The following is a 72,089-nucleotide window of genomic DNA, read 5'->3' as shown; positions in this document are numbered from 1 at the left end:
ATGCCTCTCGGAATTCTTGTGCAAGTCTCTGTTTGGCTTGTCCCAGGATAGATGTGTTGCCTCAATCAAAGTGGTATCCTTCCTCATCTGTATGTAAGGATGCTAGTGATACTGTGGCTAGTTGATGTTCATGTATCCTGGTGGCTAGTTTTCTGCATGTTTATACAATATAGTATTTGTTAAAGTTTTTGCAAGGTATTTTTTAAATGATGTTCATTTTGCTTATATGTATAGGGTATTTTAAGCTGCAGTTTTAGTGTGTGTTTACTGTATTCAAAAAGAATGGATGAACAATGAACACAGTCCACTGATTGCTCAGCAACAAACCCAAATAATCAGACAAAACATGCCCAGAAACTCTAGCCACTCTCCCCTACATCAAAAACTACTTGGAAATGACACACCAGACTACTCAGACCTCTTAGCATTATGGTAGCCCACAAACCTACCAGCACACTAAAACAGCAGCTAATGAACTTAAAAGACCCTGTACAGACAAGCAAAACTGATGTCATTTATAAAATACCTTGTAAGGTACACTACAAACACTACATTGGACAAACAGGCAGAAAACCAGCCACCAGGATACATGAACATCAACTATACGCAATCAGACATGACCCACTTTCACTAGTATCCTTATATACAGATGAAGAAGGACACCACTTTGACTGGGACAACACATCCATCCATGGACAAGCCAAAAAGACATGCATGAGAATTCCTAGAAGCATGGCATTCCAACCAGAACTCTTTCAACAAATACATCGACTTGAACCCCATCTACCACCCTCTGAGGAAAAAAAAACAGAAATGACATCACCCACCCAAGGAAACCCAAAACACATAATTTGAAAGCAGGTCATAACACCAGCACTTCATGGGCGGCTTACTGATGATATTACCCAGAATGGTGATGAAACATCTGAAAATGAACCTTCTAGCGCAGTGAGCAAACTTACATCCAGAACCTCAACCTGAGCTACAAATCTTCTCAAAACCCACTAACATCAGGGTAATAGAACAGAACGCAGAATATAGTGTTACAACCATAGAGATGGTGCAGAGACAGATATCTTTAATATATGAGAGGGGTGTTTGGGCCTCTGGCGGGACAGGAGATGTGTTGATGGTAACTTGGAAGCACACTCTAGAGCTCAGCCTCATTGAATCTCAAGGCTATTTGTGGCAGTGTATATTTCATCAAGTGCAGTCGTCATGTCTGCATGGGGTGGAATATAAGTTGCTCTCAGGATAGCAGAAGCAAACTTCTGTGGTAGGTAATAGGCACTACGGGCCATCAATAGCAAGACAATTGTAATCTAGCACAATCTGAAAACTCATGGCCTGGCATATTCCCCATTGAACCATTGCCATCAAGGTAGAGGATCAGCCCTGGTTCAATAGAGAATTCAGGAGGGTATGCCAGGACTACACCAAAAATGAGGTGTCAACCTGTGGAAGTTACCAAACAGGACTACCTGCATGCATAAATAGCATAAATAGCAAATGATAGACAGAGCTCAGTGGTCTCACAATCAATGATCAGATCTAAGCTCTGCAGTCCTGCCACATCCAGTCATGAATTATGGTGGACAATTAAACAATTCAGTAGATGAGGTGGCTAAGCAAGTATCTCCATCTTCAATGATGGAAGAGCTTCGCATATCAGTGCAAAATATAAGGCTGAAGCATTTGCAACAATCTTCAGACAGAAGTGCCAATTAGGTGATCCACCTGGGCCTGTGCCAGTGATTCACAGCACTACCAAAGTCAGTCTTAAGCCAATTTGATTAAATCCACATGAAAACAAGAAATGGTTGGAGTCACTGGATAGTGCAAAGGCCCCAACAATATTCTGGTGCAAAAGGGTTATGCTCCAGAACTTGCTGCTCCCTGAACCAAGATGTTCCAATACAGTTACAACACTAGCATATACTAGACAATGTGGAATATTAAACAGGTATGTCCTGTACACAAAAAAAGGACAAATCTGACTGAGCTAGTTACCATCCTATCAATCTACTCTCAATCATCAGTATCGTGATGGAAGTTATTATCAAAAGTGCTATCAAGCAGAACTTGGTCAGCAATAACCTGCTCAGTGATGCCCAGTTTGAGTTTTTCCAAGGGCATTCAGCTCCTGACCTCATTACAGCCTTGGTTAAAAAATGGTCCAGAGGTGGGGTGAGGTGAGAGTGACCGCCCTTGATATCCAGTCAACATTTTATTGAGCACATTAACCAGAAACTCAACAGAACTTGCCAGATCAGCACACAGGCTACAAGGGCAGGTAGAGTCTAGAAAAACTGCAGCAAGTAATTCAACTCCTGTTTCCCAAAAGCCTGTCCACCATCTACAAGCACAAGTCAGGAGTGTGATGAAATACTCCTCACTGGCTTGGATGGGTGCATCTCTAAAAACACTCAAGAAGCTTGACACCATCCAGAATAAAACAACCCATTGGATTGGCACAACATCCACAAAACTCCATTCCCTCTACCACCAACACACAGTGTTGTACACACAGTACAACAATGTGAACTACCTACAAGATGCACATCAGAAATTCACCAAGGGTCCTCAGACAGCACCTTCCAAACCTACAACCACTTCCACCTGGAAGGTGATGGGTAGCAGATAAATGGGAGCATCATCAACTGCAATTTCCCCTGTAAGTTACTAACCATTCTGGCTTGGAAAGCTACAGCTTTTACTTCAATGTCGCTGGATCAAAATTTTGGAATTCCTTCACAAAAAATATCCTTTGATGCCCATAGGATTCCTGCCTTGCCTTTTAACACTTGTTTTTTTCTCAGCCAGAAATACCAGGCCCATATCGCGGCTGTTTTATTCACGTAAGGATTGAGGAACCGAATGATCGACAGCACACCCGTTATCTTGACTCATTCTGCCCTATTGTGGACTGTTTTCCTCCTGGAATGAGAGAGAAGCAGGCAAAAATGCTCCAAAGAATTTGGTGCAGCTAGGACTTAGTCAAAAAAAAATACAAGATACAGCCCAAAGCTTTGGGGCTTTGAGAAGGAAATTGTGGAAAATGCAGAGAAAGTGCAAACCACACACTGGTTTCAGTGGCCACAACAGAATTTCTTGTTCTGTTAAGTCTTGCAGTTGGTTTTAAAGGAACTAATATGTATGTGTGTGTGTGTGTGACCATGTGTGCATGTGTCTGCAATGTCCATTCAAACCAGACTCACTGAATTTGCATCTCTCTACACATGGATTAGTTATTATCCTGCCAGAGATCTGTGAACCTCGTTCAGCCCTTAACCACACGATGTGTCTTCAAGATAGAAGGTCCAGACAGCACCTTTCATCTGTCTCTCCAGTAACTCTCCCTTCAGTAATAGAAAGGCATCTGGGTGGCCAGAGAGAAGCAACTGAACTTTTTATCTGATCCTGTACCGTTCCTGTCCTGGGAGTGTTTGATGAGGAAAGTTTAGAGAAAGCATTGTTTGCCTGTTCTTCATTCCTTGTATTTTCAGCATTATGTAGCACTGCTGAAGGGTTGCACACACTCTTTGGCACTTGCCAGATTCTCCCATATTCACTGAAGTTGGGAACAATGAGAATGAACTGAAAATGTGTTGCTGGAAAAGCGCAGCAGGTCTGGCAGCATCCAAGGAGCAGGAGAATCGACGTTTCGGGCATGAGCCCTTCTTCAGGATTGTTTCGGGCTCATGCCCGAAATGTCGATTCTCCTGCTCCATGGATGCTGCCAGACCTGCTGCGCTTTTCCAGCAACACATATTCAGCTCTGATCTCCAGCATCTGCAGTCCTCACTTTCTCCAGCAATGAGGATGAATCTCAAAGAAACCTAGAAAATTCTAAAATGATTTGACATGGTAAATTCAGGAAGGATCTTCCTGGTGTGAAGTCTAGAACTAGGAGTGACAGTCCAGGGATAGCAAGTAGGCTATTTAGGACTGGGATGAGGAGAAATGTCTTCATCCAGGTGAGCCTGTGGAATTCTCTGCCACAGAAAGCAATTAAGATCAAAACATTGAATGTTTTGAAGAAGAAGTTAGATATAGTTCTTCGGGTTAAAAGGGTCGCAAGGCATGAAACAAAAGTGGGAACAGGATGCTGACTACGATGATTATCCATGATCATATCGAATGGTAGAGCAGGCTGCAAGGGGTGACTCACTTATCAATGTTCTTAACTTCTATGTTTCTATGTCTTACATTTTGGACACCTCCTTGAATCACACCTCTTTAATTATGCTGATTGTTTTAAATTTCAACTTATTAATATTGTTGCTCTTCTACCAGTGGTGTCATCCCAAGATGTGAATTTGAATCTGGACATAATTATTCAACCCAGGTTACAGGAATATTAAGTGTTATTTGCACTTGAAATTCAATTCATTCTCAAAACACCTTGAAACAACTTAAGACTGTCTGAAGATGAAGATCGGGCAGAATTGAACTCTTCCCCATCAATACATGCTGTCAAAACAGAACAGTTGGGAATAAAACTTACAAAGAAAACCAATGCCAGCCTGCATAATGTTTTTTGGAGGTGTTCATAAGGTACCTTCAGGGATATGCCTTCCCGCTGACGAGTTAATGTGTTTGCCATATTCAAATGAAAGTCAAAAATGTGAGAGTAATTTCAACCTCTCCCAGTGTTCTTTGTGGGGTTTTCACCATCACCTATACATCTACAATCATCGCTGTGAGAGAAGTGATTTTACCCGCTAATCAGCACGAGTGAAAAATCTTTAACGGCGTTCACACAGTAAAGAGGATCCGGAGGACGAAAAATATAAATTATATGTATAAAGCGAGGCACTGTGGAAGAATAAAACTGTTGAGTAGGCCAGCATGAAAGATAAAATAGCTAAGTGATTAAAATTTAGTAACATAAAGAACAAAGTTGTTTAATAACAAAGGTATTTAGCTGAAAGCACAAAGCCGTAACCATTTTAAAGAAGACACTTTGTTGGTCAAGCAGACATCTTGTGGTCATAACAGCGAGTAGAAGTCTTTTTGGCTAGAATCCCTGGGAAAGAACAGATAGCTTCTTTGACCTGAAGAAGCTGTGACCGATACGATACTAACTATAAAACTGTTGCTTCATTTATTTCCTATCAACATGGCATTTTGTCAAAACCGCGCTTGTTACTAAAATGAATAAATCATGTATTGACATTCTCATGGTTTTTTTTACAAAAGACTGTAATCGGATAACTCTTTGGACGTGTTATCCTATAGCAATTGATGTGTTTGGGTGATCTCTCCCCTTGAATACAAGTAAAATGTCGACAGATATTTTGGAGGTCCCACTGAGATTGCTTGATCTTCGCAGGGAAACAACAGCGGGGAGAGCTGCCAAACTTTCGAGGTGGAACTCTGAGCCGGCAAGTGGTGACCCTTGATCGCTTAAGTGAGTTCTGTCCTTGGATAGTGTGGAATTGCTGCCTGTCTCCATCTGCGAAGGTACTGCAATTAATAAGGCTCATTTCCGTGCTTCATTTGCTATCTCTCACTCGACCAATCGCACGGACCGGGTCAGGTGAGATTTCCTTCTGGAATCAAACCAGCTACGGTTGACATTGATAAGAGTGAGTTACATTAAGTTTTGAAGAATCGATCATTATAAACGTGTGTGCTGGAAGGATCCATGGCCGTTTTAGAGATATGAAGAGTTCGTGATGAACAGTTGCTGATATTTTGAATCGAGATTATGAAGTGTAACTGACGGTTTGAGAGATTCTTTTTCTCACCCAGGTTGGTGGCTGTCAAACATATACCGACCCATGTTCATTGTTTGACAGTATGATTTTTGAGCCAAATCGGGGGGCTGTCAAACATATACCGAGCCGCTTTCAAGTGTCTTTATTATCATTATCTGGTTGCTTGTTTTCAATAATGACCTTGTTACGTGGGCGATTTCAAATGCATACTCACGGTGAGTACTCTTGATAAGCCCTGCCAGTGACAAAATCAACACTGAGACTACTGTTTAAAGTTTGTGAGAAGATTTGTAGCTCGGGTGCTCGTTGTTGTGGTTCTGTTCGCCGAGCTGGGAATTTGTGTTGCAGACGATTTGTCCCCTGTCTAGGTGACATCCTCAGTGCTTGGGAGCCTCCTGTGAAGCGCTTTTGTGCTGTTTCTTCCGTCATTTATAGTGGCCTGTCTCTGCCTCTTCCGGCTGTCAGTTCCAGCTATCTGCTGCAGTGGTCTGTATATTGGGTCCAGGTCGATGTGCTTATTGATTGAATCAGTGGATGAGTGCCATGCCTCTAGGAATTCCCTGGCTGTTCTCTATTTGGCTTGTCCTATAATAGTAGTGTTGTCCCAGCCAAACTCATGTTGCTTATCATCTACATGTGTGGCTACTAAGGATAGCTGGTTGTGTCGTTTAGTGGCTAGTTGGTGTTCATGTATGCGGATATTAACTATCTTCCTGTTTGTCCTATGTAGTGTTTTGTGCAGCCCTTGCATGGGATTTTGTATACTACATTGGTTTTGCTCATGCTGGGATCCACTGATTCAATCAAAACGCACATCGACCTGGACCCAAAATACCGGCCACTGCAGCAGATAGCTGGAACTGGCAACCGGAAGCGGCAGATTCAAACCACTACAAATGCCGGAGGAAAGATCACAGAAGCACTTCACAGGAGCATCCCAAGCACTGACGATGTCACCTAGACAGGGGACGAAATGTCTGCAACACAAATTCCCAGCTCGGCGAACAGAACCACAACAGACTGCTGTTTGTCTGATTTGTTTATTGTATCGGATTTATGAGATCAAAGGATTCATGTAAATATTTTAAATTGTATGCTTGATGTTTTTTGTGAGTTTTTTGGGGGGGGCACGATTTTAATTGGGGGATCCCAACAGGGGAAGTTGGGACACTGCACACACTTGGTTGAGTTAAAACCTTAGAACTCAGTCACTCAGAAAAAAAGTTCTCAAACATCCAGACTGAGCCTGAATTAAGAGCTGAGGTGGGCCACGTGAAGGCCAGAAGAAGTGACTGTAGAGACCACCAGTTGGACTGAAAAACAAAAGGAAATTGAGTGACTGAGAACATTGTAAAACTATTCAGCCAAATTAAGGACAGATTGGTCAAAAATAGGATGGGGGCCAGAGTTAGCAAAATCCCACCTAAAATTACCTCAGGCTATTTCATGTTACAAAAACTGCAGCCAAACATTAATTGACAACTTAGAAAATTGGGTGAAGTGGACTAAAGCTCGCCACCAGTCATTTTCATCTGAAAGCTCCTTTAACTTGGGAAGAATATCCTGTATAGAAGAGTGTCTATTAGATGGAGACTGATTTAGAAGAGACAAGAAACAGGTAAACCAGGCAGCTTTTGGAGATTGGAAAAGGGAAGCTGAGAGAAGAAGAGATAAAAGTATTGAAACAGGTTATGCGGGGAAGAAAAAGAAAGAAAAGCCACAGCAAGTTGTAGATAATAGGCAACAAGTGGAAATTCACAAACAGCCTGAAGGATATAAGCCAAGCGCTTCTCCATCTACACAGGCAGATGAGGAGACTCTAGACCAAGAATTAGATAACTATTATTCCCCACTACCCCTGAGCAAGATCCAAGGGGTGAACAACAGCTGCAATTTCCACATGTGGTGGTGTTAGGTCACCAGTTAGATGCCTCCACCAGCCGCTCTGCTGACAATGTTAGTTTAAAGATAGACTTTAGAAAACATCAACAGGATATACAAAAACAAACCAAAATATATAACTGTAGAAAAGAACAACAAGCTTACAGCCAGGCAAGTGGTGAAACCTGTGCAGTGGCAGCTGTGACACTTACCGACTCTCACCCTGGTATGTTCCCTATGAGATATTTCCCTAAACCTCAGGGAGGACAGCCAGTGTTGGTTCACCGACCCTGGACACCGTCCGAGCTTAGAAGTAATATTGATAAACTCCATGACCCTACTCAAGATGACCATCATTGATTTATGAACTATTGTTCTGTGCCATGAATGAAACAAAAGGGGAATGAAAACCCCTCTCAAAGGACGGCTTAAAGAGGAAAGTCCTCCCTCGGAGTTAACAGCCAGTTTGTCTCTGCAAGAGGCTTGGATCCCCCTCAATGAAACAATGCAAGATCCATGGACTGTTGGTTTTTAATTGACCCGAAATCCAATTGGCAATATTTGAATTTAAATGTAAGTGTCTAAAATGGGGAAAAACGCCTTTAATGAAAGCCATCATAAAAAAGAACTGAGGAATCATTTCCACCTAATGCCACATTTAGTTGCAATCACTTAGAACAATTAGAGGGTGTCCTAGTCAGAGAGAGAGAGAGACAGACAGAGAAAGACAGACAGACACACCGACTTTTGGTGCTGTGTTCACTGAACTAAGTGTTAACTCTTTGTGGTCTGGTTTGAATGTTTTATTTTGTTAGTGGTTGAACGTTTGTGTTTTCATTCCTTGGACCTCACGATCCAGGAATGCTTTGAATTTAGTTTACATTTTGGGAATCTATGGTGATTTGGAAGTGTGATGTGTGTCTGTATCAGTATGGAAATATATGTTTAATGTAATGTCCTTTTAAGGAACCATCAGTGACTGTGTAATGCAAAATCTGCAACAAAGTGTTGATTTAAAAATTGAATCATGAAGATTGGAAGAAATTTACCTCTTAGAATTGAAAATTAACATGTTTAGAATTTCGTGTTCTGGTGTAGTGTTCCAATATGAGTGAATCATTAGATTAGATTCCCTACAGTATGGAAACAGGTCCTTCACCCCAACAAGTCCACACCAAAGAGTAACCCACCCAGACCCATTCCCCTACATTTACCCCGACTAATGTATGTAATACTATAAGAAATTTAACATGGCCAATTCACCCACACAGACACGGGGAGAATGTGCAAACTGCACACAGTCATTCAAGATGGGAATTGAACCACACTCCCTGGCGCTGTGAAGCAGCAGTGAGCCACCACGCCTTTAGTTCTGGATGGTAAGATTTTCTCATTGTAAATGTATTTTTGGTATGAAAGTATCAAAGTAATAGGAAAATTGGAATTTTGGAAATGCATTTCTCTTTGAACAATATCCGGATGATATGTTCTAAAGTCTGAAAAACAAAACTAATACCAACAAGGTAGGCTTTTTCTTTGATAATTATAACACACATTTTCTGAATAGGAGAAAAGAGAGAGGAAGAGAGAGAGATGGTCGATATAATTATGCACAGGAGTTATCACTCCAACCCTTAAACCACTTATTAATTCATTCTGCTTGGGGTAGAATGGATGGTTATTTTTGTTTTTCCGATCACCACACAGTGATGGATGAGGCATCAGCAACTTGCAGCTGACAACATTGAAGAAATACTGTGAAAAAAAAATTGTTTATGACTTTGGGAGTGTAAACAGAATTTTGGTTTTGATCAAATTTGCAGAGATACGTCATAAATGTCAAATATCTAGAATGAGCTGTGAAGTAAGTTTAAGATATGTGGGGCATCTTAGAGAAAGAACAGACAAAATATATTCTGCTTGAATCAAACGGAAATATTTGACTTCTGTTTTAAAATATTATAAAATAATCTGCCATGGACTATTGATTTCTCCACGTCTCTTAAATTAGATAGGTGGTAATAGTTAAATGGCAAAATTGGATGAGATGAAGTAAATATGAATGGAGATTAGTGGCAGAAGAAAAACAAATTAGAATAATGGGATGGAATGGCAATTGACATTTAACATGTATTTTAGTGAAAAGGGACTTAAGATGAAAGTATTAAATTGATAACTTTCTGTAAGTGATGTTTGTTTCCTTGTCTTTCCTTTTAAGAGTCCTGATGTGGTGATGAAGCCACTGCCTGAGACATCGGTACCATCCATTGAGAGATAAGTAAAAACTCATGGGTCACTTGATTGATCATGTGGGAGCCAAGAATGCATGACATGATCTTTGGATACGATGGAAATATGCAAAAGTGAATGTCACCCTGGAGGTAACAAACAAAACACAAGTTTAAAAACATGCATTGAAGAATGGGTGTCAGACATGCACACCGACTTGCCAAATGAATTAGTCTCTGCCTTGGATCGGCACAAAAGCATAGTTCAAATGATAAGACACTGGCACATAATCCATAGAGGAACAGACTTTAAAACAGCAAAAGTGAGCTGAAGTAAAAGGGCAAAAAAAAAATGATGACATGTGAATACCTCAAAAAAGAGAACTGGGGAATTTTTGAATCCATGCATAATGTTAACAAGCAATCAGTGAGTAAACTTGAGGTTTGATAAGAATTGTTGCAATAGCTCAAGATGGGGAAGTTATTGTATTTTTTTTAATACTAGCGCTTCTTATTTTGTTCTTCTTGCTCATTGTATTCAGCAAATTCTGAAGCCTCTCCTTGCATGTTGCATATCAAAGTGCTGTCTTGCTCAGTCCCTTAGCCCTCCCCAACTACACCATTTGGAGATCTCACAAGATGCTCTGGGCCCCTTAATCTGACATGTTTTTGTTTTGATGATTTTAAGATTGCTTTTTCATTTTGATTTTGAGTGTTTTAAATCAAAAAGGGAGGAGTTGAGGGATCTGAAATAATTAATTGTATCTGCTTACAATTGTGTCTACTTCTATTGAACTTATAACCAGTGTTAATAGGATAATTAATAAAAATTAACAGAAAATGTTTTTAAAAAAAGGAATACGCTAAGACAGTTGAAATAGATAATGGTTAGAATAGTAGATGTTTTGACAGAAACAGAACAATGTGGTTTACAAAAAGTGGCACTTGTGCCCTCATAGGATCAGAATGTCACACTTACATCCCTGACTCCTCTAAAAACATCGTTAACCTTGCTGATAATATCAGAAAGGAGGCAGTCAAAATCAGGAAGATTGAAGAGGGGAGCTACACAGACACCCAGATACACCATGTGGACTATTCATCTGGCTTCATTCCCTGTTAGGTATCTGGGGAAGCTCTATTTTACAATGGGCCCTTGGACTCCTTTTTTTAATCATTGGTATTCTTGTTCTGATTTCTTGTTGCAAAACTCTAAGTGTCTCCTTTTCTGGCAAACTGTACTTACTCACCTCTATGATGGTCCAACAGGTTACCCCTTCATCTTCCCCCATCAGCAGATGAACAGTTAGTCCTGGAAGAAATGAGCCCCATCAGATTTGAATTGATTGTCCTTTATGGACAAAAGGGGGGAATGTGGAAGAATAAAAGAGGTTACTCAGCCAGCATGAAAGATAGAATAGCTAAATGATTAAAATTTTGTGACATAAAGGATAAAAATGTATTATCACCATCAATAAAGGCATTCAGCTAAAAGCATAAAGCAGTAATAATTTTAAAACAGACAGTTTGTTGGTCAAGCAGACATTTTGTGGTCATAATTAATCCATGAGCCTTAGCGAGCATAGGCCTATTTGGATAGCATCTTTGAGAAAGAACAGACAGCTTCTGTGACCTGAAGCAGCTTGGATTTTTAAGATATAGAGGGGACGTCAGAGATAGGTACTTCACACAAAGAGTTGCCAGCAGTGGTGGTGGAAGCAGAGTCCTAAGGAACATTTAAGTAACTGCTGGACATGCAAATGGACAGCAATGAATTGAGGGGTATGTACGTTAGGTTATTTTATATTACATTAGGATTAATCCTTGGCACAGCATCATGGGCTGAAGGCCTGTTCTGTGCTATACTTTTCTATGTTCTATGTTCTATCCGATATTAAGTATAAATTTCCCATCAACGTGGTATTACATTATAACTGCACTTGTTACTAAAATGAATAAATCATGTATAGACTTTCCCATGATTTTGTTAAAAAAGTAATTCAGATAACTCTTTGGAGAAGTTATCCTACAGCAATTGATGTATATAGGTGATAGAACATAGAACATAGAACATTACAGCGCAATATAGGCCTTTCAACCCTTGATACTGCACTGACCTGTGAATCCAATCTGAAGCCTAACCTACACTATTACATTCTCATCCATATGACTATCCATTGACAATTTAAATGCCATTAAAGTTGGCGAGTCTACGACTGTTGCAACAGTCCCTACTACCTCCTGAGTAAAAAAACTACCTTTGACATCTATCCTACAGCTGTCGTTCCTCAATTTAAAGCTCTGTCCCCTCATGCTATCCAACACCATCTGAAGAAAAAGTGTCTCACAATCCAACCAATCTAACCCTCTGATTATCTTATATGTCTCAATTAAGTCACTTCTCAACCTTCTTCTCTCTAACAAAAACAGCCTCAGATCCCTCAGTCTTTCCTCATAAGACTATCCCTCCAGACCAGGCAACATCCCAGTAAATCTCCTCTGAATCCTTTCCAAAGCTTCCACATCCTTCCTATAATGCATTGACCAGAACTGTATGCAATATTCCAAATGTGGCCGCACCAGAGTTTTGTACTGCCGTATGACCTCATGGTTCCAAAACTCAATCCCTCTACCAATAAAATTTAACAGACTTTATGTCTTCTTAACAACCCTATCAACCTGGGTGGCAACTTTCAAGGATCTATGTACCTGAACACCGAGATCTCTCTGCTCATCTACACTACTAAGAATCTTTCCGTTAGTCCAGTACTCTGCATTCCTGTTACTCCTTCCAAAGTGAATCACTTCACACTTTTTGGCATTAACCGCTCAACCCAGCTCTGCAGCTTATCTATGTTTCTCTGTAACCTACAACATCCTTTGTCACTATCCACAACTCAACCGACCGAAGTGTCGGCCACAAATTTACTAACCCATCCTTCTATGCCCTCATCCAGGTCATTTATAAAATGACCAACAACAGTGGATCCAAAACAGATCCTTTCAGTACTCCACTTGAAACTGGGATAAATATTTCCCATCAACCATCACTCTCTGTCTTCTTTCAGCTGGCCAATTTCTGATCCAAACCATTAAATCACCCTCAATTCCATGCCTCCGTATTTTCTGCAATCGCCAACCATGGGGAACCTTATCAAACACCTTACTGAAATCCATATACACCACATCACCTGCTTTACTCTCATCCACCTGTTTGGTCACCTTCGCAAAGAACTCAATAAGGTTTGTGAGGCATGACCTACCCTTCACAAGACCGTGCTGACGATCCCTAATCAACTTATTCCTTTCCAAATGATTATAAATCCAACCTTTTATAACCCTTTCCAACACTTTACTCACAACTGAAGTAAGGCTCACTGATCTATAATTTCCAGGATTATCTCTTCTTGAATAAGGGAACAACATTTGCTATCCTCCAGTCTTCTGATGCTATTCCAGTAGACAATGACGACATAAAGATCAAAGCCAATGGCTTGGCAATCTCCTCCCTGGCTTCCCAGAGAATCCTGCAACAAACCCCATCTGGCTATGGGGATTTATCTATTTTTACACTTTCCAGAATTACGAACAACTCTTCTTGTGCACCTCAATCACATCTCGTCTAGTAGCCTGTATCTCAGCATTCTCCTTGTTCTCAGTGTTTTTTTCTAACGTGAATATTGATGAAAAGTATTCATTTAGCACTTCCCCTATTTCGTCTGATGCACAACTTCCCACAACTGTGCTTGATTGCCTCTCATCTTAATCTTGTCATTCTTTTATTCTTGATATACCTATAGAAAGCCTTAGGGTTTCCTATCCACCAATGACTTCTCATGTCCCCTCCTGGCTCTTGCTCTCTTTTTAGGTATTTCCTGACTAGCTTGTAATTCTCAAACATCCTAACCGAGTCTTCACATCTCATCTTAACATAAGCTTTCTTCTTCCTCTTGACAAGAGATTCAACTTCCTTAGTAAACCACGGTTCCTGCGCTAAACAACTTCTGCCCTACCTAACGGGTACATACTTATCAAGGACCCTCAGTAGCTAGTCCTTGAATAAGCTCCATATTTCAACTGTGTCCATCCCCTGCAGTTTCCTTTCCCAGCTTATGCACTCTAAATCTTGTCTAACCGCATTGTAATTGCCTTTCCCCCAGGTATAACTTTTGCCCTGTGGTATATACCTATCCCTTTCCATCACTAAAGTAAACATAACTGAATTATGGTTACTATCACAAAAATGCACACCTACCTCCAAATTTAACACCTGGCCGGGTTCATTACCCATTACCAAATCTAATGTGGCCTCACCCTTTATTGGCCTATCTCCATACTGTGTCAGGAATTTCCTGCGCACATTGATCTCTCCCCTGTATACATGTAAAATAAAAGATTGGTTTTTGGACAATAAAATCATTTGTCTGAGCCTTGTTTCAGGTTGGTAAACCATTGACAGCGTGGTAGCTTGTTGGTTCGTACTGTTGCCTCATTGCTCTGGATTCCAGCCTCGGGTGACTGTGTGCAGTTTGCACATTATCCAGGTAAGTGCATGGGTTTATTTCAGGTGCTCTGGTCTCCTCCCATAATCCAAAGACATGCAGGTTAGATGGATTAGCCATGAGAAATGCAAAGTTTCCAGAATTGGATAAATGGGTTGAGTCTGGGCAGGATGCTCTCTGGAGGGGTGAATTGGACTCGATGGACCAAATGGTCTGTTTCTGCACTGCAGGGATTTCTATGATTTTCATTGTAGCTTTACTCCAACCACATGCTGTCCCGCTCCTAGGAATGTTTGATGGGGAGCAGTGTAGAGAGAGCTTTTCTCTGTGTCTACCCTGTCCTGCCATAAATCTCAGACTGTTTGAGGTTGACATTGAAGATTTTGAAGATTGTACTGAAAGTTTATACAATATCTCCTTTTCTTAAAAATTTCTGTGGTTGCTGCCTCAGTTTCATACAGTTATGTCATTCTCTCAGCTGCTATTGACCATACACAGACTTCCCATTTCTGGTTCTGATCAACATTTCTTCAGTAGTGCACAGGAACCCAAGTAACTTCTGTATTTTTCTTTAAAAGACAAGAGTAAGTGAGTGAGGAGGATGAAACACTGAAGTATTGAAGATGAAGTCTCTCTATGTTTGTCTTTCTGCAGTCCTCCTGTCAGTCTCGGTGTGGAGTCGCAGTAAGTACTTTTGAATGCTGACCTTTCATATTCATTTTTTCAAATGTGTAATTGCCTCTTCCATGATTATCCATCTGCTATCTGGTATTAGTTCCCAAACCTGTTACAGTTTAGCACGATGTGCCTTTTCCTTCACTATTGTTTCTTCATCATGGAGAAATCATTTGCTTTACAAAAAATGAAAGCAGGATACCATCGCTTACCTGATGCTGCCAAAGCATTTCCATCAGAATTACAAAATGGCACAGAGTCCACAGAAACTCAGGTGACTTTCCAGAGAGTGAGGGGATGTGCAGAATACTACAGGCACAATCACGTTTCAGAAAGATGCTGGTGCAAAACTTACTAAGAAGTAACAATGATGGGACTAAAGGCATTTGTCTTTATTTCTCATAAACAATTCTGCAAATACAGAAAACAGAAAGGCAAAATTTGCCACTTGATGTAACCAAACCTGTTGTTGGCTGACTATTGAAATTTACTGAATGATGTGAAGTTGCAACATTTCTATGGTAGATACAAACTGTACTCAGCATAGAAAATTACATCTTGTCTATTTCATCTTCAATGCTCTTTTATCAATATGATGAGTATTAATTACTGTCAATCAATCGTCAATTATTTATTCCTAGTCTGAAGATTCATTCCTTCAAGGTTTCATTGTAAATTCATGGACTTTTGGACACTTACAGCATAGAAATAATGATTTAGAGATGCTGGTGTTGGACTGGGGTGTAAAAAGTTAAAAATCACACAGCACCAGGTTATAGTCCAACAGGTTTAATTGGAAGCACACTAGCTTTCGGAGCGATGCTCCTTCATCAGCTACCACCTGATGAAGGAGTGTTGCTCTGAAAGCTAGTGTGCTTCCAATTAAACTTGTTGGACAAGAACCTGGTGTTGTGTGATTTATAACAGCATAGATATAGGCTGTTTGGGTCATCATGTCTGTCTCAGACAACAAAGATCTGACGATACTTCTTCCATAATGCAGCTCTTGATCCATAATACTTCCTACCAACTTATTGATGGCTTTAAACTAATTATTGGGTCAATGTTGGAAGTGGGAGGTGGGATTCAATTGGAGGGAGGTTTAAAAAATCAAAAAGAAATGAGAAAGCGGAGGTGCGGACTATTGAAGAAGCAAATGGAAACTTAAATGAACACCTAAATACTTATTTCTAACTCAAGCATCCTTTCAAGTAGTGAGGGCAGACTTTTATCACCCTCGATGTGAATCATATCTCCTCAACTCTCCTCTTATTCTCTATCTCTGACCTTAAATCTGTATTCACTGGTTACTGACCTCTTCACATGAAAAAAAACACCTTCTGGCTTTGGGACTCATGATTGTAAGCTGGCCTGTCTCTCCACAATCCTCCAGAACATTTTCATCCTTGGAGCAGTTAATCTCATTGCTCCTCACCAGAAATTCTCTGAATCCTAAGGACAGTATGGGTCTGGTCTTGTCACCTTCCATGGCTTATTTGGTTTTATCATTCATTCATAGAATGCAGTTGTCACTAGCCAGGTTAGCATTCATTGTCCATCCCTAAATGGCCAGAGGGCAATTGAGAGTCACTCATTGCTGTGCGTCTGGAGTCACATGTGGATCAACCACATAGGAATAACTAATTTTTTTCCCTGAGAGGTTATGGTCATCATGAGACTCTTAATTCCTGTTTTTTTTTAAAAAATGAAACTCCTTTTGTGCACTTTGAACATCATTCCCCAAAACATATCCTAAATGTCTAGATTTATAGCCACCTAATAATACCACTCGCTATTGCTTCCACATTATCAGCAGTTACTTGTTTTGAGTCTTAATTTTTCAGTACTATTGCTTACCACTAACCTTGTTCATGTCTTTCTTCACTGTTTCAATAGGTGTTTTTTGTAGCACTAATCTTCCCTCTTGGCATCTCTTTGTGAACCACTCTGATTTGGTATAATTCATGGCAGTCTTTTTTTGCAGCTTCTCCAGTCTTTGGGTTCAGCTGCCTCTGGCTTCGTATTGTTACTTATTGGGATGTAAGGTAGGGAGGCTTGCTGGTTGTCATGGAGAACCAGTATTATGGTCTTGGTGAGTTAAGTGACATTGATGTTGAGCTTTATTTGATTCTATACTGTTCAATGTGTAGGACATTGTTGTGATCCAATGGGGAGTGTCCCTGCTTTGAGAACTTCTGGGTTCAAGTCACATCAGGTTTGTCCTTCAATCTGTTCAGAGCCCTAACAGATGTTGTCATCATTAATGGACCCTACTTCACTAGATGACTCTATAACGGAAGTTGGAGAGTCAATTATACCACTTCGTTACATAAGGAATGTTGTGATAACATAATCTTTTAGTGGATGAATCTTAAACTGCTGCCAATCATTAACTACTTCATTAGGATACAATGGGTTAATCCCATGATTTGTTAGACAGTCTGAAGCAGCAGAAAAGAAGCCAGATTTACAATAAAATAGCTCCTCGCAAATCAAAATATTCCCTTCAAATAAAACACATATCATTGTTTCATCAATCCTGTGTGTATCTGATATTTTTGCATTGAAGAGAAGAACATAACAAAGGGATAATCTGACAGAGATATTTCAAAGGTGCAATCTTTTGCTAGAGTGGACACACAATATTTCCTCTTGTGGTGAAATGCATAAGTGGAGAAATCAAAATAATGATAGATCATTAAATAATGGGGTTCAGAATGGATCTGGCCAAAAGGAAGGCTGAGAGAAGATTTTATTGAGATTTTTAAAATCATGAACGATCAGAATTGTGTAGATAGAGACCGTATCCACTCATGAAAGGTCAGGATAGTGTAGATAGAGAGACCGTACCCACTTATGAAGAGTCAGCATAGTGTAGATAGAGAGAGACCATACCCATTCATGAAGGGCCAGAATTAGTGTAGATAGAGAGAGATCATATCCACTCATGAAGGGTCAGGATAGTGTTGATAGAGAGCTACTGTATCCACTCATGAAGAGATCAAGAATCAGAGGGCAGAGTGTGATGGCAGTTTATAAAATATTATTATTCATTCAGAACTTGGATTCAAATGTGGAGGGAAAATAGATTTTAATTTTCAGTTCTGTGAAAGTGATTGTTTTTTAAAGAAGAGGTCAGAATGTGATCTGGAACAGTGAAGTAAAGACAACCTTCCTGAGGAAGTATGTCCATGTGGCTAAGTGATCTGGGGAGTTAACTGATGAATATTTATAAATTTGAGTTTTATGGTCTGTCGGAACAGATCATTAAGTACCACTAGTAGATTGAGTTCAGAAGAATAGAAGTCAAACCAGCAGAAGTACATTTTTTAAAAGAACTTGTAGAAGTCTCCAGGTTTATAGTTGGAAAGCAATCTCCAGACCATCAGAGCTGAAAATTAGTCTGAAACAATTTCAGTACTCCAAGGAGAAAGGTTAGAAAGAGTCATTGAATTAATTTATGTTAACATGTTTCACGGAGTGACAGAGATAATCCTATCTGGTGAATGTACAGAAAGTGAATTATACTGTAATCATACTGTAGTCCTCATCATCTGTATTACTCTCATCCAAGTAGATAGTCACTTCTCTGAAAATTCAATTGAGTTCAATTCAATCCAATTCCTTTACAAAGCCATGCTAATTATCCTGGATTAATCCTTGCTTCTACAAGCAGTGATTCATTCTGTCCCTCAGATTAGTTCCCAATAATTTCCCCACAACTGGCATGTAATTTCCTGGTTTATGACTACCACCTTTCCTGAATAATGGTACCACCTTAGCTGCCCTTCAGTGCTCTGGCACTCCTCCTGTGGCCAGAGAGGATTTGAAAATTAATTTCAGAGCCATGCATTCTCTTCCCTTGCCCCAGACATAGCCTGGGATACATCTCTCCTGAGCCTGGGTATTAGCCCCTTTCAAGTCTGATATAACTGCTACTTTTTGCACCTTCTACAGGCCACATTGTTCACATTTACCACAGACCCTTCCCTGATTTTTGTACCTGCATTGTGCTTCTCTGTATAGTGAATACAGATGTAAAATATTCATTTGAGACATCGTCGACAACTTTATCTCCATCCATGGACTGCTATTTTGATTCCTAATGTGGCTATTCTTTCCATGGTTATTCTTTTGCCCCAATATACATATAATATTCTCTCTGATTTTCCTTAATATTATCAAACAGTATTTTATCCTGTCCCATTTTGCTCTCCTAAATTCTTCTGTAAGCGACCTTCTGTACTTTCTATACTCTGAGGCCATCCAGTATTTTCAGAGCTCAGTCCCTCCCAATAGCTTCCTCCTTTTCATTTTGCCAATCCTGTGCATCCAGAATCACTTGACTTGTTGGCCCTACCCATCACCTTCACCTTAAAAAGACATGTTGGCCCTAGACACACCTTATGAATATCTCTCTCTGCTCTGACATGGATTTTCCTGCAGGTAGCTGCTTCCAATCTATCTCAGCCAGATCCTGTCTTATTAAAATCAGCCTTCTCCACAATCATAACTTTGTCCTGATCACTAATTACCTGAAATCTACCTAAATCATATTCACTGTCATTGAAATGCTCCTCAGTGACACATCAACGATCCTCAAGCTAGAATTCAATCCAGCATCACCCCTATCATGTTGAAATTTCCGTGTGTTGGCTTAAAATCTCTCCTGGACATATTTTAAGAATTCTGGCTGCTCTAAGCTTTCACTCTTTGTCAATCCAGTTGAATGTGGGGGAAGATGATATCTGTTATTACCTTGTTACTTTTATAGTTCTCCAGGATTTGCCAACATATCTATCTTTCTACCTTCCCCTGACTGTTTAGGAGTCCATAATACATCCGCAGCAAATGGATTGTCCCTGTTTTATAGGCATAGTGACCTAGAGTCATACAGCGCGGAAACAGCTTTTGGTCCATCTCGTCCATGCTGACCAAAATTCCCAAATAGAACTATTCCCATTTGTGTGCATTTGCCCCATATCCTTCCAAACTTTTCCTATTCCTGTACACATCCATATGTCTTTTAAACCTTGTAACTATAGCTGCATCCAGCACTTCCTCGGGCAGTTCATTCCACATACAAACCACCCTCAGTGTGAAAACATTTTGACCTCGGTCTCTTCTAAATCTTTTCCCTCTTGCCTAAAAAATATACACCCTACTTTGGAACTCCCACACTCAAAGGAAAAGGCCTCTTTATCTTATTCTCTTTATCTATACCCCTTGTGAATGATGGTATAAACCTCGTGAATGATCACCTTGATGGGAACATACTATAGGCCCTCCCAAGAGTTAGAGGGAAATTGAGGAGCAAATTTGCAGAGATATCACAGATAAATGTAAGAATTATAGGGTTCTAATATCAGGAGATTTAAACTTTCCAAACATAGACTGGGACTGCCAAAATATTATACATTTGGATAGTGAGAAATTTGCTCATTGTGTTTAAGAAAAATGTATTTTCAATACATAGAGGTAACTACTGGAGAAGAAGTAAACATGACTTTCTCTTGGGAAATAAGGCAGGGCAAATGACTGAAGTGTTAGTGGAGGAGCACTTTGGGGCCAGTGATCATAATTTTAATACTTTTTAAACAGTTATGGAAAAGGATATGGCTTATATAAAAGTTAAAATTCTTAATTGAAGTAAAACAAATTTTGTGATCTGAGACAGGAACTTTCAAAAGTTGATTGGAGTCAACTATTCACATATAACTGGATGACTGGCAAGTGGAAGCATTTGAAATATGAAAAAATGAAAGTTCAAAGGCACTATTTTTGTTAGAGCGAAGGATAAGACTAGTAAGAGTAGGAAACAATAGATGAATAAAGATATTGAGGTTCTTGTCAAGAATAAGAAGGAGTCGTATATTAGGTATTGACAAGTAGGATCAAATAAATCTCTTGAAGAGTATAAGGGATGTAGCAGTAGTTTACAGGGTAAATCAGGAGGGCAAAAAGGGGATATGAGGTAACCTTGGTAGGTAAGTTTAAGGATAGTTCTCCAGGATTTGCCTGGAGGATCAAGGACAGTGGTGGGAGACTGTGTATTGAGTCGGAAGAGATAGGAGAGGTCTTGAACAAGTACTTCTCTTCAGTATTTACGAACGAGAGGGACTGTATTGTTGAAGAGGAGAGTGTGAAACGGACTGATAAGCTAGAAGAGATATCTGTTAGGAAGGAAGATGTGTTGGACATTTTGAACAACTTGAGGATAGACAAGTCCCCCGGGCCTGACGGGATATATCCTAGGATTATGTGGGAAGCAAGAGAGGAAATTGCAGTACCGTTGGCAATGATCTTCTCGTCTTCACTGGCAACGGGGGTGGTACCAGGGGACTGGAGAGTAGCGAATGTTGTGCCCCTGTTCAAAAAAGGGAATAGGGATAACCCCGGGAATTACAGGCCAGTTAGTCTTACTTCTGTGGTAGGCAAAGTAATGGAAAGGGTACTGAGGGATAGGATTTACGAGTATCTGGAACGGCACTGCTTGATTAGGGACAGCCAGCACGGATTTGTGAAGGGTAGGTCTTGCCTTACAAGTCTTATTGAATTCTTCGAGGAGGTGACCAAGCATGTGGATGAGGGTAGAGCAGTGGATGTAGTGTACATGGATTTTAGTAAGGCATTTGATAAGGTTCCCCATGGTAGGCTTATGCGGAAAGTCAGGAGGCATGGGATAGAGGGAAATTTGGCCAATTGGATAGAAAACTGGCTAACCGGTCGAAGTCAGAGAGTGGTGGTAGATGGTAAATATTCAGCATGGAGTCCAGTTACAAGTGGAGTTCCGCAGGGATCAGTTCTGGGCCCTCTGCTGTTTGTAATTTTTATTAATGACTTAGATGAGGGAGTCGAAGGGTGGGTCAGTAAATTTGCAGATGATACAAAGATAGGTGGAGTTGTGGACAGTGAGGAGGGCTGTTGTCGGCTGCAGAGGGACTTAGATATGATGCAGAGCTGGGCTGAGGAGTGGCAGATGGAGTTCAACCCTGCCAAGTGTGAAGTTGTCCATTTTGGAAGAACAAATAAGAATGCGGAATACAGGGTTAATGGTAGGGTTCTTGGTCAGGTGGAGGAACAGAGGGATCTTGGGGTCTATGTACATAGATCTTTGAAGGTTGCCACTCAGGTGGATAGAGTTTGTAAGAAGGCCTATGGAGTATTATCGTTCATTAGCAGAGGGATTGAATTCAAGAGTCGTGAGGTGATGTTGCAGCTGTACAGGACTTTGGTTAGGCCACATTTGGAGTACTGTGTGCAGTTCTGGTCGCCTCACTTTAGGAAAGATGTGGAAGCTTTGGAGAGGGTGCAGAGAAGATTTACCAGGATGTTGCCTGGAATGGAGAGTAGGTCATACGAGGATAGGTTGAGAGTTCTCGGCCTTTTCTCGTTGGAACGGCGAAGGATGAGGGGTGACTTGATAGAGGTTTATAAGATGATCAGAGGAATAGATAGAGTAGACAGTCAGAAACTTTTTCCACGGGTACAACAGAGTGTTACAAGGGGACATAAATTTAAGGTGAAGGGTGGAAGGTATAGGGGAGATGTCAGGGGTGGGTTCTTCACCCAGAGAGTGGTGGGGGCATGGAATGCGCTGCCCGTGGGAGTGGTAGAGTCAGATTCATTGGCGACCTTTAAGCGGCATTTGGATAGGTACATGGATGGGTGCTTAATCTAGGATAGAAGTTCGGCACAACATCGTGGGCCGAAGGGCCTGTTCTGTGCTGTATTGTTCTATGTCTATGTCTATGTCTATAATCCAAAGAGATTCTATAAGGTTATTAAGAGCCAGAGAGCAACTAAAGAGGGAATAGGGCCTCTTCAAGATCAATGATGACACCCACTTGCAGAACCACAGGAGATGGAAGAGATATACTAAACAAATATTTTGCACCAGTTTTTACTGTGGCAGAAGAAATGGAGGCCAGGAAACTCAAGGGAAATAGATATTGATGTCTTGAAAACAGTCCACTTTACAGAAGAGGAAGTGTTGGAGGTCTTAACAAGCATAAAAATGGATAGATCCCAGGAATCTGATCAAGTGTATCCCAGGACATTGTGGGAAGTTAGGAAAGAAATTGTGGAGCACTTAGCAGAGATACTTTTATCATCCACAGCCATGGGTGAAGTGCAGGAGGAATGGAGGATGGCTAATGTTGTGCCTTTATTTAAGGCGACAAAGAGATACCTGGGAACTACACACCTTTGAGTCTGACATCAGCAGTAGCTAAGTTGTTAGAGGGGATTCTGAGAGATAGGATTTACATGATAGGAAATCATGTCTCACAAACTTGATTGAGGGTTTTTGAGGATATAACAAAAAAGACCAATGAAGGCAGAGGGGGAGATATTGTTTACGTGGATTTTAGTAAAGCCATTGTCAAGGTTCCATATGGTGGACCAATGAGTAAAGTTAGAACACGTAGGATTCAGGGAAGGAATGCCTATTGGATACAAAATTGACTTGATGGTTGGAGACAGCGGGTGGTGTTGGAGGAGTTTGTTTTTACAATGTACCATGTGGCCTCACTTGAGAATGATTTCAAGATATCATCCATCTCATTACAGCAATTGACTCTTTGATTAATGTTGCAACATCACCTCTTCTTTTTCATTCCACCACCCCTACACATCTAATCTGCGGTCAGTTAGCTCAATTGGCTGGACAGTTGGTTTGTGATGTAGAGTGATGCCAACAATCCAGGTTTAATTCCCATACCGTCTGAGGGGACCATGAAGGTCCCACCTTCTCAACTGTGCCCCTTGCCTGAGGCATAGTGACCCTCAGCTTATATCATTACCAATCATGTTTCTCTAATAAGACAGCAGTTTTCTGGTGAATTTACTTTTTGACTTCAGTGCTCCTTCTTTATTTCTATATGTATTTCCCTCTGCTTTACCTCCACTGCATACTCCATCCCCCTGCTACTATTGATGAATGAGCCAGGTTGCTAAAAGCTGGCTCAGTAATAGAGTAGAAAGTGATGAGAAACAGAAAAGGTTCTGTAGGGAATGCCCTGAAATCTGCTCTTAAGATAACCCTTGGTATCCTCAAACAATGAAAAGTTCAAACAACTCTCAGGCACCAAACCCTCTCTTCAACCAACAGCAACAAACACTCACAATCTAATCTCAGGATGCTTACAAACCACCTGAAGCCTATGTTGTACTCCAGTCTGTAGCTTATTCAACACTGTCTGAAGTCTGTTCAGAAACCACAACTGTATGATATTACATCTATAATAACAGATTCAGTGCTTTACTTCACTGTTTGGTGTCTGTCCTGTGTTCATATTCTGTTTCTCTCTCTCCCCCCCCAACCCCCCCACCCTCACAGCGTATTCTGACAAAGGTTGGTCAATGACAGTCAAGAACGACGTGAGGGCTGAAGAAGGAAGGACCGCTGTCTTACCCTGCAGCTTCACCCACCCTGAAACTCATCTCACACTCACTGGCTCCATTATATGGGTGAAATTTAGCATGCATGTTATCTTTAATTGTACATATTCTGGGCCAGACCATTCCCAGGGTGAGTTGTGTGAGAATGTGATACAGCAGGACGGTGGGAATCGATTCAGATTCGTGGGGAACCTCACCAACAAAGATGCCTCAATAATGATAGAGGGAGTGAGATGGGATGATGCTGATTCCTACTTGTGTTTTGTGATGCTCAATATCGGCAGTTTTGGAATTCAGACAGGAACATATCTGGAAGTCACAGGTGAGGATCAATGTTCAAATGGTGTCACTGACCTGATAATTCATTGGGAATAGGCTCTACCTAGTCCAGGAGCTCTCAGCTTGGCTTTTTATCCAGGGTTTTTTCAGTTGGTCTGAGGCAGGAGGCAGTAATAATAGACCATTCCACCATCATTTCTGCAACATCCTGCAGACTCTCACACACTCAGTCATTTGCCGTGTTCAAACTAGGAATAGATAACAGTGAAAACATCACTGAGGATTCAAACTCCAACATCCCTACCAATGAGAGCCCTGCTCTATCAGCATTGGTTGAAGAAAAGAAGGACCAGTATTGACTGGGACTCCCTTAGAGGAAGAGACTTAGACAGGGCAGAATTTGTTAAGTGCATTTAGGAGGGTTTCTTGAACAGTATATTGATAGTCCAGCTTGAGAAGGGGCCATACTGGGACCTTGTTTTGGCTAATGAGCCTGGCCAGGTGACTGACCATTCAGCGGGAGAGCATTTTGGTAACAGTGATTACAACTCCTTGTGATTTAAGTTAGCTATGAACAATGATAAGTCAGGACCTTGTGAAAAGGTACTAAATTGAGGGAGGGCAAATTACTTCAGTATTAGGCAGGAGCTAGGGAGTGTTAATTGGCAGGAGCTGTTTTCAGGCATGTCTACATTTGACACGTGGGAACCTGTTTAAAGACCTGCTGGGGAGAGTTGAATACCAGCATATTCCAGTAAGGAGGAAGGATAAGGATAGCAAGAAAAGAGACCATTGGATAACAAGAGAAGCTGTGAATTTAGTCAAAAAGGAAAAAAAGAAACGTATTAAGGTTTAGGAAGCTAAAATTGGACAGAGCCCATGAGGAATATAAGGAAAGCAGGAAAGTACTCAAACAAGAAATTAGGAGAGCAAAAGGGGCCAAGGAATTACTTTGGTAAGTAGGGTTAAAGAGAATCACAAGGCATTTTATAGCTACCTTAAAAACAAGAGGATAACAATGGAGAAGGTAGGATCACTCAAAGATAAAGGAGGGGACTTGTGCTTGAAAGCAGAGAATGTGATGAGACTCTAAATAAGCATGTTGCATCTGTATTCACCCAGGAAAGGGATATGGACGATGGTGAGATTTGTGTGGAGAGTGCTAATATGCTAGGGCATTTTGAAATCTAGAAAGAACATCTATTGAAGAACATTAGATTAGATTACATGCAGTGTGAAAACAGGCCCTTCAACTCAACAAGACCACAGCGACCCGCCGAAGCGCAACACACCCATACCCCTACCTTTACCCCTTCACCTAACACTACAGGCAATTTGGCATGGCCAATTCACCTAACCTGCACATTTTTGGACTGTGGGAGGAAACCGGAGCACTCGGAGGAAACCCACGCATACACGGGGAGAATGTGCAAACTCCACACAGTCAGTCGCCTGAGTTGGGAATTGACCCGGGTATCTGGCGCTGTGAAGCAGCAGTGCTAACCACTGTGCCACCGTACCGCCCACAGTTCCTGCCTCAGGCGACTGTGTGAAGTTTGCACATTCTCCCCGTGTCTGCGTGGGTTTCCTCCGGGTGCTCCGGTTTCCTCCCACAGTCCAAAAATGTGCAGGTTAGGTGAATGGGCCACGCTAAATTGCCTGTAGTTTTAGGTGCATGGGTAAATGTAGGGGAATGGGTCTGGGTAGGTGCACTTCGGCGGGTTGGTGTGGACTTGTTGGGCCGAAGGGCCTGTTTCCACACTGTAAGTAATCTAATCTAATCTAATCTAATCTAATCTAACATTAAGGTGGATAACTCTCCAAACCCTGATGGTATCTACCCCAGGTTATTGAGAGAGGCAAGAGAGAAGATTGCTGGGACCTTGACCGAGATCTTTCTATCCTTGCTAGCCACTGAATAGCTCTTGAGGACTGACAGGTCACAAAAGTTGTTCCTCTGTTCAAGAAGGGAAATAGGAATAATGTAGGAAACTACAGACCAATGAATCTCACGTAATTTGTTGGGAAGCTATTGGAGAGAATTCTAGGGATAGGATTGATGCATATTTGGAAAGGCATGGCCTATTTATGAAAAATCAGGTCATGTTTTACTAAATTGATTGAGCTTTTTTGAAGAGGTGATGAAGGTGATTGATGAGGGTAGAGCAGTGGATATTGTTTAAATGAATTAAGATGCATGGGGTTCACAGTGACCTGGCCATGTCGATTCAGAATTGGCTTGTCAAATGAAGACAGAGGGTAATGGTAGAAGGTTGTTTTTCAGGCTGGATGTCTGTAACTAGTGGAGTTCCACAGAGATCCATGCTGGGACTTCTGCTGTTTGTGATACATATACAAATGGCTTTGAAGAAAATGTAGACGGGTGGGTTAACAAGTTTGCAGATGATACAAAGGTTGGTGGAGTTATGGATAGTGTAGAATGTTGTCAAAGGATACAGCAGGATGTAGATCAGTTGCACATATGGGCAGAGAAATGGCAGATGGAGTTTAATCCAGGTAGGTGTGACTACACTTTGGGAGATCAAATGTTAATGGCAGGGCTCTGAAAGACATTGATGTCCATAAGGGTATTGGGATTCAAGTCCATTGCTCCCTGAAAATAGCCACACAAATTGATAGGGTGGTAAAGAAGACATATGGCATGCTTGCCTTTATGGGTCAGATAATTGAGCACAGGAGTCAGAATGTCATGTTGTAGCTTTATAAGACTTTGGTTTTAGATTACTTACAGTGTAGAAACAGGCCCTTCGGCCCAACAAGCCCACACCGACCCGCCGAAGGGCAACCCTCCCAGACCCATTCCCCTATATTTACCCCTTCACCTAACACTATGAGCAATTTAGCATGGCCAATTCACCTAACCTGCACATTTTTGGACTGTGGCAGGAAACCGGAGCACCCGGAGGAAACCCACGCAGACACTGGGAGAATGTGCAAACTCCACACAGACAGTCACCTGAGGCGGGAATTGAACCCGGGTCTCAGGCACTGTGAGGCAGCAGTGCTAACCACTGTGCCACAGTGCCGTCCACTTAGAGTTAGGCCACTTAGAGTTTTGCTTTCAGTTCTGTTACCAGGTTACAGGAAGGATGTGGAGGCTTTGGAGAGGGTGCAGATGATGTGTTTTTGCTGCTGATTTTCACCATGATGGTAGAGGTCACTAGTTTAGAAGGTGTTGATGGAGGAAGTGTTGGTGCCTTACTGCAATGAATTTTATAGTAACTCTTATTCCCACAATGGTGTTAGGATCAGAGTTCCAGAATTTTGACCCCGTGACAGTGACAGAGTAACAATATATTTTCTTGCAATCTTCCAGGCAAGTGGAAAGTATTCCATCATACTCCTGACTGATCAATAGGCCTTAATATGTTAATTTACAGGATACCGAGCCTCTGACCTGTTCTTGTAGCCACAGTTTCATTCACATTGCTGGGTTCACTCCTTGTCCAGAACTGAGTGAGCCATTCATGTGGCAGTTAAGAGTCAACCACATTACTGCGGAAATGATAGCAGATCTCCCTCCCTAAAAGACATGCATGGTCCAGATGGGTTTTCTTTTATGATGATGGAAACATGTTCATTATGCAACTAGTTTTTAGTCCCAGACATTTTCAATTCAAGTTTCACAATCTGCCGAGGATTGGAATAATTCACAAGGACATTAACTTTGGGAGAAGGCAGCTCCCCTCATTTTCACCTCAGCCAACAGAGAGAGAAGATAGCAACAGTGAGACTCTCAGCCAATGTGAGCTGAAGGTTCCTTCACCCTGAGACATGCTCATCCAATGAGGGTTCAGGACATAGAAGGTAGAACTGTACAACACAGGAATAGGCCCTTCAGCCCACATTATTGTGCCAAACATGACACCAAATGAAACTAATCCTTTCAGCCTGCTATTGGTTGATATCCCTCCATTTCTTATCTATTCACGTACTTACGTAAAAGTCCTTTAAATGCCCCTGTTGTACCTGCCTCCACCACAACCCCTGGCAGTGCATCCTGCTTGGAACTATATTTATCTTGCAATTGTTCAAAGGGATGTGAGCACCACATGCTCAGTCAGCATTCATTGGCCATCCTTAATTGTCCTGGAGAAGAGAATGGTGAGCTGCCTTCTTGAACTGCCATATTTCATCATGATGCAGTTGTTTAAGGAGTTCCAGGACTTTGCCCCAGTGATACTGACAGGATGGTGAAATACTTCCAATCAGGATGGTGCATGTCTTGGAGGAAAGCTTGTAGGTGGTGATGTTCTTCACCCATGTTGGTCAGTGAACATCCATCCCCACTTCTGACCTTTTGATGGAGGGAACGTCATTGATGAAGCAGTTGAAGATGTTTGGGCCTAGGATACTACCCTGAAGAACTTCTGCAGTTAGATCCTGGAGCTGAGATGACCGACCTCCAAAAACCAAAACCATCTTCCTGTGTGCCAGGTATGATTCAAACCAGTCGAAGATTCTTCCTCAATTCCCATTGAGTTCAGTTTTGCTCAGGTTCCTTGATGCTACGCACGCTTGGATGTGGCCTTGATGTTGAGGGCAGTCATTCACATTTTCCATCACGTTACTGATGATTGAGAGTGCACTGAAAGAGCAGTAATTGGCCTGATCAGACTCACTTCGCTTTTTGTGTACAGGACATACCCAGGCAACTTTCCAAATTGTTGGGGAAATCCCAGTGTTGCAACTGTACTGAACCAGCTAGTACAGCAATTGTCCACCACCATTCAGGACAGCTGAGCCATTTGATCCATTGGTTATGGGATGGCTCTATTGTGTGACGTTTCTGGCTATTTGACAAGCAAGAAGTCCTGAAGGTTCTAGTTTCAGCGTGTGGGCCTCAGATTTTTAGGTTTGCCTGATGTTGCTCACATCATACTCACCTGAACTCTTCACTGATCGCCCACCCTGATGGGAATGGTGGATTGGGGAGTTGACGTGGACCATGAGGTTACAGATTGTGGTTCCATGGGCTAACAATGTTATCTTTAAGTTGGGGACTTCATGCTGGGGACTCCCAGGGCAATCCCCTCCCAAATGTATAGCACAGTGCCTCAATTTCTTCCAGGTGTGTCCTGCCAATGGGACAGGATATATCCAGGAATGGCAATGGTAGTGCCTGAGCCATTGGGAGTTATGATTCCATGAGTTTGCCTACATGAGGCTGTTAGTTGACCAGTCTGTGAGACAGCTCTTCCACCTTTTGCACTAGCTTCCAGATGGTAATGAGGAGGGTGTTAATGAAAAGGATTTTACCGGATTGACAGGGCTGTGACTGCTCTCATTGTTTTTGCTGCCTCACTCAATACAGAGTAGTCTGGTTCCATTCTTACCATATTGCCATTCCTTCAGTGTTGTTTAGTCAAACTCCTGGAGCTTCATCCCTAAAATTACTGCAGGTAACCCCTATACCTCAGGGCTGCAGTATTTCAAGAAGACAGCTTCTCCTTGGCACTCAAGATGGACAATAAATACACATAATCTGAATCAGCGACAACCATGACCAAATAAAACATATTAAAGGAGACATTACTGAAATAAAGAAGGGTCTGAGGAGACTTGACCAGGCAGATTTTGAGAGGATATTTGCTCTTGTGAGCAAAAGATGAACTGGTTTGAAAATAAGGGTGACCTGTTTAATGTAAGGAATGAGGAAGCAGTCCATCTCTCAACTCACCTTTAAAGTTCAAGCAGCGAAGAGCCACATGGTTGAATTATCCCACTACCTGCACCCAAAATACTGAGACAAGTTTAGAAAAATGTAATCTGGACTACGGGTTTAAATTAACCTGTGTTTATTTCAAAGGTTGCAGGTTAGAGCTGGTGAATGGTCACATTAGGAATGACACCAGAGGGTTCTCCTTCACACAGAGCATGATCAATATTTTGAATGTTATTGCTGGACAGTGTTTTTGGGAAAGGCTATAAAATAGTTGACCTTATTTAAAGAGTATTAACTTCGAGCAATGGATAAAGGCTTCTGCATGAATGAATTTGGGAGGGTTCAATGGATTTCCTGATCTTCAAGTATCTTGTGTTCAAGATCCTTAAATTGAGAGGTGGGGAGACATTTTGATCAGGATGACTATTGGAGGGGAATGTCTTGGATAGACCTGTTAAAGATATGAGTGGAGTTTGAATTTTTCATTTTATTGTGAATTTGAAGGGAATGTAATAAATTTAATATCTGACTTCATCCAGTCTGATGTTTGTTCTATCCTCAGCTGCTCAGGGAGATGTCCCAGTGGTGACTGGGACAGTGGGAGATTCAGTTACTTTACCCTGTTCCTTCAGGATCATGGGCCATCTCAACCTGAGTACTGTTACCTGGATGAGGAAAGAGCCCTATCAACGTATTGTTACATTTACAGTCCAACCACAAAGAAATTGGATAACTGTAAATGGTGGAAATCGATATGAGCTAATTGGGAATCCAAAGGAGGGAAACGCCTCGACCAGGATAAACCAGCTGAGTGTGAGGGACAATCATACTTACCTGTGTGTGGTGGAATACATATCATTACAAGAGGATATTCAGTGTCTGATCCAGAAAGAGAGTCGGGTGCATGTCATACCCGGTAAGAGGCCATTCACACATTGTTCCATCTGTACAGGGCGTGATGAGAATGTAAAAGATTCTGTGAACTTTGTTGTGATTTGATTTTCTGATGAAAGGTCATTGAACTAAGATGTTAACCTTTTCTCTCCACAGGTGTTGTCTGGCCTGCTGAGTATTTACAGCATTTTGATTCGTTTTTCCAAACTTCCAGCATCTGCAGTATCTTGCTTTTGTGTTTTGCATTTGATTTTTAAAATGTTTAATGTATTTTGATGTGCTGATCTTTTAAGGTGCACTCTGATATCAGTATGGAAAGAATTTGACACACTCAGAACATTCAATTCAATCTCCAATCCACCTAAAGTTATACTGATATTGAGAGCATCTCCTCACGCAGGAAGTTGCAATGGTCTAATGTGTCCCTCTTGGTTACAATGAAAGTGTTAACACCTTCATCAGGAATAGTTCCTTCAATGCAAGTTTTTCACTGCACTCATTGACTGCACATGATAATAAAAGCTATTTTACTAGCAAACAAAGTCTATGCCAACCATAATGGCAAACCAAACTAGTTCCAGCTGCCTGTAATTGGCCATATCCCTCCAATTTATTCCACCAAATTTGATATCATTCAAAACTTACAAACCATGCTTTCTCTATTCTCATTCACATCATTTATATAAATGTCAAGCAAATGTGGACCCAGCATCGATCCCAGTGGAACACTACTGGTCACAGGCCTCCAATCCAAACTAGTCTCACCTGCATACAACTGGCCATATCCTTCCAAACATTTCTTCTTCATGTACTTATATAAATGGCTTTTAAATGTTGTAACTGTACCCACATCCATCAATTCCTCAGGAAAATAATTCCACACATGAGCCAATGCCTATATAAAAAACGTTTTCCCCTCATGTCTTTTTAAAATTTTTCTCCTCTCACCTGAAAGTCTTGAAATGCCCCACCCTAGGGAAAGGACACCTGCCATTTACCTTAACTATATCCCTCATAATTTTATAAACCTCTGTAACATCCTATGCTCCAGTGAAAAGAGTCCAAGAGTATTCAGACTCTCTTTATTGCTGAAACACTCCATTCCCAGCAACATCCTGGTAAATCTCTACAAAACCTTCTCCAGCTTAATAACATCCGTCCTATGACAGGGTAACCAGAACTGGACAGTACTCCTGAAGAAGCTTCACCGACATTCTGTACAACCTCAGCATAATGCCCCAACTCCTATACTCAAACATTTGAACAATGAAGACAAGTATGCTAAATACCTTCTTAACCATCCTATCTATATGTGATGCAAACTTCACAAAATTATGAACCTGAAAGCCAAGGTCTCTCTCTGTTCTACAACACTACTGAAGGCCCTACTTTTAATTGTATAAGTTTTGCCTTTGCTTGTTTTACCAAACTGCAGTACATCACATTTACCCAAATTAAATTCCACCTGCCACTCTTTAGCCCATTGATCTGATTGAGCAAGATCTCAGATAACTTTCTTCACTGTCCAATGGACCAACATTTTTGGTGTCATTCACATCTTACTGACTGTGCTTTCTATATTCTCATCTACATCATTTATATAAATTACAAATAAAAGTGGACCCAGCACTGATCCCTGTGGAACACTGTCAGTCACAGGCCTCCAGTCTGAAAAATAGCCCTCCACAATCAGTCTCTGTCTTCTGCCATTAAGCCAACTTTTTATCCAGTTGTCAAGCTCATCCTGAATCCCACATGATCTAACTTTTTTCATTTGTCTACCATGTGGAACCTTGTCAAAGGCTTTATGAAAGTCTAAGTAAACAATGTCTATGCTCTCCCCTCATCAATCTTCTTGTTTATTTCTTCAAGAAACTCAGTTAAGTTTGTGTGACATGATTTCTGTCAGACAAAACCATGCTGACTATCCCTAATTATTCTTTGCCTCTCCACATAAATCCAATATTTCAGAATCACTTCTGACAACCTACCTACCACTGACGTCAGACTCAAATATCTGTAATTCCCTGGCTTCTCCTTACATTCCTTCTTAAATAAAGGCATGACATTAGCCACTTCCCAGTCATTCAGCACCCCAACAGAATGTTTTAGGTGATACAAATAATTCTGCAAAGGAACCCGCAATTATATTTTATATTGTGCAGGAGATTCATTTGAATTCAGTTGTTTACATCTAAGGTATGATTCATTTTTATACTTGACTAGAACCTCAACATTTTTATTCATCCATTGTTATCTTATCCTACCATCCTTACTTTTAAACCTAACAGGAAAATCAAGACTCAAAACTATGAGTACCAAGTCGCATTTGGAAGCCTCCCACTTATCAAACGTCCTGTGAACACTCTACTCCACTCAAATTTTGTCTCAATCAATTAAATTTTTCCTTACTCTAATTAAAAACTTTTATTTTTAAAGAAGGCTTAGCCTTTTCCATAACTATGTTAAAACAAATAGAATTATGATCACTTTAGCCTAAGTGTCCCACTGCTATCATTTCAATTACTTGCTCTGTCTTAATACTCAAGAGAAGGTCAAGTTTTGCACTTACTGAGTTTTTCAGAAATATCTTCTCTACTTACAACAGTAATATTTTCCTCAAGCTCAACCATATTCCTCCTCCTCTTTTGCTTCTTTTTCTATACTTCTGATAGTATCTAAAACCCAGAACATTAAGCAGCGAGTCCTGTCCATTCACCAGCCAAGTCTCTGTAATAGATGTGTCATCCCAATCCCATGTTCTCATACATGCCCCGAGCTCATCAGTCTTACCTGTAAGATTCCTTGCATTGAAATAAATTTAGTTTAATTCTTCAGATTTACTTTGTTCTCTGACTTGCTCTAGTCTGTCTTTTCAAATTAATTTGGTTTTTGTTTGCAGATTCAAAACCATTCTCATCTATCTTTCTATTTATTCTGCTGCTTAGGATCCCTCCACCTGGAAAAAAAATCCCAGTAATCCAAGAATCTGATTCCCTGAACATTACACCATTTCTTTAGTCTTTTCTCCTTTATCCTTTTTTCTCTCCCTTGAGCTTAGCACTGGGAGTAAACCAAAGATTCTACTTTTGAGGATCTGTTTTTATAATCTTCTACCTAACCTCTTATATTCACTCTGTATAGCCTTAATTTTTTTCCTAACTATGCCATTCCTATCAATGTACACAATAACTTCTGTTTTTACATTCTCCCCTTTCTTGATATCGGGAAAGCAACATACTATCCTAGATTCATGTTCACTGCTGCAAAACCTCCTGTCTGTGCCCTTGACAGAACAGTCCCCTATAACAAATATTCTTTTAAATTTTATCAAACCCACCAAACATAAAATTCATTCCTAGTGCCCAAGATCTGACTGTCTTCTATATTCCTCTGGGAGACTATCGTTTCAATAGGGCCCAAAACTCAATACCTCTTTGGGAGAGATATACCACTGGAAGACTTCTGAACTACCCTTTTGCCTTTCCTGACAGTCATCCATGTGACTGATCCTGATGTGTTATGACTTCTCTAAATCTACAAGGCAGCTAACTCTGTGTCTCTTGTATGCCCTCAATGTCATTAAGCTGAAAAATAGGCAGCTTACAATAGCTTATATATAAATTAGACTAAGCATGCAAAAAATCTGAATAAAAATCAAATGTATAAACCTTCAATAAATTCACCCACTTAGCTGAACAAATGAATAATGACTCCCGCTCAAGTCACCCAGCAGATAGCTTTCAATCTTCTGGTGAAAAAGTCCCACCTGTCAGCCTCTCCAAAAACTCTGTAAACACAGCTGCTGAATGTGGAAAACATCCAGAGCCTACAGACAGAAAGCAGCCATCTCTCCCGCTCCCGCATCACCATGGAGATAAGGATGGAAAAAACTGAGAAAGCTGAAAAGAAAGATAAGCAAAGATTTAAGTTCACCTGATTACTCATTGAGTTTCAAGGACAACTGTCACAGCACAGAGAGCAGCAATGCATCATGGCAAAAAACCACAGGGACAGTGACAGAGAAAGATTTTTCTATCTTGCGGTCAGTTCTTTGATTTTCAGAATTTTATTTACCCTGCCAATATTATTTTTTTCATTCTTGGTAGAAATATAAACTGTTTATCTTTTCTCTGTCTTAATTGTGATGAGTCTGTGTTTGTTGGGGGGGGTGGGGGTCAGGGGTCACTGCAGTTATTACTGTAAATTAATTGATGGAATTATTTTAACTGAAGATTGCTGATCTGGTTCCCTACTGTTCTGAGTAGTGATCTGTCAAGCTGTTTGCGTGTTGGTGACCTCATTGGGATTCTAGTACATTTGTACAGTTACTGACAATGAGTGGAAGAGCAGGACATGGTTACTGACATACTATTCCCTGTTCAGTCATGACATTCATTGTCCTGGTTTTGTGCAACTGTGTGTCTCCCTTGGGCATTTCTGAGAGCATTTTAGGGTCAAAATCTGTTGCTGTGGGACTGGAGTCACAATTAGGCCAGACCACATAAGAATGGCATTTCCCTTCTCGAAAAAAGATCAGTCGACCAGATGGATTTTTTCCAACAATTGATAATGGTTTCATGGTTACCATTTAACTCCAAATGAAATAACTGAATTGAAATTCCAGCAGCTGCCATGGTGGGTACTGAAACTCTGCCCAGTATCCTGGATTGCTTATGAATACACATTACCACTGCCTCTCATTACAAATGCCAATCTTGTTTCAACTAAATAACAGACTCAGATCAAAGTCTCAGAGTTACAGTTCTGCACGATGATATCCTTCCCAATGCTGTGTTCACATCCCCTGCCTCTTTCTCTCCCCTGACAGAGGATTCTGATAAAGGTTGGTCAATGACAGTCGCGGATGGAGTGAGGGCTGAGGAAGGAGGAACTGCTGTCTTACCTTGCAGCTTCACCCACCCTGACACTAATCTCACACTCATCGGCTCCGTGATATGGATTAAATCTGACACAGGTGTTATCTTTAAGTGTACATATTCTGAAACAGACCATTCACAGGGTGAGCTGTGTGAGAATGTGACACAGCGAGACAGTGGGAATCGATTCAGATTCGTGGGGAACCTCAGCAAAAATGAAATCTCACTAATGATGGAGGGACTGAGCCAGGAGGATGCTGGTCCCTATCTGTGTCGTGTGGAGCTCAATATTGGCAGTTTTCAAGCACAATCTCCAACAAAGCTGGAAATTGAAGGTAAGAAAAAATGTTTGAGTGTTGTCTCTGCCCTCACAGCTCAATGAAGAGAGGCATTCAGGAACATTCAGGTTGGCTCCTTGGCTCTTTCAGTTGGTCTGAGGCAGGAGGCAGTGAGAGGGGAGAGAGCAAGAGGCAGACAGATGAGGCTGGGATTTATAGACTATTTCTGAAACCGCCCACATCCTCTCATGCACCCACTCATTTGCCATCTTTGTACAGGCTTCAGTGGTCTGTTATAGGAAGCAGACAGAACATCACCAAGGATCCATGCTTCAAGGTCCCCACTGCCTCCATGCTCCCTGTGGGCAATGTAGAATCCAGGATGCAGTTTTAAAGGATGTATCTAGAAAAAGAAAGCCAGCGGTCTGTGTGCATCGGTGTTTGAAGATGTCAGGACATATTAAGAGAGTGATTGGAAAAAAAATGGGATTCACAGGCTTCAAAAATGAGGTGTTGAGAACTGAGGCAGCTGGAGCATTGTCGAAGGCCAGTCAGCCCATTGACCCTGTTTCACCTTTCAATAGTGAGTGTGCTGATAAACGTTAAATTACACTTCACTGATTTTTCTCCACAACTGATTCCCATACTGAATAAACTTGGTCTCTCTCAATCCTGACTATACTTAAGGACACAACATTAACTGTTGTCTGTGGCACAGAAGTCCAAATATTCATTACCTTCTTGGAGACGACATTCTTCTTGTCTTAAATGTGCAACCTGTCATGGTCCAGGCCAGACCCCTTCAAAACATTTCAAGAAAATAACCCAGACCCTAACTCTGCCTATTGTGTAGGTGTAACGTGGATATTCCAGGAGGGATGCAGGTGGTTGAACCACATAGTTTTAAGCCAAATAGAATTTAATTTCAAGAGTACAGAATTTCAAGAGAGCAGAAGACTGAATAACTTAACCTATCCAAAACCCCAACAGATTATCCCAAGTTCATGATGCTGTTCCAAATACTTACAACAATCATCATAAACATCCATTGGCACAAAAGGTAAAGTCAAGCACAGCGTCTTAGAGAAAGAGAGAGACCAGCCTGGACCTGTTTCTTTGAGTCCAGCAGTTTTTTCAACACTACTGCTAAAAACTAAACCAAACCAGAGAGGCTGAGTTGGGAGAACTGGCCACGCCCCTTTCATTAAACGAGTTTTTTTTTTAAACTTGAAAGCCTTCTGTTTGAGGCAATATCTGTTAGCTACAATCAAATTGAGCCTGAAACTCTTCAAACTCAGACCTTTCAGAGTCTGTGTCTTTTACGACCTCACTGCAAAAAAGACAAGGACAGCATAACCTTGTTAAAGGAGTAGCATTGACATAAACCCATCATTCTGAGATTATACCCTCTGTTCCTAGACTCTCCTACAAGGTCAACAATCATTCTGCATCTACCCAGTCAAATATGCAAAGAATCTTTTCTGATTCAATGAAGTCACTTCTCAGTCTTCTGTATTCCAATAAGTACAGACCCAATCTTCTCAGACTCTTTCCTTCATTCTTGGCACCAAATTAGTGAAACTTCTCTGCCAGTTTAACTTTCCTTTGAAAAGGGACCAAAACTGTTCACAGTATTCCAACACTTGGCAAAACCTCCTTACTTTTACATTCCATTCCTTTTGAAACAAAGGTCAACATTCCATTTAGCTTACCTACTACCTGCTGAGCTTGTATGTTCTTGTGATTCATGAAACTCCCAAATCCCTCTGTTCTGTCACCTTCTGCAGGCTTTCTCTGTTTCAATTATATTCAGCTCCTCTTTTCTTCCATCTAAAACGCATAACCTCACATTTTCTATGTTACATTCCACATGCCAAGTGTTTCCCACTCATTTAATCTGTCTATATCTCTCTGCAGCTACTTTGTTTTATTCTCATTACTTGCCTTCTTGCCTACTTTTTTGTCATCAGCAAACATGGCTACAGTTTGTTCACTTATCTCATCCAAGTCATTAACATATGTTGGAAATAAATGTGGTTCTAGCACAGATCCTTGCGACACACCGCTAATTTCAGGTTGCTGGCCTGAAACCACCCCCTGATCCCAACACTCTGTTTTCCATTAGTTAGTCAATCCTCTATCCATTCTAATATACTATCACCAGCATTATTGAATCTAATCTTATTAGGGAGTTTAATGTTTTGCTACTTGTGAAATGTTTTCTGAAAATCCAAACGTATAACATCCACTGATTCCCCTTATGTATCCAGCTTGTAACCACCTCAAAGAATTCAAGTAAATTTGTGAGGCATAATTTCCTCATCATGAAGTTGTGCTGACTCTACTTGAGCTGAAAATGTGTTGCTGGAAAAGCGCAGCAGGTCAGGCAGCATCCAAGGAACAGGAGAATCGACATTTCAGGCATCAGCCCTTCTTCAGGCTGATGCCCGAAACGTCGATTCTCCTGTTCCTTGGATGCTGCCTGACCTGCTGCGCTTTTCCAGCAACACATTTTCAGCTCTGATCTCCAGCATCTGCAGTCCTCACTTTCTGACTCGACTTGATCATATTATCCATTTCTACATGCCCAATGATTATAACCTTAATAAAGACTCCAACATTTTCACAATAACAGGCATTAACTAACTGGTCTATGGTTACCTGTTTTATTTTTATCTCCTTTACTTTAAAAACAAAGATGTTGTATTGGCAGTGTTCCAATTCTCTAGCACCTTCCCAGAATCTAATGCTTCTGGAAGGTTGGTACCCATGCATCTATTGTCTCTATAGCCACTTCCTTTAATATCCCAGGATGCTTCGCATCAAGTCCAGGGGCCCACTTCGTACTCAACACCATTACTTTCCCTAACACTTCTTCCTCTCATGATCGTTGTATTTATTTATTTTTTTCCTGCTTGAATATTTATTAAAATTGGGACAAAATTAGTGTCTTCCACTGTGAAAACGCCTCTGTAATTTCTTTGTTCCCCATTATTATTTCCCACACTTATCTTTGAGGGCCCTATGTTCACTCTAGCTTTATTTCTTCCTTTTTATTGATTTAAAGTAAGTCTTGCTCTCCGTTTTGATATTACTTGGTAGTTTACCCGCAAAGTGTATTCTCTCCTGCTTTATTATTTTTCTATCACGTTTTGTTGGTTGTTAAAATTTTCCCAATTCTCTGGTTTACAATGAATGTTTGTTATGTTGTATGTTTTTTCTTCCAACCTGATGCTATACTAACTTCTCTCATTAATCCTGATTATCTTATCAACTTCCTAGAATGCTTCTCCTCACTGGATAACACCTTTGTGGTGAGCCATGAGCTATTTCCTTAAAATCATGTCATTGTTCCTTAGCCATTTTTACTGCTAAACTTCTGCAGCCCGCTCCATCGAGTTCTGTCCTCATTCATTTATACTTACCCTTTTATAAGCTAAGCACTGTTACTTCCAACCTAACTTTCTCCCTTTCAAACTGAACACTAAATTCTAACATATTATGGTCACTGTTTTCAGGGTATCTTTCACTCTGGCATCATTGACTAAACCTGAATCATGATCCATCACCAAATCCAAAATAGCCTCATTACTTGATGGATCCACAACATATTGAACTCAGAAACTGTCTTGAATATGTTCTATGAATTCTTCTTTATGGCTCCCTCTGCTAATCTGATTATCCCAATGTGCATGATTAATGTACTACCTTTGTTACATGCTCTTACTATTTCCTGACTTACTTCGTTTCCCACCGTATTGCTCCTGTTATGGAGCTTTTGATTGCTCCTATCAGCATCTTCTTGCCATTTTTGTTTCTTATCTCCATTCATATGATGTGCTGACCTGACCTGCTGTGTTTTTCCAGCACCACACTCTCAACATATTGTGTGCTGATCCATAGAATCAAACAGAAGAGGAGAGGCCCTTTAGCTGCTGGGTCCCAACAAAGAAAAAAATCCCTAAATCTACACGTACCCCATTTTCCAGCATTCGGGCCGTGCCTTCAATGTTATGAAGTTGCAGCTGGTGATCCAAGTACTTTTTAAATGTTGTCAGATTTTCCACCTCTACAACCCTCCTAGGCAGTGCATTCCAAATTTCAACCACCTTCTCTGTGAAAAAAGGGTTCTCCTCAAATCCCTTCTGATCCCACTGGCTTTCATGTTAAACTTATGCACCGTCATCTTGATGTTTCAGTTAAGGGGCTGCACAACTGTAAACATTAGTTGCAAACTAATGTAAACATGTATTGCTTCAGTTATGCCTCAACTCGAGTATTGTGTCCAGGTCTGTCACCACACATTAGGAAGAACCTGAAAGTTCTTGAGAGAGTGCAGAGATTTACCAGATTTATAACCAGATTTACAGATGGCCTGGGAGAGTTTCAGGTGGGGGTCAGAGACTGGTTTTAGTTACAAGGTTTGAGAAGCAAGCATTGTTCTCCTTGGAGCTAAGGAAATTGATGGGTGTTTTGACTGAAGTGTAAGAAGATAATAGCAGTGAAAGAGAAAATAGAGAAGCAAAAGGTCTATTCATAAGCATTTGGGACTAGGGTGCAGATCTTAGATTTTGGGCCAGAGGTGCAGAGGGAATGTGAGAGAGAAATGTTTACACAGTGAGTGCTGATGACTGACAGTCACCAACATCAAGGGAAGTACATGTGGAAGCAGTCATTGATTTCTAAAGAAAACCAGGCAGACACTTGAAGGGAATAAACTGGCAGGGCCTGGTGGAATTGAGTGATTTTTCTATGTGGAGCTAGCAAGGACCTGGTGGGCAGAATTACCTCCTTTTTTTGTCAATTGGCATTAGTTGAGGACAAGATAGGCCAAATACCTCCCAATCCCTCATTGGGTAAACACATTGTGAAACATAAGGTCTCCTTGGCTGAAAATAAGTGAAAAGCCACCTCCCTGATTCCTGTTGGTTGAGAATTTCAGAGTGTTGTTACCTGCCCATCCTGATTGGTTCAGAGTCAGATAGGGTCAACTTGTTGCTGAAGATTGAGAAGTGACTTTATTGAAACTTGCAAGATCTTTAAGGGGTCTTGAGGGAGTAGATCCTGAGAGGATGTGGGTGGAATCTGAAACTCATTTCACATTAGGATGGAGATAGGGAGAGATTCCCTCTTTCAGAGGATGATTAATTTATACAGGTGGTACAGCATGGGGCTAATGCCTCTCCCCCACCACGTGATGAGGTAGTGGGTTTTGCAGGAAATCTTAATCTTGAATAGAATTCAATCAAACTGTGTTCATGGCACAGGTCATGGTTTGGAGTTAGGAAAAGGTTACGTTCAGGTTAATATCAGAAATGTTCACCTTCACACAGACATGTGTTCAATCATTGTTATAGGATTTCTGGACAGAGTGAAGGCACACAGGTGGAGTATAAGGCTGGGGAACAATAATCCACATATTTTGTGAAGGTGGGAGGGATGTTGTGTACTGGACAAATGAATTTAGGGTGGGCTCAGTGCATTTTCCAATCTGTAAGAATTTCAAGAATAGGAGACTCAAAATGAGGGGATTGAGAATGAGAGATTTTCATCAGGGTGAGTCTTTTAGGAGTCTATAAAAGCCTGGTTCAGACCTGCAAGAAACATGTGTGGGATATTTAATTACTTATTTCATTGTGAAGTTGAAAGAATTGTAAGAAACTTAAACTAGAAATTCTGCACACTGACTTCATCCATCCTGATGTTTTTCCTTTCCTCAGCTGCTCATGGAAATGTCTCAGTGGTGACTGGAACAGAGGGAGATTCAGTTATTTTACCCTGTATCTTCAGGAGCTGGGACTCCCACACCCTGACCACTGTTACCTGGATGAGGAAGGAGCCCTATCAACACATTGTTACATTTACAGCCCAATCACAGGGAAATTGGACAACTGGACACGGTGGAAATCGGTACGAGCTCATCGGGAACCCAGAGGAGGGAAACGCATCGACCAGGATAAACCAGCTGAGTGTGAGAGACAATCACACTTACCTGTGTCATGTAGAATACAGGTCAAGACTCAACTCTCAGTATCTGATCCAGAAAGACACTCGGCTGCAGGTACATGGTAAGAAATTCTTCTACATTGGAGGCAATGGCTAGTGATATTATCGTTGGACTGTTAATCCAAAGACCCAGATAATGTTCTGGGGACCAGGGTTAAAATCCTACCTTGGCGGATGGTGAAATTTGAAATCAATAAAATTCTCAAAGTAAGAATCGAAAGATGACTATGTGACCACTACATATTGTTGTAAGAGCCCATGTGATTCACTAATGTCCTTTAGGGAAGGAAACTGCCCTTCTCGCCTGGTCCAGCCTACATGTGACTCAAGACCCATTGCAATGTGGCTGACTCTTAACTAGTAGGGATGGGCAATAATTGCTGGCCCAGCCAATGACACCCTGACCTTGTAACTGAATGAAGATTAAAAAGTCATTAGTCTAGAGAGGGTGTACAGTGAGAGTGTAACACATTTGGTTTTCTGGGGAAAGGTCATTAAACTATTGGTCGGGCAAATCAGGACAAGACTTATACACTTAATGGGAAGGTCCTGGGAAGTGTTTATGAACAAAGAGACATTGGAGTGCAGGTTCTTAGTTCCTTGAAAGTGGAGTCGCAGATAGATAAAGTAGTGATACACTTGCCTTTATTGGTCAGACCCCTGAGTTTTATAGTTGGGAGGTCATGTTGTGGCTATACAGGACATTGGTTAGGCCACTTTTGGAATACTGCATTCAATTCTGGTCTTCCTGCTGTAAGAAAGATATTAAACTTGGAAGAGTTCGAAAAAGATTTACAGGATTTTGCCAGGGTTGGAGGGTTTGAGCTACAGGGAGAGGCTGAATGGGCTGGGGTTACTTTCCCTGGAGCATCATAGGCTGAGGGGAAACCTCATAGAAGTTTATAAAATCATGAGGGTCATGGATAGGGTGAATAATCAAGGTCTTTTTCCCCAGTGTAAGGGAGTTTGAAGTGAGATGGGAAAGATTTAAAAGGGATGTAAGGGACAACTTTTTATTGCAGAGGGTAGTGCATACATAGAAATAGCTGCCAGAGGAAGTGATGGAGACTGGTACAATTACAACATTTAAAAGGCATCTGGATGGATACATGAAGTTTACTGATGACACCAAAATTGGAGGTGTAGTGGACAGCGAAGAAGGTTACTCAGATTACAACGGGATCTTGACCAGATGGGCCAATGGGCTGAGAAGTGGCAGATGGAGTTTATTTTAGATAAATGTGAGGTGCTGCATTTTGGGAAAGAAAATCTTAGCAGACTTATACACTTAATGATAAGGTCTGAGGAAGTGTTACTGAACAAAGAGACCTTGGAGTACAGGTTCATAGCTCCTTGAAAGTGGAGTCGCAGGTAGGTAGGATAGTGAAGAAGGCGTTTGGTAAGCTTCCCTTTATTGGTCAGATTATTGAGTACAGGAGTTGGGAGGTCATATTATGGCTGTACAGGACATTGGTTAGGCCCCTGTTGGAATATTGCATACAATTCTGGTCTATTTCCTATTGGAAAAATGTTGTGAAACTTGAAAGGGTTCGTAAAAGATTTACAAGGATGTTGCCAGGGTTGGAGGATCTGAGCTACAGGGAAAGGTTGAATCGGCCAGGGCAGTTTTGCCTGGAGTGTTCGGAGGTTAACAGGTGACCTTACAGAGGTTTATAAAATCATGAGGGGCATGGATAGGATAAATTGACAAAGTCTTTTCCCTGGGGTGGGGGAGTCCAGAACTAGAGGGCATAAGTTTAGGGTGAGAGGGGAAAGATGTAAATGAGATCTAAGGAGCAACGTTTTCACTCAGAGGGTGGTACATGTATGGAATAAGCTGCCAGAGAATGTGGTGGAATCTGGTACAATTGCAACATTTAAGAGGAATCTGGATGGGTATATGAATAGGAAGGGTTTGGAGATATATTGGCCGGGTGCTGACAGGTGGGACTAGATTGAGTTGGGATATCTTGTCAGCATGGATGAGTTGGACTGAAGGGTCTGTTTCTGTGCTGTACACCTCATGACTCTATGACTAGGAAGGGTTTAGAGGGGTATGGCCCAAATGCTGGCAAATGGGATGAAATTAATGTAGGATATCTGGATGGCATGGACAGGTTAGACTGAAAGGTTCTGTTTCTGTGCTTTACATCTCTATGACTATATGACACTCTAATTAAAATGTTAATCCTGTTTCTCTCCACAGATATTGTCTGGCCTGCTGAGTGTTTGCAGTATTTTGATGTTTATTTCAAATTTTCAGAATCTGCAGTATTTTTGTTTTGTATTTTAAATTTGACTTTTAAAATATTTAATATAATTTGACGTGCTGATCCTTTAAGGTGCATTCTGATGTCAGAACATTCAGCTCAATTTCCAAACAACCCCAAATTATACTGACATTGAGTCCATCTTCTCAAGCAGGAAGGTGCAACAGTCTAATGTGTCCCTCTTGGTGACAATTAAATTATACACACCTTCATCAGGAATAGTTCCATCAGTGCAAATACATTCCCCCAGTGTCCATTTGATGTGAGGCATCACAGCCATGTGGAACCTATCCTAGCTTTACATTCACACATTGTGTATAAAGGGAAGTGGTGGTATACTGCTTCTGTCACTGGGCGACTAAACCACAAACCCAAGTTGGGGCCATGGGTTCAAATCCCCCCACAGCAAAATTTAAAATTTTAAACATCTGGAACTTAAATGAAAAGCTAATTTAATGGGTGCATTTGACCATTGCTGATATTTGGAAAAACATCTCTGATTCAGTTCTGCCCTTTAGGGAATCAAATCTCCATCCTCACATGGCCTGCCCTAAATGAAGGGCACAAGACAGGGTGGATGGTACATCAGTGTTCAATAACCGAGTTTATTGTGTCAGGTCAGGGCAATGGGTGGGAGCTCTCTAGGTTGGGTTCGAGCCTGGGCAAGGAACAGCACCTGGTCCATGATTTCTGTCCCTTGCCCTGCCTACAAATGACTCCACACCTAAAGCAAGCTGATGGACTATTAATTGCATTCTGCAATGGCCAAACAAACAACTCAGTGATACTCAAGCTGCAAAACATCAAAGGTAAAAAATGAAACTGGACAGACCATCTGATACTGACCGATACACCAGAAATAGCATCAGGAAAAGTCACCCTGTTGTCCCTGTCTCAGGCTCATTACAGTGCTCCAGCGAGGCTCAGCGCAAGCTGGAACAACAGCATCTCATCTTCTGCTTGGGGACCCTGCAGCCTTCAGGACTCAATATCGAGTTCAGTAATTTTAGAACCTCAACACCCCTTTCTATGTCCTTACCCCAATTCCACACCCCAGGCGCGATAATGCCATGGGCTGTTTTATCTAGTTTTAGTTCCCATTATCAGATTGTCTTTCTCCCTGGCAAACCATTATCCATTCCCTTGTCTGCCTAACTGTCTTTCTCACCTTCTGGGCTCTGTCTCCTCCTATCCTCTCATTCATTTCCCCCCATGCCCTGTCAACAGCACCTTTTCTTAGCAACTGTTAGTTCTATGGAAGGGTCACTGGACTCAAAACCTTAATTCTACTTTCTGTCCACAGATGCTGAGTTTCTCCAGCAATTTCTGTTTTTGTTTGCTTCATAACAACATCTGGGGTGCAGGAACACCAAGGAGGGGACACTATTGCCAATTCTTCACTTGCTCAATCTGGGGGGAGCTGGAGTTAAATGCAGCCTTTACCATTTGCCCAGTTAGGGCCAGATGAGTCAGCACAAGATCTAGGAATGATTTAAAATATCCATCTAACATGATATTCTGTGTCACAGAATTAAGCAGCCACCTCCTTCAGGAATTGCTCTGATCTGTAATTCACTGCCTAAAAGGACAGTGGAAACAGATTCATTGGGGGATCTTTCAGAAGACAAATTGGGAAGTATTTGGAAAGGAGCAAGTTCGAGGATTATAGGGAAGGACTGGGAAGAGGGACTAACTGCATTGCTCCATCAGAGAATGTCCAGTTTGTACATGTATTCTCATGCTCTGTAACCCTGCTATAGATTTCACTGCGCTGAGATATTACATTGAGATATTACTGACCAATGTCATTCTTGCTGTATTACAGTGAAGAAGACTGAGCCCACCACTGTAAATCCGCTGATGATTTCATTGCTCATCCTCCTCCTCCTCCTCATCGTCATTGTCATCATCTTCATCACCTTCAGGAAGAAAGGAGGTGGGTTCTGTAGAGCATGAGGTAAAATAAGACAATATGGTTCTGCAACAAATGATGACCCTACATTAATTTTCCCTCACCAACTCTGTCCTCTTCAATACATTCTCTGAAAACGTTGGCTTTTGTTTTAGTCATGGTGGAAGATGGGTATAGGTGGCCTGTTTGATAGTATCAGCCACTCTCTGGTATCTATCTCCTGTTTGAGCTTTCTCATGAATGATTGAACACTGAGGCTGTTTCACAAGCAAGGTCATTCAAACCCATTCTATTGAGCTCTGGATCAATCCCCATTCTACTCCCTATTACTGTCGAAACTCAATGCACCAACATATCTTTTCATTCAATCCCATTTGACAAAATCCCAACAGACCACACCTTTTCCATTCATTCCCACTCAGCACAGAATCTCAGTTAAACAGAAAGGAAGCTGCAAATCAAAACAATTCCCCTATGTGTTTTTAGTGTTAAAATAAATTTGGAGAGTTTGCTGCATGAAGGCAGATAGTCTGAGTAACAGAGCTATATCTTGGGGTGGATGGTAACATGGGCTCCTCTTTGGGCCTATGCAGTGGGTGCAATGTTCAGGCACTGATCTGTTTTGGGGCTGCACTCCTGATCTATCTTTGCACTGGCTGATCAAATTGAACATCCAGGACATCTCAGCCATGTTGTAGACCTCAGACTCCTGAGTTCTATGATGTCACCTTGCGAAGTTCAAATTGTTATCTTTATCTTTATGGCCTCTCCCTCCCCATCTCGGTCAGTTGCAATTTGGCTTCAGACTGAGAGGTTTAAGTACAGCAGCAGGAATGTTTTTCAGCAATTGTATAGGGCCTTGGTAAGGCCACATCTGGATTATTGTGTGAGGTTTTGGTATCCTTATTTAAGGAAGGATTTTATGGTGAGGGGGGGAGTTCAATGCAGGTTTCTCAAAAGGATTCCTGGGGTTGCAGGATTGATATATGACATGAGATTGGATCGGTTAGGATAATATTCACTGGGATTTAGAAGAATGAGGGTGGGGACCACATATGAAATTTTAATAAGACTAGACACGGTAAGTGCAGGACAGATTTTCCCAATAACTGGGGAATCATGAACCAAAGGTCACTGTCTAAGAATATGGGGTAGGCCATTCAGGATTGAGATGAGGAGAAATTCCTTCACCCAGAGTGTGGTGAACCTATGGAATTCTCTGCCACAGAAAGCAAATGAGTCCAAAATATTGAGTATTTTTAAGGAGTTAGATATAGTTCTTCAGGCTAAATTAATCAAATGGTATGAAGAGAAAGCAGGAACAAAGTCATGAAATGGATGATCAATCATGATCATATTGAATATTAAAGCATACACAGGGGGCTGAATGGCCTACTCCTGTTCCTATTTTCTACGTTATCAATGGCCTTCTGGACTCATAAGCACGGTGTATCCTGATGTTGTCTTTTCTCTGCAGCATCTTTTATTGCAACGATGTAACCTGCTATAATATGTTCAATATTAGCTTCTAACATTTTCACTCTGTAGGATAAGCAGACTGTCCTGTCATTTCCTGCTCTCTGCTTCCTCCTCTTTTTGAATAAAGGAGTTGCATTCATAATTTTTGAATGGAATGGTCCTTCCCTGGACCTAGAGAATTCTAGCAAATTGTCTTTTTCCTGGTTTTGCTACCAAAGTGGATAACCTCATACTTGCACATTATACTTCAACAGCAATGAATTTGCACTGAGCTTGTCCAAATTGTACTGAAGTATCTCTGTATCCTCTTCACAGTTCACCCTCCCAACCAGCTTGCAGTATTTATTATTATTTGTTCTAAGTTTGTTTTTTTTTGTTTTTAAAGTCAGTAGCATGTTGATTTTCTGCATGTCTAAGATTAATAACTGGCTTGTGAGTACTGTTGTAGTTTTGGTGATTTCTTCTAAGAACAGAATTGAGGCCTAACTTTAGAATTGATGGATTTTTGTTTATCTTAGATTGTCTTATGGCCCCGCACGATAAATAAAGGCCCAACAAGGTTTTTTTTTAAATTTCTGGAACATTTTTTTGAAAGCTTCAAGGATATCCCCATAGTTTGGAGGAAGTTTTATTTTTAGCTTTGCTCTGTTTGAGTAGTCCTGTGAAATCCTTTGATGAATATGGCAGTATATTTACTTTCATTCCTGAGAAGGGAAGGGTATACTGAACTATTTTACTTTAAAGTGAAGAGTTAGTGTTAGTAACAGACTCCAAATGTTAGGACAAAACCCTGAAGAAGTTACTTAAAACTGAGTGCATTTAAACTCAGCTGTATCTAGTTCCAGGAAGAACTATGTGCATTTTCAACTGACAAGTTTAAATTGCAATGGCTTAAATCTACCAAAGTGATATAAACAAGTAATGTGGTGAGCATGTTGCACGAGTAGTATTTTTGGGTACTATGCAATTTGTGTTTTTGATCACTGTACCAGTGAAAATGTTTGGGTACAATGAAAAACTTTTATTGTTTTATAATTTACAAACAGTGTTTTGGCACTATTTGGATCATGCTTTCTTCTTTAATATTTTTTAATTTTTGTCAGATGTAGGTAGTTTGGTTTATTCTATTGCATCTTCATTTTTTTTCTGAATAAACTTCTGGTTTACATTAAAGAAATATGTGTACTATTGTGTACTTATCTTTCACAGAAAGAAAATTTCATTATAAGCTAACAGATATCTAAATATTATCTAGCAAGCCAGGTTGTGTGTCTGGGTGTGACTTGTCCAGTAATAACTGGGATTACAACAATATTCTCTCTTACCTTGCCTCTGCTCTTTGAGGCAACACACCTTCCTACATCTGATCCTTTGTTCCCACTGATCATCTTAAAACATTCTAACCTGACTTGGTCAATTACAGATCTTGGACTGGGATATGTCAGACACACTTGAATAAAGGGTGTAAGTGTCACAAAACATTCTGAGTTCTGTGCAAACTGTGCATTTTGTGTAGGTTGTTGAGAAGTCATGGTTTTGCTTGAAACACTTCCAAATGTGGAGACAAAGCAGCAAATTTGTTCATAACACAACAAACATTTAACAATCACTTTTGTCTCTTTAGGGTTTTCACAGCAAATCGAGCTGATCACATTTTCAAGGAGGTAGGATAATTAATGAATGATGCAAGATTGATGGCAGAAATGTTCTGTTTCAGGGTTGAATTGAACACTCTTGCTCACAGACAGAATGCAGCCCATTGCTGATGAGCTGCTAATATGCTTTGTCCTTTTAAGAAGCTGCTCAAAAACTCCGAGTGGGAGAGTGATCTCAACAGACTGAGGTAAATGACAGGTTCATCGTTTTGATCAGAATCTGTCAATTTCCAGCTGTTTGCAAATCTCCACCTCCAGATTCACCTGTGATTACCCTTTTCCCAAATTAACCTGCAATTCACCCTCATGTAAAATTAAAATGTTGCTCATTTTCATCACAGCAGATACTTTGAGTTTTAATGAATGTTTTACGGAGGAAAAGAATGAAATGTTGTCACTTGCAGTTTTTGTGAAATTTACTATTTTCTCCAAGCAGCTGTATTTCCACAGGATGGGGACGCAATTTCCTAATCATTCTTCTTTTTCCAAGATTTCCAAGCCCTGTAACACCTCCAAAGTTACAGCGGATGAGAAGCCCCTGCAGGAATTTTCCTCTCATCTCCAATACTCTCCCTCCCTGTCCCATGACTAGCTGAACAAAGCTGACCGAGAGTTGCCTGGAATCATTTGTTTGTCACTGATTCCTGACAGTTTCTGAAGCCCTCCCTGTGTTACAGCTGCTGACTAAACCATGGATTCCATGGGTGCCAGTCACATTCTGGTACCAAATTAAGACTGTTTCCGGTGATGGATTATTAAAGGGTGAGATGGAAGATTTGTGTCTAAGTCTGAACATCATTTTTATTCACAGAGGGACATGGGCATCTCTAGCTGGGCCAGCATTTATTGCCCATCCCTAGTTGCCCTTGAGAAGGTGATGGTCAGTTGCCCTCTTGAACTGCTGCAGTCCACGTGCTGTTGGTAGTGCCACAGTGCCCTTGGGGAGGGAATTCCAGAACTTTGACCCAATGAACATTTCACTACCACCTTCTCAAGGGTAACTAGGACCAGTCAGTGACCCCCATGATCTGAATTATCAAAAAACACATGATGCTTTTTGCTGCGTCCTGGGTTTTTACCATTTGCTTCCTTGGTATATTCATGATCCTTGTGTGTTTTTCAGAAATGATCCAGGTTCGTCCAGCATTCCTGAGACTGCTCAGGTCCAACAGCCATCTGATCCAGGTACTAGTTGTACTCTAACTGACCGATCAATGTCCATTTTAGACACTGTAACAGAGAGAATGTGAAGCATAAATACAATGGGAATCCTGGACAGACATGTAGCGGCAGAGTGTCACCCTCATTATCCAGGTTGTATACTGACTGCAAGGGTTGACTCCCTTGATTGACAAACTTTCTAACTTACTGACCATTCAATGTAACTGAGTGAAAAGCAATGTGTTTCCTGTTGAGACCGTCTCTACTTTTCTTTGAGTTTCCTCATTGTTCCTCAGTTATGGAAGTGAGTTAAAGTTGAGAATTGAATATTCACTTTGAACATCAGCTTGTTTCACAAAAGAGGAGAGAACAAATGGGAAGGGTGGTGAAGAGCAGAGCAATAATAATTGGGGACTCGATAGTTCGGGGCACAGATAGGCGGTTTTGTGGGAACGAGAGAGACTCACGTTTGGTATGTTGCCTCCCAGGTGCAAGGGTACATGATGTCTCTGATCGTGTTTTCTGGGTCCTTAAGGGGAAGGGAGAGCAGCCTGAAGTCGTGGTCCATATTGGCACCAATGACATAGGTAGGAGGAGTGCTGAGGATGTTAGACAGGCTTTTAGGGAGCTAGGTTGGAAGCTCAGAGTTAGAACAAACAGAGTTGTTGTCTCTGGTTTGTTACCCGTGCCACGTGATAGAGAGTCGAGGAATAGGGAGAGAGAACAGTTAAATGCGTGGCTACAGGGATGGTGCAGGAGGGAGGGATTTCGGTACTTGGATAACTGGGGTTCTTTCTGGGGAAGGTGGGACCTCTATAAACAGGATGGTCTGCACCTGAACCTGAGGGGCACCAGTATCCTTGGGGGGAGGTTTGCTAGTGCTCTTGGGGGGGGTTTAAACTAACTCTGCAGGGGCATGGGAACCCAGACTGTAGCTTTAGGGTGCAGGACCTGGAGTGTAGGGAGGTTAGGAATATGGCATCAATCTTAAAGGAGGGTGCCTGTAAACAGAAGAGTGGCTTGAAGTGTGTATACTTTAATGCCAGAAGTATACGAAATAAGGTAGGTGAACTCTCAGCGTGGGTTGGTACCTGGGACTTCGATGTTGTGGCTATTACGGAGACGTGGCTAGATCAGGGACAGGATTGGCTGTTGCAGGTTCCAGGGTTTAAATGTTTTAGTAGGGTCAGAGGTGGGGGTAAAAGAGGGGGGTGTGTGGCTTTGCTTGTCAAAGATAGTATTACAGCGGTGGAAAGGAAGATGGACGAAGATTTGCCATCTGAGGTAGTTTGGATTGAGGTTAGGAATAGGAGAGGTGAGGTCACCCTGTTAGGAGTCTTTTACAGGCCTCCTAATAGTCCTCGAATCGTTGAAGAAAGGATTGCGAAGATGATTCAGGAGAAGAGTGACAGTAATAGGGTGATTGTTATGGGAGACTTTAACTTTCCTGATATTGATTGGGAAAGCTATAGCTCAAGTTCTTTAGATGGGTCAGTGTTTGTGCAATGTGTGCAGGAGAGTTTCCTGACACAATATGTAGATAAGCCAACAAGAGGTGAGGCCATACTGGATTTGGTTCTGGGTAACGAACCAGGCCAGGTATTAGAACTAGAGGTAGGTGAGCACTTTGGGGACAGTGACCACAATTCGGTGATTTTTACTCTAGTGATGGAGAGGGATAAGTGTGTACTACAGGGCAAGAGTTATAGCTGGGGGCAGGGAAATTATGATGCGGTGAGGCATGACTTAGGATGTGTAGATTGGAAAAGTAGATTCCAAGGCAAGAGCGTAATTGATATGTGGAACTTGTTCAAGGAGCAACTATTGAGTGTCCTTGATAAGTACGTACCTATCAGGCAGGGAGGAAAGGGTCGTGTGAGGGAGCTGTGGTTTAATAAGGAGTTGGAATCCCTTGTTAAATGGAAGAGGGCGGCCTTTGTAAAGATGAGGCGTGAAGGTTCAATAGGGGCAATTGAGAGTTATAAGGTAGCCCGGAAGGACCTGAAGAGAGAGCTAAGAGCAGCAAGGAGGGGACATGAAAGGTCCTTAGTTGGTAGGATTAGGGAAAACCCTAAGGCTTTCTATAGGTATGTTAGGAATAAAAGAATGACTAGGGAAGGAATAGGTCCAATCAAGGATAGTAATGGGAAGTTGCGTGTGGAGGCTGAAGAGATTGGGGAGGCACTGAATGAATACTTTTCGTCAGTATTCACTCAGGAACAGGACATTGTTGTCGATATGAATACTGAGGCACGAATAAGTAGAATGGATGGCTTTGAGATATGTAGAGAAGAGGTGTTGGAAATTCTGGCAAGGGTGAAAATAGATAAGTCCCCTGGGCCTGATGGCATTTATCCTAGGATTCTCTGGGAAGCAAGGGAGGAGATTGCAGAGCCATTGGCCTTGATTTTTGTGTCCTCTTTGTCTACAGGAGTAGTGCCAGAGGACTGGAGGCTAGCAAACGTGGTTCCCTTGTTCAAGAAGGGGAGTAGGGATAATCCTAGTAACTATAGGCCAGTGAGTCTCACTTCTGTTGTGGGCAAAGTCTTAGAGAGAATTGTAAGGGATAGGATTTATGCACATCTGGATAAGAATGATGTGATCAAGGATAGTCAGCATGGTTTTGTGAAGGGCAGGTCGTGCCTCACAAACCTTATTGAATTCTTTGAGAAGGTGACTAAGGAGGTAGATGAGGGGAAAGCAGTAGATGTGGTATATATGGATTTTAGTAAGGCGTTTGATAAGGTTCCCCCATGGTAGGCTACTGCAGAAAATACAGAGATATGGCATTGAGGGTGAGTTGGAGGTTTGGATTAGGAATTGGCTGGCTGGAAGAAGACAGAGGGTAGTAGTTGATGGCAAAGGTTCATCTTGGAGTGCCGTCACTAGCGGTGTTCCGCAAGGATCTGTTTTGGGACCATTGCTGTTTGTCATTTTTATAAATGACCTGGAGGAAGGGTTAGAAGGTTGGGTGAGCAAGTTTGCAGATGATACGAAAGTCAGAGGAGTTGTAGACAGTGAGGAAGGATATGGCAGGTTACAGCGGGATATAGAGAAGCTGCAGAGCTGGGCAGAAAGGTGGAAAATGGAGTTCAATGTAGCTAAGTGTGAGGTGATTCACTTTGGTAAGAGTAATAAAAAGATGGATTACTGGGCTAATGGTAGACTACTTGGTAGTGTAGAAGAGCAGAGGGATCTTGGTGTCCATGTACACAGATCTCTGAAAGTTGCCACCCAGGTAAATAGTGCAGTGAAGAAGGCATATGGCGTACTGGCTTTTATTGGTAGAGGAATTGAGTTCCGGAGTCCTGAGGTCATGCTGCAGTTATATAAGACTCTGGTGTGGCCACATCTGGAATATTGTGTGCAGTTTTGGTCGCCATACTATAGGAAGGATGTGGAGGCACTGGAACGGGTGCAGAGGAAGTTTACCAGGATGTTGCCTGGTATGGTAGGAAGATCCTATGAGGAAAGGCTGAGGCACTTGGGGTTGTTTTCATTGGAGAAAAGAAGGTTTAGGGGTGACTTGATAGAGGTGTACAAGATGATTAGGGGGTTAGATAGGGTTGACAGTGAGAACCTTTTTCCACGTATGGAGTCAGCTATTACAAGGGGGCATAGCTTTAAATTAACGGGGGGTAGATATAGGACTGATGTTAGGGGTAGGTTCTTCACTCAGCGAGTCGTAAGCTCATGGAATGCCCTGCCAGTAGCAGTAGTGGACTCTCCCTCTTTATGGGTATTTAAGCGGGCATTGGATAGGTATATGGAGGATAGTGGGTTAGTGTAGGTTAGGTGGGCTTTGATCGGCGCAACATCGAGGGCCGAAGGGCCTGTACTGCGCTGTATTCTTCTATGTTCTATGTTCTATTAAATGTTTGCTGTTGGAATCTGGCCTGGAAGGATAGTGCATATCAATTTGTTATCATCAACTAATGAGTATGGTCATCTACTAAGGAAATCCTGTGTCACTGGGTCATGGGTTCTGAGAGTTGTTGTGTGGCTGATAAGCCTGATCCGAGAGCCGCTTCTCCAATTGTACATTTGACAGGTATTTCCAGGAGGTCCTTGACCTTGATCCCATTGACATTCCTTTCTCCAATTCATTCTCCATACTTCCCTTACTGATGGGTGTTCTCAAAAATTCATAGAGGAGTTTTCTCCAAGTCAGTTTCTTTTGAATGAGAGGTTCCTATGCATTGACATCTATTTCTTCAGGGAAATTTTCCTGGAGACTTTGAGCTGCTTCCCTTGTCCTTTGATCCTTGATAAGTACCATCAGCACTGAGGCAGGACACTCTGCATCAGCCAGGAGGAGAGGCATCAGCTTCCTTGGAGCAGCTAATTGCTGGTTAATTACTGCTCGAAGGACACTGTAGATGAACTGAGTTGTTGCTAAGCTTAGGTACTGGCCACTGTTTGGGTGTTGGCTTGGTTAATCAAGTCAGAATCGGTGCTGGCCATATGTTGAGAATAGAAGTGAAAAACATAACCAAGTGGCCCTGATTGGAATCGTTGCACGGTTGGGATGGGAGTGTGAGTTAATGGTTTGCAGGATGAGGGAATTTTGTTCTGGAAACTTCCCAACTAAGGCTTTTTTTTGGTTTTTCTTTCCCTAGGTATTCTCCAGTCATCAACTTGTTGAAAGACCTGTGAAAATAGTCCCAGTCTGGGAGACTAAAGAAAAGTCTCTGGAAATCTGCAGAAGCTGCTTGCATTGACCAGTGACTGTTGAATTCAAGAAAGATATGCAGTCCTATGTGCCTGTAATATAACCAGTCATCCAAAGGTTTCATGGAAGCATTGATTGTTAAAATGGTTATTGAGCTACAAAATTGCAATTCTTTTATGTTTTAATTTTTCCCTTACATTTGTGCGGGAGTCTGTATGACTATGTATGTGATGTCTGATTGCATGTTTATTATCAAAGCAGCTTGGGCTACACGGTGCATATTAATTACATTACGTTATAGCTTATCTGTGCTGTGGTAGGTTACATTCACAATATTAAATTGTTAATTTCAGTTAAAAATTTGGTGTCCACAATCTGTTTTTTTAATGTCTCATCACAACAATACAGCAAGTCTGAGGATCGATGAATGTTTGCTTTTCATTGTGTTGTGAATCCAGAGCTCGATGGGGTGGTTTGGTGTGTTATATCTGTGTCATACCATTCCAAAAAGGAAGCTGATCAGGTTCTTTAGATTGCTAAGAGAGCAATGGAGTTGAAAATCTTATCCTCAGTTACTGACTCTGGATGGATCCTTGTACAATAACCATTTCCAATTTCCTAAATCACCTGGCTGAATGACTGGTTACACTCCTTGTTGTATTGAGCTGTTTGCAGCCAGTCTGTATGCTGCTTCTACATGGATCAAGGAAAAGTGTCCAGGTGGGTGTCACAAATCTCAAATGACTCCCAGTAGCTGCTGTGGAGAGCACAAGGATCAGTTTATGCTCTGGGAAGGGGGGTTCAATTCTCACCACGTAACTTGTGAAATTTACATTTAATGACTGAATCTGGAATTGAAATCTTGTCTCTGTAATGGTGACCATCTGAATTATCATCAATTATTATTTTTTAAAAATCTGGTTCACTAATATCCTTCAGGAAGCAAATCTACCACCTTTACCAAATCCACCCTAAAAGTGACTTCAGGTCCCCATTTCAAACTTCAATGTGTCCTTTTAGGACTAATTGAATGCAATGCATCTGACTCTGAACTGCCCTCAGAAATGGCCAAGCAAGCCTCTCAGTTCAAGGGCAATAAGAGATGGACAACAAACGCTGGCCTTGCCAGTGATACCCACATGCCTTGTAAGAAAAATAAAACTACCTGAATCTGTTCTCACTCTCTGATCACTCCCTGCACCCCCTAATAGTTAGCCCTGCTTTACTCTCACTCTCTCTACCCTTTGACTTTCCCTAAGCATCCAATATTCCGCCTGCTCCAATCTCATCTCTCCTGAATGTTTCTAACATCCTGCCTGGACCTACCCAGAATAAAACATATGAACATAAGAAATCTGAACATACATAGACCATTCAGGCCCTCAACCCTGCTCCATCATTCAGGATGATCATTGTTGAACTTTAGTAGCCTGTGATCCTTAGGTCCTCTGACGGTATGCTTTATAATGTTTCAATGAGCAAACACCTTGTTAAACACAGATGATTCTGAGGCTCAGAACTCACAATAATCTGTACCACTGTCTGATGGGTACAGGTCATGGTTAACTCTCTTTTATCACACATGTCTCCTATGGAATGTCACTCCAGTGTGGCAGCAAAGTAAGTAGTACCTGCTTCCTGTTTGATAGTATCATACAGGCCAGGATGAAGCCACACAGCCTACTGTGCCTGTGCAAGCCCTTTGAAACATCTATCTAAATTAGTCACACTCCCCGTGTCCTTTCCCGAGTCTGTGCATTGACTCCGTCATGTGATCTTTGGTTCTTTCATCAACGCCTTTACCTGTATCCATTTACTAACTGGCCATCCTGCCACTGGAAACAGTTTCTCATGACTTACTTTAGAAAGACTCTTCTTGATGAAGCACAGCTCAATCTAATCTCACCCTAATCTGCTCTTCTCTAAGAAAAACAACACTACTTCCTTCAAAGAACTGAAATCTCTTCTGTGGAACCATTCAACTTTATCTTTTCTGCACAAAAACATCCTCCTTGAAGCATAGTGCACAGAATTGGTCATGTTTCTCCAGCTGGGCTTGAACTGACATTTTAGAAATGTTCATCCTTGCTTTTCTACTCTCTGCTCTAGTCAGTGAAAACAAGCATTCCTTTTGCCATTTTAAATCCATTACAACTAAACCCCAAGTTTCAACTTGCACTTCCACCATGTTTTTATTACTGTAAAATTATACCATTTCAGTTATATCACCTCTGTTCATTCTTCGGAACATAGGAACAGGAGTAGGACATTTAACCTTTGAAGACTGTTCTGGCATACAATGAGATGTGGAGTGATCTGTGGCCTAACATCTTCCTATCATTATGCTTCACCTTTCCCAATGTTAATGTTTTACTTCTCTGGCCGTTTCACCAGCCGATATGCCCCAGAGTCTGTTAATACCATCCTCACTCTTCACTGCTGTGACGATATGTGCCTTTAAGGGAGATCTGTGTTGTCCTGTTTCTCTTGAAGATATGTGTTGTAAACCTGGTGGCAAGATGTCTGCTCCATGGAAAGAAGAGTAAATAGCTTTGTGTTTTGTTTAATTAGATGAAACAAGTATGAGTGAGTGAGTCAGGCTCACACAGACCTAGTGTTTTAGTTTTCCTTTCAGTTATTGAATTTGTGATTTGGAATTGAAGCTGCTAAATACAGCTCTCTCTCTCTGCTGTTAGATTATTCTTCAGCAGGCATGTCTGGACTGGACCTGAAACTTCAATTTTCCTTTCTCTTCACAGATGTTGCCACACTTGTGACTCACCACAGGCCTCTGCTTTCTGGTCCAAAGCTAATTTCAAAACCACACAGCCATTAACTTTGATTCCCGTAGCTTCAATTTGATTTGATATTTCCAAAGTAATTGTATGCTTTTTCGAAGAAGGAGACCAAAATTGTTCACAGTACTCTATATGTGGTCTCTCCAATACCTTGTAATGCTGCAACAAAACAGTTGTTAGCACTGCTGCCTCACAGTGCCAGAGCCCTGGGTTTGACTCCCACCTCGAGCAACTGTCTGTGTGGAGTTTGCACATTCTCCCCGTGTCTGCGTGGGTTTCGACCAGGTGCTCCCATTTCCTCCCACAGTCCAAAGATGTGCAGGTTAATTGAATTGACCATGCTAAATTGTCCAGAGCAGAAGTCAGGGGTAAGTATAGGGTAAGGGAATGGGTCTGGGTGGGTTATTCTTCGTAGGGTCAGTGTGGACTTGTTGGGCCAAATGGCCTATTTCCATACTGTAGGGAATGTAATCTAAGTTCCAACTCACATCCACCTCCCCTTGTAGTAAACAGCATGTTCATAGAGGACTAACAGTTCCAAGAGGTTATTGATGGATTAGCTGTTTTAATGTGTTATGCTAAATAGAAATGTTTGTTTTTATTCAGTTTTAAGTACTTGATGTGATTTACATGTCTTGTGACTTTCCTGAATGGAAGTGTTTTTTTTTCTGTGGTAAAGTCTATAACAGATATTTTTAATTTTGTTTTATTCCAGCTTGGCTCCTGAAATGTACCCATGATGGAGTTAAATGGGTCATTAAGGAAGAAGACCATAAGACATCAGAGCTGAAACAGGAACGTCACCCTAATCCTAACCCCACTTTATGGAAAGACATCTCTAGTGAGTCGAATAGGAGAACAGAGCAGATTTGCCAAAATGACAGTTTGACTCCATTGGTTCAATGATCAGAACAGGTTAAACAATTACAAAACAAGTACAAATGCCATTTGACCCATCAAGTCCAAGCTGACTATCTGTCGCACAATCCCATGTGTCTCATTCACCACTCTATCCCCAAAACCCTGTAAATTTATTTCCCTCAATTCCTAATATAATTTTGTTCATCAGGCATTGATCACCTCCACTTGCACCAGTGCCAACAGTCATAGAGTCATAACGATGTACAGCATGGAAACAGACCCTTCAGTCCAACCCGTCCATGCCGACCAGATATCCCAACCCAATCTACTCCCACCTGCCAGTACCTGGCCCATATCCCTCCAAACCCTTCCTATTCATATATCCATCCAAATGCCTCTTAAATGTTGCAATTGTACCAGCCTCCACCATATCCTCTGGCAGCTCATTCCACACATGTACCACCCTCTGCGTGAAAAAGCTGCCACTTAGATCTCTTTTATATCTTTCCCCTCTCACCCTAAATGTATGCCCTCTAGTTCTGGACTCCCCAATCCCAGGGAAAAGACTTTGTCTATTTATCCTATCCATGCGCCTCATAATTTTGTAAACCTCGATAAGGTCACCCCTCAGCCTCTGACGCTCCAGAAAAACAGCCCCAGCCTGTTCAGTCTGTCCCTGTAGCTCAGATCCTCCAACCTGGCAACATCCTTGTAAATCTTTTACGAACCCTTTCAAGTTTCACAACATCTTTCCGATAGGGACGAGACTAGAATTGCACACAATATTCCAACAGTGGCCTGACCAATGTCCTGTACAGCTGCAACATGACCTCCCAACTCCTATACTCAATACTCTGACCAATAAAGGAAAGCATACCAAACCCCTTCTTCACTATCCTATCTACCTGCAACTCCACTTTCAAGGAGCTATGAATCTGCCCTCCAAGGTCTCTTTGTTCAGCAACACTCCCTAGGACCTTACCATTAAGTGTATAAGTCCTGCTAATATTTGCTTTCCCAAGATGCAGAACCTCACATTTATCTGAATTCAACTTCATATCCCACTTCTCAGCCTATTGGTCCATCTGGTCCAGATCCTGTTGTAATCTGAGGTAACCCCTTTTGCTGTCCACTACACCTCCAATGTGCTTGCATCCAAATTATTTAGTAAAATGACAAGAAGTAGAGAGCCCAGCACCGATCCTTGTGGCACTCCACTGGTCACAGGCCTCCAGTCTGAAAAACAATCCTCCACCACCATCCTCTGTCTTCTACCTTTGAGCCAGTTCTGTATCCAAATGGCTAGTTCTCCCTGTATTCCATGAGATCTAACCTTGCTAATCAGTCTCCCATGAGGAACCTTGTTGAACGCTTTACTGAAGTCCATATAGATCACATCTACTGCTCTGCCCTCATCAATCTTCTTTTTTAATTATTCAAAAAACTCAATCAAGTTTGTGAGACATGATTTCCCACACACAAAGCCATGTCGACTATCCCGAATCAGTCCTTGCCTTTCCAAATACATGTACATCCTGTCCTTCCGGATTCCCTCCAACAACTTGCCCACCACCAAGTTCAGGCTCACCAGTCTATAGTTCCCTGGCTTGTCTTCACTGCCCTTCTTAAACAGTGGCACCACGTTTGCCAACCTCCAGTCTTCCGGCACCTCACCTGTGACTATTGATGATACAAATATCTCAGCAAGAGGCCCAGCAATCAATTGTCTTGCTTCCCACAGAGTTCTAAGATACACCTGATCAAGTCCTGGGGATTTATCCACTTTTAACCATTTCAAGGCATCCAGCACTTCCTCCTCTGTAATCTGGACATTTTGCAAGATGTCACCATTTATTTCCCTACCGTCTATCTCTTCCATATCCTTTTCCACAGTAAATACTGATGCAAAATATTCATTTGGTATCTCCCCCATTTTCTGTGGCTCCACACAAAGGCTGCTTTGCTGATCTTTGAGGGGTCCTATTCTGTCCCTAGTTACTCTTTTGTCCTTAACATATTTGTAAAAACCCTTTGGATTCTCCTTAATTCTATTTGCCAAAGCTATCTCATGTCCCCATTTTGCCCTCCTGATTTCCCTCTTAAGTATACTCCTACTTCCTTTATAGTCTTCTAAGGAGTCACTCAATCTTTCCTGTCTATACCTGACATATGCTTCCTTCTTTTTCTTAACCAAACCCTCAATTTCTTGAGTCATCCAGCATTCCCTATACCTACCAGCCTTCCCTTTCACCCTGACAAGAATACACTTTCTCTGGATTCTTGTTATCTCATTTCAGAAGGCTTCCCATTTTCCAGCCGTGCCTTTACCTGTGAACATCTGCCTCCAATCAGCTTTTGATAGTTCTTGCCTAATACCGTCAAAATTGGCCTTCCTCCAATTTAGAACTTCAACTTTTAGATCTGGTCTACCCTTTTCCATCACTATTTTAAAACAAATAGAATTATGGTCACTGGCCCCAAAGTGCTCCCCCACTGACACCTCAGTCACCTGCCCAGCCTTATTTCCCAAGAGGAGGTCAAGTTTTGCACCTTCTCTAGTAGGTACATCCACATACTAAATCAGAAAATTGTCTTGTACACACTTAAGAAATTCCTCTCCATCTAAACCTTTAACACTATGGCAGTCCCAGTCGATGTTTGGAAAGTTAAAATCCCCTACCTTAACTACCCTATTATTCTTACAGATAGCTGAGATCTCCTTTGTTTCCCAATTTCCCTCTGACTATTTGGGGGGTCAGGCAATGTGTTCTGCATATTTCCAGTCAACAGAAGCACATGCAAATTTATCATTTTTTCAAAACCTTCATTCTGATCTCATTTAGAGCCACAGAGTCATAAAGATAGACAGCATGGAAACACACCCTTAGGTCCAGCTTGTCCATGCCAACAAGATATCCTAAATTAATCCAGTCCCATTTGCTAACATTTAGCCCATATCCCTCGAAACCCTTCCCATTCATATACCCATTCAGATGCCTGTTAAAAATTGTAAATGTACCAGCCTCACCTCTGCCTCTGGCAGTTCATTCCATATGTGCACTTCCCTCTACGTGAAAATGTTGCTCCTTAGGTCCCTTTTAAATCTTTCCTCTCTCACCTTACATGTATGCCCACTAGTTTTGAACTCCCTTACCCTGCAGAGAGATCTTGATTATTCACTCTATCCATGCCCCTCTTAATTTTTTAAAAACCTCTATAAGGTCATGTTCGAGAGCAAATAGCCCTAGTCTATTCATCCTCTCCCTCTAGCTCAAACCCTCAAACCCTGGCAACATCCTTGTAAATCTTTTCTGAACCTTTTCAAGTTTAACAACATCTGTCCCATAGTAAAGAGACCAAATTGAATGTAGGACTCCAATAATGACCTAATCAATGTCCTGTACAGCTGCAACTCTTATACTCCAAACTCCTATACTCACTGCTCTGACCAATAAATGCAAGCGTACCAAACACCTCTTTCACTACCCTGACTACTTGCAATTCCACTTTCAAAGAACTATAAACCTGCACTCTAAGGTCTCTTTGTTCAACAATACTCCCAAGGACCTTATCATTAGATGAATAAGTCACGGCCTGATTTGCACTACCAAAATATGGCACTTCACATTTATCTAGATTAAATTCCATCTGCCATTTGTTAGCCCATCTGCTTAAGGTCCCATTATATTCTGAGGTAACCTTCTTCACTGTCCACTCCACCACCCAATTTCGATATCATCTGAAAATATATTAACCATATCTCCGATATATATACATCCAAATCATGAATATAGATGACAAAAAGCAATGGATCCATCACTGATCCCTGTGGCACACTCTTGGTCACAGGCTTCCAGTTCAAAAAGCATCCCTCCATCATTATCCTCTGTCTCCTATCTTCTAGCCAATTTTGTGTCCAAATAGCTATTTCTCCCTGTGTTCAATGTGAACTAATCTTTTTAACCAGTCTCTCATGCAGAACGTTGTCAAACACCTTACTGAGGTCCATGTAGACCACACCACTGCTCTGCCTTAATCCATCCTCTTTGCTATTTCTTCAAAATTCTAAATCCAGTTAATGACACATGATTTTCCACCACAAAGCCCTGTTGACTGTCCCTAACCAGTCCTTCCCTTTCCAAATCCATGTAAATCCTGTTCCTCAGAATCCCCTCAAACAATTTGCCCACCATTGATGTCAGGCTCACTGGTCTATCATCCCCTGGCTTTTTCTTACCAACCTTCTTAAATTATGGGTCTAAAAGTGTGGCGCTTGAAAAGCATAGCAGGTCACTCAGCATCTGAGGAGCAGGAAAATCAACGTTTCTGGCACAAGCCGTTCATCAGTAATGTTGCGGGAGAGAGCAGGAACAGGGCTGAGAGATAAATAGGAAGAGTGGGGGTGGGACTGGAGGAAGGTAACTGGGAAGGTGATAGGTAGATGAAGGGGGGGCGGGGGTAACAGTGATAGGTCAGAGGGGAATATGGAGTGAATAGGTGGGAATGAAGATGGACAGGTAGGACAGTTCAAGAGGGTGGTACCGGGTTGGAGGGTTAGATTTGGATGAGGTGGGGAGAGGAGAAATGAGGAAACTGGTGAAATCAAAACTGGTTGGAGGGTCCCAAGGCAAAAGATGAGGCATTCTTCCTCCAGGCGTCTGATGGCTTGGATTTGGCAATGGAGGATGCCGACGACTTGCATGCCCTTGGTGGAATGGGAGGGGGAGTTGAAGTGGTTGGCCACAGGGTGGTATAGTTGTTAGGTCCATGTGTCCCAGAGGTGTTCCCTGAAATGTTCTGCAAGTTGGCATCCTGTCTCCCCAATCTAGAGGAGACCACATTGAGAGCAACGGACTCAGTAGATGAGTGTTTGGATGTGCAGGAAAATCTCTGCTAGATGTGTAAGATGCTTTGGGGCCTTGGACGGGGGTGAGGGGGGAGAGCTGAATGCAGGTTTTACACCTCTTTCAGTGGCAAGGGAAGGTGCTGGAGTAGAGGGTGGGTTGGTGGGGGCCATGGACCTAACGAGGGAGTCATGGAGGGTGTGGTCTCTGCAGAATGCTGATAGGGGTGGGGAGGGAAATATATCTCTGGTGGTGGGGTCTGATTGTAGGTGGTGAAAATGGTGGATGATGATGTGCTGTATCTGGAGAATGGTGGGTAGAAAGTGAGGACAAGGCGGGTTCTATCCTTGTTGTGGTTGGAGGGATGGAGTTCAAGGGTGGAGGTGTGGGAAGTGGAGGAGATGTCCTGAAGTGCATTGTTGACCATGTGGGAGAGGAAATTGCAGTCTCTGAAATAGGAGGTCATCTGAGATGTCCTGGAGTGGAATTTCTCCTCCTGGGAGCAGATAATAACACCACATTAGCCAACATCCAGTCTTCTGGCATCTTACTTATACAAATATCTCAGCAAGGGGCTTAGCAATCACTTCCCTAGCATTTCACACAGTTCTAGGGTACACTGATCAGGTTCTGGAAATTTGTCCACCTTTATCCATTTTAAAACGTCCAACACCTCTTCCTCTGTAAGATGGGCACTTTTCAATATTATTTTTCATTTCCCCAAGCTCTCTAGCTCCCATATCCTTCTCCACAGGAAACACTAATGAAAAATATTCATTTAGTATTTCACCCATCTCCTGTGAGTCCACACTTGGGTAACCTTGCTGATCTTTAAGAGGCCCTGTTCTCTGCATGGTTATTCTTTTGTCCTTAATGTATTTGTCGAGACTCTTTGGATTATCCTTAGCGCTGTTTGCCAAAGCAATCTCCTTTACCCTTTTTGCTCTCCTGATTTCCCTCTTAACCATACACCGACTATCCTTTCTTCCTCCAGGGGTTCACTCACTCCCTGCTGTCTATACCTGAAATATGCTTCCCTCTTTTTCTTGGCCAGACCCTCAATTTCTGTAGTTCTTCAGCATTCCTTCCATCTATCTGCCATGTACTTCATCCTAACAAGGATGTACTATTCCTGGACTCTTGCGCCTTCTCCTATTGAACACGAATTTTTTTTTTATCGACCTTAACTAGATCTGTTATAATCTTGTACAGCTCTATCAAAATGAATCTCAACTTGTTTTCTTCAATAGCATGTCTCTAAATCAATTCTTTCACTGCATTTGTCTGTGAATCATTCAGTCAACCTGTGCTCCACACACTCCAGGGCTTTCACATCCTTCCTGACTGGAACTGTAGTGACCAGATTGAATGCTTGTCTGTGACCTAACCAGAGCTTTATCATAGGTCATCATCTTTTCCATGAGATCATTCTCATTAACACTATTAACGAAGCCCAAGAACTCATATATCATACTCTCTCATTATGTCTTGTCACTTATAAAGACTTCATCGTCTGCTCTCTCTATCCCTACATGCTCTTTACATCTGTGTCATTCAAATGTATCCCTCACTGCATCACTTCTCTCAAAATGCATCAACTCACTATGTATTCTAAAGAAGAGCTGTATTCAACTCACATTCAAACACATTGAATGCTTAGCAGCATGGTGTAAAGACAACAATCTCTGCATCAACATCAGGAAAATGATGGAGATGGTCATTGACTTGAGGGAGGACATGCCCTGTGCTACTGTGGATATGGTTGAGAGCATCAGGTTTCCGGGTAATAATGATCACCAACAGTCTGTCCTTGTTCACCTACATCAACATAGCAGTCAAGAAAGCACAACCGTGTCTCTACCTCTTCAGGAGGCTAACAAAATTTGGGATGTCCAGAAGGACTCTTAACAATTTTTTATTGATGCACCATAGAAAACATCCTTTTTGGATGCATCATAAAGTGCTTTGGCAACTGGTCTTTCCAAGACCACGCAAAAATAAAGTTGTAAACACAGCCCAGTCCATCACAGAAACCAGCTTTCTATCCTTTGACTCCATCTATACTTCCTGCTGCTTTGCGAAAGCAAACAAGCATAATCAAAGACCTCTCCCATTCCGGTTAAACTCTCTTCTATTAGGCAGAAGACATTAAACTTTGAATACACTATGAATATAAAAGTAAGATGGCATTTGAGTAGGGCATCTGAGCCTGGGGCTCATATGCTCCTCCCTCTTTTCTTTTCATTTCTCTTTTTTATCTTTTCTGTCATATTGTTTCACCTTTATTTGATTTTACTTGCCTCTTGATGAACCGTTTGATTGTGATGACGGCATCAACCATGATGACTAAGGCCAACAACATGGACTCATGGCAGCGATGTGGAAGGCAAGTTCGTGTTCCCAGTGGCTTCTGCTTTTCATGGCACTGTAGCACTGCCTCAACATCAAATTCACCTTCCCTTCTTTTGGCAGCTTCAGGTGAGGAAAGATGTTCTGGAGGCTGTTGCAAGCGGAGCATGCGGTGTGAATCCGGCCGTTCCTCGTACCAATGTTCTGGTGAGTCCTCCGACTAGGCTGCCTCGGCAGCAGCTGAAGGTGAGATGGGTCCAGGCCTGGAATTCCAATAACCTGCACTTTCTTGAGGCTTCTGCAGCATCTTCACAACAGTATGTTTGATCTGGTCCAAACTTAGAACATAGAACATAGAAAAATACAGCACAGTACAAGCCCTTCAGCGCTCGATGTTGCGCCGACTGAAGCCTACCTAACCTACACTAGCCCAATAACCTCCATATGCTTATCCAATGTCCGCTTGAATGACCATAAAGAGGGAGAGTCCACCATTGGTACTGGCAGGGCATTCCATGAACTCGCAACCCGCTGAGTAAAGAATCTACCCCTAACATCTGTCCGATACCAACCTCCCCTTAATTTAAAGCTGTGTCCCCTAGTAATAGGTGACTCCATACACGGAAAAATGTTCTCACTGTCAACCCTATTTAAACCCCTAATCATCTTGTACACCTCTATCAAATCTCCCCTAAACCTTCTTTTCTCCAATGAGAACAGCCCCAAGTGCCTCAGCCTTTCCTCATACGATCTTCCTACCATGCCAGCCAACATCCTGGTAAACTTCCTCTGCACCCGTTCCAGTGCCTCCACATCCTTCCTATAGTATGGTGACCAAAACTGTACACAATACTCCACATAAGGCCGCACCAGAGTCTTATACAACTGCAACATGACCACAAGACTCCGGAACTCAATTCCTCTACCGATAAAGCCCAGTACGCCATATGCCTTCTTCACAGCACTATTTACCTGGGTGGCAACTTTCAGAGATCTGTGTACATGGACACCAAGATCCCTCTGCTCATCCACACTACCAAGTAGCCTACCATTAGCCCAGTAATCCATCTTCTTGTTATTCCTACCAAAGTGAATGACTTCACACTTAGCTACATTGAACTCCATTTGCCACCTTTCTGCCCAGCTCTGCAACTTATCTATATCCCGCTGTAACCTGCTACATCCTTCTTCGCTGTCCACCACTCCACCGACTTTCGTATCATCCGCAAACTTGCGCACCCAGCCTTCAAGCCCCTCCTCCAGGTCATTTATAAAAACTGCACTCCAAGATGAACCTTTACCATCAACTACTACCCTCTGTCTCCTTCCAGCCAGCCAATTCCTAATCCAATCCTCTAATGCTCCCTCAATGCCATACCTCCGTAATTTTTGCAGTAGCCTACCATGGGGTACCTTATCGAACGCCTTGCTAAAATCCATATACACCACATCTACTGCTTTACCCTCGTCCACCTCCTTGGTCACTTTCTCAAAGAACTCAATAAGGTTTGTGAGGCATGACCTGCCCCTCACAAAACCATGCTGACTATCCTTGATCACATTAATCCTATCCAGATGCTCATAAGTCCTATCCCTTACAATTCTCTCTAAGACTTTGCCCACAACAGAAGTGAGACTCACTGGCCTATAGTTACTAGCGCTGTCCCTACTCCCCTTCTTGAACAAGGGGACCACATTCGCTATCCTCCAGTCTTCTGGCACTATTCCTGTAGACAACGATGACATAAAAATCAAGGCCAATGGCTCCACTATCTCCTCCCTAGCTTCCCAGAGGATCCTAGGATAAATGCCAACAGGCCCAGGAGACTTATCTATTTTCACCCTTTCCAGTATTCCCCGGACCTCTTCCCTACATACCTCAAAGCCATCCATTCTAATCACTTGTGACTCAATATTCACATCAGCAACAATGTCCTGTTCCTGAGTGAATACTGATGAAAAGTATTGATTTAGTGTCTCTCCAATCTCCTCTGCCTCCACGCACAACTTCCCACTACTATCCTTGACTGGACCGATACCTACCCGAGTCATTCTTTTATTCCTGACACACCTATAGAAAGCTTTAGGGTTTTCCCTAATCCTACCAATCAAGGACTTTTCATGTCCCCTTCTCGCTGCTCTTAGCTCTCTCTTTAGATCCTTCCTGGCTACCTTATAACTCTCAATCACCCCAACTGAACCTTCACGCCTCATCTTTACATAGGCCGCCCTCTTCCCTTTTACAAGGGATTCCAATTCCTTATTAAACCACGGCTCCCTCACAAGACCCTTTCCTCCCTGCCTGACTGGTACATACTTATCAAGGACACCCAATAGCTGCTCCTTGAACAAGCTCCACATATTAATTGCGTCCTTCCCTTGAAGCCTATTTTTCCAATCCACACATCCTAAGTCATGCCTCACCGCATCATAATTTCCCTGCCCCCAGCTATAACTCCCGCCCTGCAGTGCACACTTATCCCTCTCCATCACTAGAGTAAAAGTCACCGAGTTGTGGTCACTGTCCCCGAAGGGAACTGGGTTTCCTTTCTGCAGCTTCAGTGATTGTTTTTGTTGGTGTCAGTCTGGGTCTGCTTTGTTGCATCTTCTATCTGTCTGTGACTCCATTCAGTGTTTTTTTTCTGCATCATGGTGGATCCAGCCTGGGATTCCAATGGGCAGGTTGGGTCCTTGAGCCCAGAGCCATGGAACACAGTAAGTGGACTTTGTCTTAAATCTTCATTGTTTTTCTTTTGTTACATAGAATGACTATTATGCTGAATGTTTATATCTTAAGCCCTTTAGGCCACTATGTCTGTATCAATCATAATGTTGTTCTGAACTGATCTTATCTGCCTGTACATGGTCCTTATCCTTACATTCCCTGTATGTTCATGTGTCTGTCCAAATGCCTCTTAAATGCTATGATTGTTTCTGCTTTTATCACCTCCCCTGGCAGTGTGTTCTTGACATCTACTAACATCTGCATAAAAAAAACTTTCTTTGCACAACTCCTTTAAACTTTCCCATTCTCACCACAAACCTATGGCTTCCAGCATTTAACATTTCCACCTTTGGAAAAAGACTCAGACTATCCAACCTACTCATGCCTCTCATAAATTGAAACACTTCTATCAAGTTGACCCCTTAGTCTCTGATGGTCCAGTGAAAGCAATCTAAGTTTGTTCAATCTCTCCTTATAACTAATCAACTACAATCCTGTCAAAATCATAGTGAACCACTTTTGCAACTTATCCAAAGCCTACGCATCCTTCCTATAGAGTGGTGATCAAAACTGCAACCAATAATCCAAATATGACCAAGCACAACTTGTCAACTTTTATACTCAATACCCAGACCAGTGAGGGCAAGCATGCCATATTATTCCTTTCCCACTTAATCAATTTGTTTTTCTACTTTCAGGGAGGTATAGATTTGCATCTCTCTGTATATCAAGGCTCCCAAGTGTTCTTTCATTTACTGTATAGATTCCTCTTCCACTCAGCCTCCCTAAATGCATCATCTCACACTTGTCTGGATTAAACTCCATAAGATCGTAAGACCATAAGATCATAGGAGAAGAAATTGGCCCATCGAGTTTGTTCCACCATTCGATCATGGCGGATAGGATTTTCAACCCCATGTTCCCCCTTTCTCCCTGCACCCTTTGATCCCCTTGGCAATCAAGCATTTATCTATCTCTGTCTTAAATATACTCAATGACTTGGTCTCCACAGCCCTCTGTGGCAATGAATTCCACTGATTCAATGCTATCTGGCTGAAGAGGTTTCTCCTTATTTCTGTTCGAAAGGGTCTTCCCTTTACTCTAAGGTTTGGTCCTTGTCTCTCCTGTCAATGGAAATATCTTCCCAATGCCTACATTGTCCAGGCCTTTTGGTATTCTGTAAGCTTCAATCAGATCCCTCCTTCATCCTCCTAAACTCCATCGAGTATAGTCCCAGAGTCCTCAAAATTTCATCATATGTTAAGCCTTTAATTTCTGGGATCATTCTTGTAAACCTTCTCTGGCCTTCCACCAGGGCCAATGCATCTTTCCTGAGGTATGGGGCCCAAAATTGCTCACAATACTCTAAATGTGGTCTGACCAGTGCCTTATAAAGCCTCAGAAGTACATCCCTACTTTTATATCCTAGTCCTCTTGGCCTTCCTAAATATCAACTCAACCTGCAAATTTACCTTAAGAGAATCTTGGAGTAGACTCTCAAGCCTCTTTGTATTCCTGATTTTTGAATTTTCTTCCCATTTAGAAAATAGTGCATGCCTCCATTCTTCCTACCAATGACCTCACACTTTCTCACATTTTATTTCATTTGCCACTTCTTAGCCAACTCTCCTAACCTGTCTAAATCTTTCTGCAGACTCCTTGACTCCTCAATATTACCTGTCCTTCCACCTACCTTTGTATCATCTGCAAACTTAGCCAGAACACCTTCAGTTCTTTAATCCTGATCATTAACGCATAAAGTGAAAAGTTGTGATCCCAACATTGAGCCTTTCAGAACACCACTAGCCACTGGGTTTCATCCTGAGAAGGACCTTTTTATCTCCACTTCCTGCTTCCTGCCAAACAGCCAATCTTCTATCCATGCTAGTACCTTGCCTCTAACACCATGGGCCCTTATCTTATTCAGCAGCCTGCTGTACTGCACCTTATCAAAGGCCTTTTGGAAATCCAGGTAGATAACATTAATTGGCTCCATTTGGTCTAACCTGCTCATTACCTCCTCAAAAAATTCCAACAGATTTGTCAGTCATGACCTTCCCTTGATGAAACTATGCTGACCTTGCTCTATTTTACCATGCACCTCCAGTATTCTGAAATCTCAAAATCTTACCAACAACTGAGATCAGGCAAATCAGCCTCTAATTTTCTGTCTTTTGTCTTACTCCCTTCATAAGCAAGGGGGCTTAGATTAGTGATTTGCAGTCCTCTGGGACCGTCCCTGACTCCAGTGAATTCAGAAAGCTCACCACTATCTCTTCAGCTATGCAGTTTCTTTTCATAACTTTCCAGGTGATATATGTTCTGCTTATCCTTTGGCAACCTTCCTCATTATCCACAACTCCACCAATTTTTCATCTGCAAACTTACTAATCAAACCACCTAACTTCAGAAGTCCAAGATCGAAGTCTCAGCTCTGTCTTCTGCAATTGGATCCTGAGCTTCCTGACCCACAGACTGCACATCCTTCACAATAACCATCAAAACTGGAGGCTCCCCCCCCCACCCCCCACCCACCACATAATGCATTTTCAACCCCCTACAGCACACCCAAGACTACGTAGCTAAATTCTGAACAAGCACCATCTATACGTTTGCTGATGACATCATCATGATAGGATGAATATCAAACAACAATGAGTCAGAACACAGAAAGGAGATTGAGGGCTTGGTGTCATGGTGCAATAATAACCACCTCTCTCTCAACATCAGTAAAACAAAAACACTGATCATTCAGGAAGAAAGGAGGATGATTTGGGAAAGCAAATCTAAGCAGGACTTATACACTTAATGGGAAGGTCCTAGGGAGTGTTACTGAACAAAGAGACCTTGGAGTGCAGGTTCATAGCTCCTTGAAAGTGGAGTCACAGGTAGATAGGATAGTGAAGAAGGCGTTTGGTATGCTTTTCTT

General features: G+C 41.8%; 1 protein-coding gene across 1 annotated transcript; it reads left to right on the top strand.

Moving 5' to 3' along the window:
- The first annotated feature begins 30,978 nt into the window (after window positions 1-30,978).
- Window positions 30,979-55,613, top strand: LOC140492616 (uncharacterized). Its single transcript, XM_072591633.1, has 7 exons — window positions 30,979-31,292; window positions 36,102-36,485; window positions 42,149-42,496; window positions 46,530-46,640; window positions 49,720-49,759; window positions 50,874-50,935; window positions 55,531-55,613. Exons 1-7 carry the CDS (start codon window positions 31,013-31,015, stop codon window positions 55,554-55,556), a joined length of 1,251 nt encoding a protein of 416 aa, XP_072447734.1. The 5' UTR covers window positions 30,979-31,012; the 3' UTR covers window positions 55,557-55,613.
- The last annotated feature ends 16,476 nt before the right edge of the window (window positions 55,614-72,089 follow it).

This window comes from Chiloscyllium punctatum, chromosome 2 (assembly GCF_047496795.1).
Source record: "Chiloscyllium punctatum isolate Juve2018m chromosome 2, sChiPun1.3, whole genome shotgun sequence".
Classification (NCBI taxonomy): Eukaryota; Metazoa; Chordata; class Chondrichthyes; order Orectolobiformes; family Hemiscylliidae; genus Chiloscyllium; species Chiloscyllium punctatum.
This window is presented reverse-complemented; position numbering and strand designations above follow the sequence as displayed.

Excerpts from the sequence above, each read along its gene's own strand:
- LOC140492616 (XM_072591633.1), top strand. The coding sequence starts at position 31,013 with ATGGGCCATCTCAACCTGAGTACTGTTACCTGGATGAGGAAAGAGCCC. Across the intron at positions 36,486-42,148 it reads AACAAAGCTGGAAATTGAAG|CTGCTCATGGAAATGTCTCA; the intron begins GTAAGAAAAAAT and ends TCCTTTCCTCAG. Across the intron at positions 50,936-55,530 it reads CCAACAGCCATCTGATCCAG|GTATTCTCCAGTCATCAACT; the intron begins GTACTAGTTGTA and ends TTCTTTCCCTAG.